Below are 71,496 nucleotides of genomic sequence, written 5' to 3' on the forward strand. Positions count from 1 at the left end.
TCTGGGAGTTGGTGATGGACAGGGAGGCCTGGCGTGCTGCGATTCATGGGGTGGCAAAGAGTCGGACAAGACTGAGCGACTGAACTGAACTCAACTGATGGCCGATTCATGTTGATGTAGGGCAGAAACCAGCCCAATATTGTAAAGCAACCATCTTTTAATTAAAAACAAACAAAAAGCTATTTTGCATAGTAAACTTAGGCAGCTATCAGACCGCAGTGATTTGGGTTTTAGTCTTGCTGGAAGAGTATATTCTCAAGGCCTTTTGGGAAATTCCAATTCAACTTTAGATGGATGTTTAAGAAACTGACTTTAAAGTAAAAAGAGCAACACAATAGCCCTCCCAACAGTTCCGTCATCCTTTAGAATTTCACAAAACGTTGGAAGTTATTTGTTTGCTATAAATAGCAGTCCAAACGCCATTGTTTCCATTTTTAAAGACAATTCTATTCCCAGAACTGGTGGAAATTAACAGGTTAGTTACGGTGAGTACCTCGCGGCAACTCCTCTGCTGCCTTTTGGTGGCTGAGTCGTTCAGTCGTGTCCGACTCTTTGTGACACCATAGACTGTAGCCCGCCAGGCTCCTCTGTCCATGGGATTCTCCAGGCAAGAACACTGGAGTGGGATGCCATTTCCTTCTCCAGGGCATCTTCCCGACCCAGGGATTGAACTCTCATCTTCTGAATTAGAGGCGGATTCTTTACCGTTGAGCCACCAGGGCCCCACTTCCTTTTACGAAACTACAAAGCCAGCGTGGGTACCCGCCGCATTTTTGCACTGGGATCCCTAGCACTCTTGATCCAGGCAGGGCCGCCTCCTACGCCCGGGCCGAGGGCCGCGGGTCACGTGGCACGGGGGCGGGCGGGGGCGGGGCGGGTATGTATTCCGGCGCGCAGATCGGTGAGCTGTGAACGCCGCACAGACTCGCCGGACCTCCTTCCTTGGGCATCTGCTGGCTGGTGGGTGCGCGCCCCTCTGCGGTCCCTGTGGCTCGGCCAATGCGTGCTTCGGGCCGGACGCTCGCCTCGCGGCGGTTTCGGGGCCCGGGCTGGGAAGGGGGCGGTGTCTGGGGCCTGCGTTTCCACCCTCCCGTTTGTTCCTTGATTCAGGCTTGCTTTTCTGCTCGCTTCCCTGGTGCGTTTGTAGCTTCTTGGTTGGGTTGGGGCTAGCAGTTTCCAATCGACCCCAGAGGACATTAGTTAAAAGAAAACGCCTGAGAAAATCGTCTTAAAGATGAATTTTGTGCGCGGACGGGCTGTTGATAACTGGCGCCTGATTTCCGCCTTCGGCGTGGTTCTCGTTACTTGTTAAATTGGGACTCTCGGCCTCAGAGTGGATCCGAAGGGGTTGGTTCTTGCCTTCCCAGCCCTGCTGCTTACCAGTGAGGCTGTTTTGTGTAGGTGTGGGCCGTTGGGGACACTAAAATGACATTTAAAAACTCCCTGAAAAGTTTCTTGATCCTTGGAGCACCTCCTTGTCCCCTGTGTTTAATGTCTCTTGAACTTGTTTCGGTTCTTTGACAAGAAAAGTTTGACTCCCCCCACCTCCACCCCAAAGTGCTCCATCTTGATCGGCCTGACTGTCCAAGATACCTTCTCCTTGAAATATCTCTCTAGTTTTTACATGCATGTTACCTGGTTAGCATTTTTGTGGAACGTTGTTTTTCTTCAAAAGGTGTCTCTAATGTCCCGGTGGGGAAAGCATTGAATTGAACACTTCAGGTTGGTATATTGTACCCGTGAGCTTTGAAGCCTTCTTTCAGGACTTGTTTGCTCAGGGGAGACCTCTGAGAGTCAGAGAGTGGGAGCAGTGCAGACTCCACTGACTGTATCTTGAATTTTGCTCGCTTGAAACCTGGGGTTGGAGAATTAATCTGGGAATCTTGTCACAGTGTTCTGAAATAAGCTTCTCTTCTGCAGATTTCTTCTTTCTCCAGCAAGAAAGATGGCATCTGTTGCAGCTGAACCACAACTGGTATGATTTATAAATAGATGTACATTCTTGATTTCTTTCCCCACCAGCCCTGTTTTGTAGAGGTTTAACTCCTCCCTCCCTCTTGGTTACAGAGTGTGGTGACCAGGGTGGCCAACCTCCCCTTGGTGAGCTCCACGTATGATCTGGTCTCCTCGGCTTACATCAGTACAAAGGATCAGTATCCTTACTTGAAGTCTCTGTGTGAGATGGCAGAGAAGGGCATGAAGACCATCACTTCTGTGGCTGTGACCAGTGCGCTGCCAATCATCCAAAAGTTAGAGCCACAAAGTGAGTGTTCATTTTGGCCTCAAAATTTAGTCCCATATAGTCATTGCGAGTGAGCCCAAAGCTGGTTTGAATAATGAAGACTGGCCTTACGCCCTGAGCTTTCATCAGGCAGGGAATCCTCAGCCTTTCCTGAGACACATACTGCCTTTTCTGAGAACTGCCAGGTGATGCTCATTGTTACAGAAGGCTTGCTTCAGAGGAATGGCAAATATGATATTAAAGAAAAAGAAATTCCCCAGAGATGTTTCTGTGTTGGCAAGTGAGATCAAACGGGGAATCAGTAAGTAAACTGAAATAACTGACTTCCTTGGGACTACACAATATACATGAACTGCTTTAAAAATAAATCAATGTACAAATTGCCCACTTAAAGTGTACCATTCAGTGGCTTTTAGTATATTCACAGTGTTGTTTAGGCATCACCATGATCAATTTTAGAACACTGTCATCTCTCCAGAAAGAAACCTCATACCACTTTCTATTTGGGATGAGGAAGAAGTCCTGGAAATGAGAGTGGTAATGGTTGCACAATATTATGAATGAACAATATTGTGAGTCCCAGTGAATTGTACACCTAAAAATAGTTTAAATGGTGAAGTTTGTTTTGTATATTTTACCATGTTTTTTTTAAAAAAGAGAAACCTTATTCTCAATCACTCCACCAACCCCCCCCCTTCCCCAACCTTAGGCAACTACTATTTTCTCTTTATAGATTTGCATATCCTAGACATGTAATCTGAATGGAGTCATAAAACATGTGGTCTTTTGTGACTGGCTAGTTTTCACTTAACATAATGTTTCCAGATTTCATCCAAATGGTAGCGTCATCTCAGTATTTCAATTCTTTTTAATATGGAATAATTTAATATTCTCTTGTGTGGATATATCATTTTCATGCATCAGTTGATGTTTGCGTTGCTTCTAACTTTTGCCTATCATGAGCAATGAATGCTAATGCAAACACTTGTACACAGGTTTTTGTGTGGACATATGTTCTTTCATATATATATCTAGGAGTGGCATTTTCCATTTCTCCACATTTATTATCTGCTTTGGAATAGGGGTTAAATCATTCTCTCAAATTATTACATCATGGACTTTTAGGATTATGGGGAGCCTTTTAGAAATCAGCTTTCCAACTCTGCTACTCCGCAAATGTTGGGCGTTGGTGGGGGAGCTTGGACTAAACTCTGGGTCTCGTTAGGGAGATCCAGGGTGCTGTTAGCACACTGTTTTCCTGGTGATAACCCCAAATATACTGCCACCTACTGAATTAAATGTAGGCAGAGATTAGACTCGGAGAAGGTGATAGCACCCCACTCCAGTACTCTTGCCTGGAAAATCCCATGGACAGAGGGCCTGTTGGGCTGCAGTCCATGGGGTCTCAAGAGTCGGACACGACTGAGCAACTTCACTTTCACTTTTCACTTTCATGCATTGGATAGGAAATGGCAACCCACTCCAGTGTTCTTGCCTGGAGAATCCCAGGGACAGGGGAGCCTGGTGGGCTGCCATCTGTGGGGTCGCACAGAGTCGGACACGACTGAAGTGACTTAGCAGCAGCAGCAGCAGCAGCAGAGATTAGACTAGCATGGAAATGCTAATTTTGAGGGTTTTCAGATACCTCATTCCCTGATTGAGGATTCGGGTGAACCCTGGCTTCTTTTAACCTTAGGGGACAACTGATGAGGAAGAGGCTTCCTGGCTACCTTCCTTCTTGGCTTGTCACTGCCTCAGCTTGCTGCTCCCCTACCCCCACCACACACACACATCCTTATTTCCCTGTCAGTAGAAGGAAGCTGCTGGAAACCTGGCAAGGATCTCCTTTCTGAACTGGAGAAACCAGACAAAGCATTGTGTGGTAAATTAAAATAAATATTTTTTGCTGTTTTTCCATAGTAAGAATAAAGGTTCAAGTTATGTGTTCACTCTTACCAGACTATTAACATTTTCACCATTTGTGATTCTTCTAGTTGCTGTTGCCAATACCTATGCCTGTAAGGGGCTAGACAGGATTGAGGAGAAGCTGCCTATTCTGAATCAGCCAACAAATCAGGTGAGCTTGGGACAAGAGTGCTGAGGCTTGCCACCTCACATTTTTTAAGTTTTATCTGTTTAATACAGACTGTTGCAGGCCGCAAACAGGCAGTACTTATTTGTTCCAACCTTGAATATATTTTTGAAAGAGTAATGACCACTCTCTTACTTCCTGAACTGTTATCATGTTGTCTTAAGAAGCAGAGACGAGGTATCCACCTTTGGGCCAGACTTTAGTCTGATCTCTGTTAAATTTGTGGCTTCCTCTCTGCAGGTGAAATTGCTTCCTTAAATCACTGAGTCTTACGTGGCATTGGATAAATGCAGAGGTGGTGAATAGAACCTTTTCTTACTTGGTATCTGAGAGCACAGCCAGTAGAATGGGGAGCTGGTTCATCTGCCTGTGTGTCAGCCTGGGGTAGTGTGCATGGTACCTGTGTCTCTACTTACAGGCATGTATGAGGGGCTCAGTAGAAGCATGTCAATGGAAAATGCCATTTTTCTCTAGAGTCCCACTTGTGCCTCACTACAGGTTCATCTAGTTTAAAACAAAGAAAGAAAAAACCTCGACAAGTTTTTTATCCATTTCCCTCTTTTGGTCTTCTGACAGCCTTTGAGTGGTGGCAGGTAGAGCATTTATACCTGTTTAGAAAATTGAGGCTCATCAACTCTCAGTTACTTGTCCAAGACCCACAACTAGAAAGTAAAAGGGCCAGATTCATCCTTTAACTCTTCAGCTATGCTACCTTAGTTAAGACCTTTCTATAGGTATCTATGCCCATGTTTCTCACCAGCCAGATGGCCTGCTTTTTTTCCCCATAGGTTGTGGCCAATGCCAGAGGGGCTATGACTGGGGCAAAAGATGCTGTGACGACGACTGTGACGGGGGCCAAGGATTCTGTGGCCAGCACAATCACTGGGGTGGTGGACAGGACCAAGGGAGCTGTGACTGGGAGTGTGGAGAAGACCAAGTCCGTGGTCAGTAGCAGCATTAACACTGTCCTTCGAAGTCGGGTGATGCAGCTGATGAGCAGTGGAGTAGAAAATGCACTCACCAAATCGGAGCTGCTGGTCGACCAGTACCTCCCTCTTACTAAGGATGAACTAGGTAATTGGATTTTTGCCTTGAAATAATGTTTTGTATCTTTCCTTTTTTGCCACGCCATGCAGCTTATGGGATTTCAGTTCCCTGACCAAGAATTGAACCCGGGCCACGGCAGTGAAAGACCAGAACCCTAACTACTAGGCCACCAAGGAACTTCTTCCAGTGTTTTGTATCTTAGAGCAATTTTTCTAAACAGCTTCATTGAGATATACTTTTATATGCCAAAAAAATTCACCTGTTTTCCTTCTACATTTTTGGTTGCATGAGCCTCACCACGAGCCAGTTGTAGAATATTTTTATCACCCCCAAAGATAAAAGTTCTGTCACCCCCGAAGAGTAAAGCTCATGATCTTTCATGCCTGTTGACAGTCAGTGTCCATTCCCCCATCCCACCCCGACTGTCCGCATGTGTGGGTTCTCAGTTGCTCAGTTGTGTCCAGTGCTTTGTGACCCTATGAGCTGTAGCCCATTAGGTTCCTCTGTCAATGGGATTTTCCAGGCAAGAATACTGGAGTGGGTTGCCCTTCCCTTCTCCAGGGAATCTTCCCAACCCAGGGATCAAATCCGGGTCTCCTGCATTGCAGGCGGATTCTTTTGTACGTAGTAACTTTTGAAACTTCTGAGAAATTAACCTAAAGAAGTACTTTCTACAAATGGATTGCCCTTTGTGGGCTACTATCTGGGATTATTAAATATTTAGTGCTTACTGTGTGCCAGGGAAGACACTCTGGTGGGAAGAGACCTGTGTCGATGACATGTCACAGTGACATGTTTTGGGTTGCCAAGCCCAACAGCAGATAGGAGCCATCGTGGGCAAAGGGGTGCATAATTACCAGATGAGTGGGTGGAATCAATGAAGACAAGATCCAAGTTAAGAGTTTAGGCCTTGTCACTTAGAGCACTTAGAGCTGTGATCCCTAAGGCTTCCTTTTTTTTCCCCCCTTCTTTAAAACTTCAGAAAAAGAAGTCAAAAAAGTGGAAGGATTTGATATGGTTCAGAAGCCGAGTTACTATGTTAGACTGGGATCTCTATCCACCAAGCTGCGCTCACGGGCCTACCAGCAGGCCCTCTGCAGGATTGAAGAAGCTAAGCAAAGAGGCCAGGAGACCATTTCTCAGCTCCATTCCACCTTCAACCTGGTGAGTACAACTTCATTTAAAGGTAGCTGAAGTGAGTTCATTTATCTCTGGGATTAGGATAAACAAAATCATAAAATCCAAGAATTTTAATCTTATGAACAAGCCAGTAGAAAAATGGGCACAGAGTGTATAGAAAACTCACAGAAAAGGAAGTATATAATTAGCTGAATACATGAAGCGGTGTTAATCTTACTCTGAGTGGTCAGATTACTGATTTCCTTTCCTGTCTGGTGGCATTTGCAAAGCTAGATTCTGTGGGCGATGGTGTAGAGGAGAGGTATACTTGTGTTTTTGCACTTCTGGAGGATTCAAGGGAAAGAGGAAAGTTAAAGAGACACCTGTGCCTGGAGCAGCTTTTCTTGTAGAAATGTATGTTCATTCAGAGTTGCAAAAGAGTGTAAACAGTGCACATCAACTAATAGACTGATTACATTGACGCATCACAAAAGACTACTGAGTAGCCTTGAAGGATTGCCAAGTTACAGAACAGCCATTAGAAACCAGTTTACTCTTGGAAGGGGAAGCAGGTGGCTGGCAACAGGGAAGAGGAAGTTTAAGTTCCTTTCTGTTTGATTATATTATACACACGTTAAATTTCAGTTGCCTTCAGTTGCCGTACCTGTGTTAAACTGGAGGGAAATTGGAGATAGTGGTTTAATAAATAAAAGGCAGTAAAGTCCTATGGCTGCTTGGCTGACTTATACATATTGATAATGAGTAAGAATGCTCTTGGGCTTCTCTGGTGGCTCAGATGGGAAAGAATCTGTTTGCAATGCAGGAGACTCAGGTGCAATCTCTGGGTTGGGAATATCCCCTGGAGTCGGGAATGGCACGGAGAAGGCAATGGCACCCCACTCCAGTACTCTTGCCTGGAAAATCCCATGGACCAGAGGAGTCTGATGGGCTGCAGTCCATGGGGTTGCTAAGAGTCGGACACAACTGAGCGACTTCACTTTCACGCATTGGAGAAGGAAATGGCAACCCACTCCAGTGTTCTTGCCTGGAGAATCCCAGGGACGGGGGAGCCTGGTGGGCTCCTGTCTGTGGGGTCGCACAGAGTCGGACACGACTGAAGCGACTTAGCAGCAGCAGCAGCAGGGAATGGCAACCCTCTAGTATTCTTGCCTGGAGAATCCCATGGACAGAGGAACCTAGCAGGCTACAGTCCACCGGGTCCCAAATAATCCGACACGTAATCTGACACGATTGAGCAGCTAACACAGGGCAGAACAGTGCTATCTCTGATACGCTATCAGAGATATGCTATCAGAGATATCTCCTTAAATACCAAGAATTTCTGTAAGAATTGATGATGGCTGGTTTACATCATAGACCTGAGAACAGGCTAATATGAATATCTATTAATAGTTGGTTCTTTGTCTTCTTCCAACATGTTCTAGATTGAACTTGCCAGGAAGAATGTGCATAATGCCAACCAGAAAATTCAGGATGCTCAGGATAAGCTCTATCTGTCCTGGCTGGAGTGGAAGAGAAGCATCAGCTACGATGATACAGATGAATCCCACTGTGCTGAGGTGAGACAACTGGGACAGGGTCATCCACTACAGATTGTGTAGAAATTCTTACCAGGCATCTCAGTGTTCTTATTATTCCTCTTAGAATATTCTTCTCTAGCAAAAGTTGAACAATACAGGATACATAAGTTGCTTGTTATATGATAGAAGCAAAAATGTGCAGTAACTTTAACAACTTACAGATAGGTGTATTGCCCCAGTCAGGACACAGCTACCTGAGAAACAGGCATTTCCCTCATAAAAGGTACAAGCTAAGTGAATACAGGTATCTTTACTGCCATAGTGGGTTTTTTTTGATAGTATAAATAGAGTTGCTATGAGAATGCTTTGTAGGAAGGGTACTAACTCAACCTTGGAGTGAGGATGGGTGACTCAGATGGTTTGCTGGAAGAGATGAGTGGTCAGTTGAGACCTAAGGAGTGAATAAACTAGGTGAAAGGGCATTAAAGGGGTGAATGTTCCAGACCGAAGAAATATCATATTGTAGTCCTAGAGAGTGGTTCTTTATCTTCCAAAAGCTATTATACACTTGCCCTTGAAAGTAACATTAATCATTTGTTTATATCATGTCTCACTTGAAGAAAGAACATTCCAGTTGCCCTACTAATGTGGAGGGTATTTTCCTTCTGTCCGGTCTCCCCTGTTATGTTTCTTCTGCTGAAGACCATGAACTTCGAAGACTCAGCAGTAGTTCAAATCCCAACTCAGCCATTTTCCAGCTGTTTTCTGGGGCATAGCTTATGTTCTACCTGTGCTGCACCTAGTCACTCAGTCGTATCCAACTCTGTGACCCCATGGACTGTAGCCCACCAGGCTCCTCTGTCCATGGGGATTCTCCAGGCAAGAATACTGAAGTTGCCATGCCCTCCTCCAGGGGATCTTTCCAACCCAGGGATCGAACCCAGGTCTCCCACATTGCCGGCATATTCTTTACTGTCTGAGCCACAAGGGAAGCCCAAGAATACTAGAGTGGGTAGCCTATCCCTTCTCCAGGGGATCTTCCCCACCCAGGAATCGAACCTGAGTCTCCTGCATTGCAGGCAGATTCTTTACCAGCTGAGCTACCTGGGAAGCTCTATGTTCTGCCTATGAAATGTGAAATAATACTGCCACGCTCAGGGATGTTGTGAGAATTTTAAAAAGTTAAAGAATCCACATGTGTGGTGTACGTATCCCAGCTGAATGTACGTGAACTAAGTCACACATACCACTGTTGAATCCACAGCTCATTCTTAAACTTGTCTTACTTGCAGCACATTGAATCACGTACTCTTGCTATTGCCCGGAACCTGACTCAGCAGCTCCAGACCACGTGCCACACCCTCCTGTCCAACATCCAGGGGTTACCGCAGAATATTCAAGATCGGGCCAACCACTTGGGGGTGATGGCTGGTGACATCTACTCTGTGTTTCGCAATGCTTCCTCTTTTAAAGAAGTGTCTGATGGCCTCCTCGCTTCCAGCAAGGGGCAGCTGCAGAAAATGAAGGAGTCTTTAGATGATGTGATGGATTATCTTGTTAACAACACACCCCTCAACTGGCTGGTAGGTCCCTTTTATCCCCAGGTGACCGAGTCTGAGAGTCCTCAGGCCCCAGGTACAGCCAGGAGGCCTGGCAGGCAGAGTAGAAAACACCCTGAACCCGTCCCTGTCAGCAGTGCACAGGGCAGCCAACCAGATGACAGCTCCTCTTGAGCTGACACACCTGCTAGACAGCTCTGAAGTAGGCAGGCAGCTAATGAGGCAAAAAGGTCTCCACTGTAGTCATTTCCAACTGGCATAAGAGCTGTAAAGTTTCTGCATTAGTGCATAAGTTCTGTTACTTGAAAGAAAGTGAAAGTGAATTTGCTCAGTCGTGTCCGACTCTTTGCGACCCCGTGGACTATAGCCCACCAGGCTCCTCCCTCCATGGGATTCTCCAGGCAAGAGTACTGGACTGGGTTGCCATTTCCTTCTCCAGGGGATCTTCCTGACCCAGGGATTGTACCCTGGTCTCCTGCATTCCAGGCAGACACTTTAACCTCTGAGCCACCAGGGAAGTCTGTTACTTAACTGGCTGGAAAGAAAAGAATAATAGAGTGGTCAGAGTCTGTCTAGAAGTTGCACATGTTTCAGGGCGTTTATGGCCTCATTCTTTCGCTACTTACTGTTGCTGTCTGTACTGAATAAAAGCACCTTCATGTAGGCTGTTTTATGAATTGGGGTCTGCTCTGAGCAGGCCTCAACTCTGGTTTGTCTCACAATGCATGCTTGTGTACCCTGGGTTTTTTATTTTTTCATAAAGAAGTGCCTCCTTTGAATTCAATAAAATTCACTGCAGAATAGATCGGTTTTATGCTATGTGTTACATGTGCTTTTTGTGTGGCATTCTTGGAACTGCTTCGCCTCCTTGACAGGGTTTTTAATACATATGAAGTCACATGGCCTGGGGGCAGGGGTCAGTTGGTATAAACATTGGGAGACCAACGTTAAAAATGGAATGTTTGATAACAAAACCTAATGTTCCTTTAAGAATGGTATTAGGTGGTGGTGGTTCCTTTCATTTGACTGTTTACTGGACCCCTGAAAGCGTGTTTTTAAACCAGTAGAAGGAGGTACATAAGTACCTGACTGCTTTGCTGAAAAGAAATCAGCTGAGAGGAAGCACATGAGTGACTGTTTGCATCAGTCTCATGTAAAAGTAGCAGCATTTCTTGCTAAGGGGTCATCTCACATGTAAGGAATGAGATTGTTCAGTATCCAGTCCCAGCTGGACTTAAGGTACCATGTTGTCACTTTGGTAGAAAGGCACTAACCTCAGTGGTGGGTGAGGTACCTTTAGAAGACCACATGAAGATAATTAGAAAAAGGAAGACTTCGAACCCCCTGTAGAAAGGAGTTCCTACTACCTGCTGCCTAGGGTGTTCAGGCTTCTAATCCCCTTAGTGTGGGTTGATTATGTAGGAAATATAGACCTCCTCATAACAAAGCTGCAGTATGCCAAACCTTTTCAAAAAAAGCCAATCTTAGAACTTGTGAAACAGAGCTAAATACTGAAGGCCTGACCTGCCCTTCAGCAGAACCGAAGTCTAAGTCAAAACTTGTCTCCTTTTTCTGTCCTGCTTTTCCCTGTCTCCCCATGAAAACAAGGAAGCAGCATATAGCTTTACGTGCACTTACGTGAATGAGCTCTCAAACCTTACTAAGTTAAAGAACTAATTTTTTTCCCCTTGAGGTAGCTCCGGGAGTCAGTAGACATGTGAGCTCAGTTGGAGGGGCTCCCTGAGATACTTGAAGTGAAGGAGCTTCTGGTTTCTGGAAAAGTGGACTGGCATGATTGATGGGCTTCCAGGGTGGAGCCAATCCATGCCCTCACCTGCCTGTCCCTAATGAGTGGCTTTTCTAGAGAATCTACCTCTTAAATTTTTTTTTCTTTTTTAGTCCAAATTGGACAGGACCCTGCTATCATTTGCCTCAGAACTCCAAGGGTGGTATTTTATGGCTGATTGTGATTGGTCGGAAAGTTCATATATTGGAAAGTTCATATACTACAGCTGTACACAGGCTTCCTTATATGGAAGGTAAAGTTTCTGGTTCCCCTTCGTAAGAGTAATAGTACCTACTGAATTGCCTATGAAAAGGAGACAGATCTCAAAGCTGTCCTAAGTGAGCAAGACAGAGTATAAAGCAGACTTCTCTTAGCTTCTGGAGGAACACCACCGACTTTGCTTTTCCCACGAGCACACTGACATGGTTTTGTCTCTCTGACTTTGTGTCTCAAGTTTGTGCCTACATGCATGTCATTTTGTTGTCTACATGTCTCAAAATGCATGGTGTCCTTGCTTTATTATTGGATAAACTAGCAGTTTTAGTTTAACAGACCTTTCCCCAAGGACGACAGTTATTTTGAGGGGAAAAAATACTGACTAAGCCTAGATGGTACAGAAAAGCCCAAATGAACATTTTGGCCAACCCAGTATCTTCTCCCATTCAACAGGTTGCTTTTTAATTTTGTTGAAAGTTTCCTTCACTATGCAAAAGCTTCTTAGTTTGATTTGGTCCCCATTTGTTTACTTTTGCTTTTGTTGTCATTGCCTAAAGAGACAGATCAAAGAAAGTAAGTAATACTAAGACTGATGTCAAGGAAACACAGGCATGTGTGTTAGTCACTCAGTCGTGTCTGACTCCTTGTGACCCACGGAGGCTCCTTCATCCGTGGAATTCTCCAGACAAGAATACTGGAGTGGGTTGCCATTTCCTTCTTCAGGGGACCTTCCCTACCCAGGGATCGAACCTGGGTCTCCTTCACATCTGAGTCACAGTTATTTACTATTTCAAAATCAGTCTGTTTTCGTGACTCTGTGTCATGTCTATGACACTGCATGTACATACATGATTACCAGCAAGTAAAATTCCTCCAGATACTGTTTTATTTCTGTAGTAGCCCCACCTGCAGTGCCACCTTCTGGAAAATTATCTTAGTAAATACCAAGAAGGTTTATGAATGAGTGCTGCCCTCATATGGTTGTATGGTGAACAACCTGCAAAAATGATGAACAACCTGCAAAAATGATGTCACTCCCTGAAACCCTGGCACAGTCACTTGGTTTTCTTGAATGTCTTTGCAGGGAGGGACTGTTATTATCTCATTTGTTTCATAGTAAGCATATTATTCCAAGTTTGGTCCCAGAATGCCTGATGGGCAAGAGTCTCCTCATATTCCTTCCAAACTATAATTTTTTATGTCAGTGAAAAGGAATTTATTCTATAAATCTGCAAAGTGATTTCTCTGTGCCACATTTCTGAAAACCCTATGAAGATGGTCAAGCACAACCACTACATTCTTTTTTTTTAAATAAAAAAAAAAAATTTGGCTGCTCCATATGTCATGTGGAATCTTAGTTCCCTGATTAGGGATCAAACCTGAGCCCCCTGCATTGGAAGCACAGTGTCTTAGCCACTGGACCACCAGGGCAGTCCCAACCACCACATTTTATATTAAACTCACCAAATAAATTTGATAGACTATGGCTACTTCTTTACTCCCCCACCCTTTTCTTTCCCAAGCCCACCAAATAGGTTTTGGTGATGGTCAAAAATAATGAAAATTAGATACTCTGACTCATTCTGGATATATGGAAGGTGAATTATTCATATGATTCTCCCAAACATCTTACGGACTAGAGCCCCCGTTTTTGGTGGTGGTGGAGGTTTTTTTCCTAACCCACAAGTGTGGAATCTCCAATCTTCTGCAAAGAACTCTACCTTAGGCCAGTAGTTCCTGATCTGTAGGTGACTTTGGAGGTTTATGTGTGTGACAGGGTGGTATTTAAGAAACTAAAGAGAATTAAAGCTACTATTTATTGAGTACATTTTACAAGCTAGGCCCATACAATCTTTACTCCTCACTTGGCACACAATCAATTAGGAATTTTCCTCACTTGACAGGTGAGAAAACTGAGATTGAAAAGAGACAAGTTAAAAAAAAAAAGTGAAAAAAAAAAAAAAAAGAAAAGAGACAAGTGGCAGAGTAGGGATTTAGTCCAATGTGTTACAGATGTCAAAGTGCTTGTGTTTTCCATTCTAGCAATCTAACCTCTGATAGGAGAAAACTCCCGCTTGCTTAGGACTCAAAAAATCCCTCTCTATTTTCTTGTGTTGTAGCTTCCTGTTCTATTCTACATTTATTAAAACTACTGGTAGTGGATATTAAAGTACACATTTAATAGAAATAGATCGGAAGAGAGAGCTGAGCAAGGTACATCTTTTAACTTAAAAAGAATAAAATTGCAATTGACTTGCCTGGCTGATGCCCTGCCTCAATTTATCAGTATTGTCATCAATGTATCAGTGTTGTTGGCTTTTGTGGGTGTCAGGTTGGGTATAATTTTTGCGAAGTGAAAATTCATGAAGATCTGGAGTGTAGTTTGATCTTCCCAAACTGCCTCAGGAATAAATAGTGGAAGTCTTTTTACCTCAGTCTGGACTGTCCTCTGAGCACCTGGGTTTTTAGGGAAAAGTGCAGTAAGGGCCACAGACAGCCAGGTAAGAGACCCAATAAAAAGAAAGATTCTCTCTTCATGTATTTTTAAAAACTATTTTAAAAAATATTGTGGCAAAAGATACATAACATAGGGCTTCCCAGGTGGTGCTAGCAGTAAAGAACCTGCCCGCCAATGCATAAGATATAAAAGACTTGAGTTCAATTGCTGGGTCAGGAAGATCCCCTGGAAGAGGGCACGGCAACCCACTCCAGTATTCTTGCCTGCAGAATTCCATGGACAGAGGACCCGGGTGGGCTAAAGGGTCTATTGGGTTGCACAGAGTCAGACACAACTGAAGTGACAGCACACATGCATACGTACCATCGAGTTTACCATCTTAGCTCTTCTTAAGTGTACAGTTCATTGGTATTGAGTACATTTGCAGTGTTCTGCAGCCATCACCACTACCCATTTCCAGAACTATATCATTATCCCAAGCATAAAGGTTGAACCTATTAGGCGCTAACTCATTCTCTCTTCCATCTGTTTTTTGATGGGTTTTTGTTGTTGTTAGTTATTTTGTCTCCGTTAGGTAATCAGCTAGATTTTTTTCCTCTACTATCAAGATTTAGCCTTTAGTAACTTATTATACCTTTTCTGTTTCTAGTCATCTGTTAGTTAAGAAATACTGCTTTGCTTATCATAATTGTATGTAAAGTAAGAGTTAATTGAACTTCTTATCCCTAAAAGCCTTCTCTATGCAGACAAGAGCTAGGGCTTTGTGATGGCTGTTTCAACTATTCAAAACCTTTTGCTTCTTCAGTTCCTAGACATTTTCCAAACTGTTTATAGTATTGGAAATCAGAACATGGAAAAGTGGAGTATTATTGTTTTTAGGAGAATAATAGATGAATAATCAGAAACGCTTCATAGCTTGTAATTTCAAAAGCTTTCATTTCATATGTTCTACCACTAGTTGGTTTCCTTGTAAAGAGATGTTTCTTAGTTATAATATGAATGAATTGTGGGGATAAGACTATAAACATCTTCAAGAAAGCATCGTTTTCGAGAAAGTAAAGTTCATGTATTAATTTGTGTTTCTAAGACTCACCTGGAATTGACCGTTCATTTCTTTAGTGTTTGGTTTAATATCTAAGGTTTTTTTTTTTTACAGGCACTTGATTTCAGTATCACAGACTTCACATCTGAGACTGATGAAATTCCAGATATTATAGCTTTGGAAGAGGAGGATGGACCAAATCATTCTCATGCTAATGGCCCTGAGCATTCTCAGGGCAAAATGTTGAATAACTAACAAGAAAAATCTCCACTTGCTGAATACACAGTTTGTGTCTCATTAAACTTCCTGTTTGCTTGTGTTCATTCCTGTGACTTTAGGGATTAATTGTTAGGGGTTAATCTCTTTTTTTGACTACTTGGTCTTAATTGTAATGAAACCCTGATTGACCCAATCTTTTGTAACAGATTCTAGTTCTGCATTATATATTATTTTATATAATTCTTCAAAGTTTAATAATCAAAATGCCTATAATAAAAAATGGGCTCTTGAATCAGTGTTTTTTTTTTTTTTTTTTTCCAAACTGATATATTGGACTGTTTTCTTTTCCTCCTCGAATTCATTCCTGTTTCTTCTGGTAACAGCACCTTTATGTCTTTTGGCTGGGGGAGAAGGGGTTGTCTCAGTGGGTCTGTTAGTCAAGGATTATTTTGTTTTCTCTGGCCTGGGGGTAGGCATATGACTAAAAACAGGTCAAATGAGAGGAAGCATATTGTGATGGGTAAAGGCTCAGACTCTGGGTTCTAATCTTGGCCCTGTCACTTATTAGCTATATGACTTTAAACTTAGTTTTTCTGTACCTCAAGTTCCTCATCTGTAAGGATAATAGTAAGGATAATTGTAGGTTTATTATGAAGCATAAACATTTGGAAAATCTTAGGGCAATGCCTGGCACAGAACAGCATTACATAAGTATTAGTTAAGAAAATTGTACAAACAATGGTTAGCCCAGTATTGAGGAACATCCCTACTGTCTAGACTGTAATTCTGAAATACCCTTTCCCACTAGAGAAAGCAGTACGTCTTGAAGAAATGGCTGATTCCAGGTCTGGGGCAGGAAATGTACAAAATGAGCCTTGAACTTCTTGCTATTTCAGGTAGAAAAGAAGCTGATTTGAAGAAGTTCCCATTGACTAAAGATGGAACAATCTGAACTTCAATAAGAATAATTGCAGTAGATTGAATATTTGATGGTGTTCACATTTGATGGGATTCAAAAATATCATTATATACACACACACACAACCTAATAACCTAATTGGTCACTTTCGGGGGATGATAGCAAACCAACTCATTATCTTGAAAACTGGTAAATAAAATGTAAGAATCAAGAGTTTATCCTTCTTTATGTCTTCACTCCTAGGTAAACAAATAGTAAATGAGGGAAAACGTCTCTCATAAAAGTATTCCTATTCCCTCTGACAAATGAAAAAGAAATTGGTATCTTAGTTGGGACTGCTATTATCAATTACCTTAGACTAAGTGGTTGAAACAACAAATATTTATTTCCCACAGTTCTGGAGGCTGGAAGTCTGAGATCAGGGTGCAGCAGAGTCAGGTTTTGGTGAAGGCCCTTCTGGGTTGCAGAGAGTTGGCTTCTCGGTGTATCATCATGTAGTGGGAAGAGCAGAGACAGGAAGCAAACCCTCTTGTAGTTCCATTCATGAGGGCTTTACCCTTATGACTGCATCTAATCCTAATTGCATCGCAAAGACCCAACCTTCTAATACTATCACATTGAGCAACAGGGTTTCAACATACAAATTTTTGGCAGGGGGACACAAACATTCAGCTCATAACAAATGGTAAATTAGAATTTCAACATTTTGCAATCATCTGTGAATTATGGATCTAGGCACTTAGCATTAATGCCTGTCAATGGTGTAAACAGATATTGCATACTTTCTGATGAAGAAGCCTACTCCAACCATCATCTAGTCTTACCAACGGCATCATACATGAGTCTGGTCAATCCTCTGGAGCCAGGTGTCAATTTGAAGGGAATACAGAGGACAGGGACAGTGGGACATGTTGAACTGTATCATGAGGATACAATCAGTGAAATCCAGACCAGGGAAAATTATTCAGGTCAAGTAGCCCTGGTTCTTCAACAGATTACTTGTAAGGAAAGGGGGAGGGGAAATGAAAAAAACTGCAATTAAATTATATTATTGAAAACAGGGATTTTCCTGGGTGTTCAGTAGCTAGGACTCCATGCTTCCTAATGCAGACAGCCTGGGTTCTATTCCTGGTCAGGGAACTAGATCTTACATGCTGCAACTGAGACCAGGTACAGTCAAGGAATTAAAAGGACTTACAAAATTAAAAAAAAATGTATTATTAAAAACAAACAAAAGGATACATACATCCCAACTTTCAGTAGCCAGAACATGGAGGCAGCCTAAATGTCCATTTACAGGGGAATGGATAAAGAAGATGTAGTACATATATACAATGGACTATTACTCAGCCATAAAAAAGAACAATATAATGCCATTTGCAGCAACATGGATGGACCTAGAGATTGTCAAGTAAGTCAGATGCAAACAAATACCATATGATATCACTTATATATGGAATCTAAAAAAAAGAGTACAAATGACCTTATTTACAGAACAGAAGTAGACTCACAGATGTAGAAAACAAACATAGTTACCAGGGGATAAGGGAGGGGAGGAATAAACTGGGAGACTGGGGTTGAAATATACACACTATTATATATAAAATTTAGTGAAAAGTGACAGTGAAAGTTTGTCATTAAGTCGTGTCCGACTCTGCAACCTCATAGTCTGTAGCCCACTAGGCTCCTCTGTCCATGGGATTTCCCAGGCAAGAAACCGGAGTGGGTTGCCATTTCCATCTCCAGGGGATCTTCTGGACCCATGGATCAAACCTGCATCTCCTGCTGGAGCCACAAGGGAATTCCTCATATATAAAATAGGTAGTAATAAAAACCTGTTGTATAGCAGAGGGAACTCTATTCAATAATCTGTAATGGCCTATATGGACGATATTAACAGCATGTTTATATACTGAGGGGAGAACTGAGGATGCAGGAGAGAGTAGAGGACAAATACTGGAGTGTGAGAAAAGGAATACAGCATATCATATGAGTGAGAGGCTTGGTCTTAGGTAGCTACGCCCTGAATCACCCAGATTAACGATGCAAGGAAGACTATATGGGCATAGATACAGGCAGACTGGTAAATTGTTGATGGAGGTTCTTTTTGGGAAGCACCTATCAACTAAGAACAAAGTTCATCATTGAGAGTGAGGAGGAAGAAGATACTGGAAGATTAAGAGAGGGAAGAATATATGTATAATTTTGTATGGAGAGTGAGATTTGGGAAAAATAGTAGGGTGGAGAGGGCAGGCCTAAGAGTCTACTTCAGTTATCATGAATTTTGGATGACATGCATCATGATTGTATTAAACTGCTAAACTTCAGGTATGGAGTAGGCAGAGAACTGATTCAATAGCGATTTGTTTTCTGCCAGATAAATCTGGCAAAGAGAAAGGGGCTAGGGTGCTGAAAAGAGGTCAAGAAACTGAGAGGCCAGGGCATTGGAAAGGTCAATACATGGACAATGATATCATCAAAAAATTATTACAGGAGTAACGTTGGAGAGACAGAGAATTAAATGCGAAATTTCAGAACGAGGTCCAGCAACCTGGAGATCTTATACTTGACCTCCACAAGGAAGAGTTGTGGGTGACCGCATACATTTCAAATAAGCTGGTGGTTTTAGTGAGGCAATAATGGCTAAACTGGTGATAAGAAATAAGTAGGATACCCACCCCATTTCCAGGTCTGGTTGTATTGATATACGGCATGTAGAGGAGAAAGCAATCATCAAATGACAGGGCTGCAGGGGAAAAGTATATGCGTAGGGGAGAGCCAGATTTCTTAAAGTAAGGAGCTGAAAGGAACTTTAGGGTTATGGCACTTTAGGGCATAGAAGATTTTATTAATAATAGACCCGACGCTCAGAAATGAGGAGACATGCTCAGGGTTACACATATACTGAGAATAGCTGAGAATGCCTTTTCTACTACACTGAATAACGGCCTGTGGTTTTTATCTGACGTAGTAGTCATATACGAGCGAAAGGAAACACAGAGATCAGACAAAAAGTCAGGAAGCGCGAAGCCAAACAATGCCGTGCTAACGCCTGCAAGCGCGAAAAAGTTCCCCAGCTCCGCAAAGCCTTGTGGGCCTTGTGGTTCCCCGCCGGTCTTGCGCGGAAAAGACCGAGGGGAGGGCGCATTGCATGGCGGGAGATATAATCCTCCCAGGGAGCCCGTCCTCCCGCGGGAGCCGGGCGGCGTCTTCCGGAAGCGCGGGACGCTCGGTTTGTGGTGTCTTCGCTCTGGCCTCTGTGCGGTACTACAGTTAGAGGTTCTATTTTCCTGAGACTTTAGAATTTCAGGCTACTTGAGGCCATTTGAGGCGAAATGGCTTCGAACGAGAGAGGTTCAAGTGTTGGCAGTGGAGGGGCCGCCGCCACCTTAGGCTGCCCTTAGGGGAGAAGCCTGAGGGGCCCTCTCAGTCCTTGGAGCCTGTGCTTTCTTCCTTTGCCGGGCCATGCCTACCGCGAAGATGAGATCGGCCTGGGTCACTTCTTTCGAAAAGGCGCGTCTGTGGATGTACCTGCAGGCGCTCGGCTTCGAGCCTTGTCTGGCGACCATAGCCTGCGGAAATACCGTGTCACACACGCACTTCGGAGTGTAAGGAGGACTGGGCTGGCGGCGGGGGTGTCTGAGACTGGTTACGTTGGTGCAGCCCGCCCTGTTGCGGACCGGCGGGTTGATAACTAGGTAGTCGGTTACTGTGGTCCGGCGCTGGCTACAAAGCCTTTGCTCCTAGCGGCAGAGACTGTCCGTTATGGAACCTAGCCGGGAGCGCTTTGTAGGGAGTAGAGTCTGCAGTTGGGGCGAAACTGGAGGGGGGGGGGGCTTAGTCCTGGTTTGTCGTGAAGCTGGTTGGTCTGTGAAGTCGAGGGAGGGGGCGATTTGGTAACGGAGAGCCACGGCCTTCCATTGTATAGAAACGCCTTTAGGACTCAAGGGGGCCTTTTAAAGTGGTTACTCTTTAGTTTATACTTTTTACTTATTAGACTGAAGCATGCCACAGAATGATGCTAAAACTGAAACTCCAGTACTTTGGCCACCTCATGCCAAGAGTTGACTCATTGGAAAAGACTGATGCTGGGAGGGATTGGGGGCAGGAGGAGAAGGGGACGACAGAGGATGAGATGGCTGGATGGCATCACGGACTCGATGGACGTGAGTCTGAGTGAACTCCGGGAGTTGGTGTTGGACAGGAAGGCCTGGCGTGCTGCGATTCATGGGGTCGCCAAGAGTCGGACACGACTGAGCGACTGAACTGAACTGATGCCACAGTTAGCAAAAAACCAGTGGAGAGTGGTACTAAGATGAAAAGTAAAAGCTCCTTCCTACTCTGCTATAAACGTTACAGTCTCATTATAAAAAGAAACTGTTTATATTTCTGTGTCTTAGCAACTTTACACAGTATTATCTTTCCCACTGAAGGCCAACGAAAATTTGGGATACTAAACTATTTCCTGTTCTCAATCTTCTTGACATTTGTAATTACGTTATTTCCATCCTTCTTGTGACAGTATTTAAATAATGTGCTTAGTCTTCTATTTCTTGGTGTAATCTTAAAAGTATCTCTTGATTTCCCGCTAAGTAATTTCACAATGAACCTAGTTTTTCTTTATACGAAAATTAGTTCACCTACACTTACCTACCCTCTTTTGCCTTCTCCCTTTTCTTGACTTTTTTCAGCTGTATTAAAATTGTTTTAGTGTCAAGATTTAGAGACTCCTAACCTCTCTGTGCCTTAGTTTCCTCATCAGTAATATGGGTATAGGGCTTCCCTGATGGCTCAGTGGTAAAGAATCTGCCTGCCAATGTAAGAGACACTGGTTGGAACCCTGGGTGGGAAAGATCCCCTGGAGGAGGAAATGGCACCCCACTCCAGCCTTCTTGCCTGGAGAATCCCATGGACAGAAGAGCCTGGCAGGGCTCCAGTTTGTGGGACACAAGTGAGCAGTTGCTGTCAAGGGTTAGAGCTGTAATTATAATAAGTTTTGTTTGGGAACTGTTTGTTTAGAAGTTACTACTATTGACAACCAGTGGGTAGCATTTATCAAACTATGATTCTGTATTAATAAATGTTCCATTTATCTCACATGATTTGATCCCCCAAAGTATGGCAGAGAAGTTTAAATCTTCTTGAGGCCTCCACTGAGAATGATTCCCATTGTCAGTGTATCATCTCTATTGTTTTGGCAGTCTTAGTTTTTTCTCTGCTCTGGTTTATACAGTTGCAGTCTGCTTTCTGCCTTTGAAAATTAACTAAAATCAGTCAAGTTTTGGTTCAGTGGTTTTTTTTTTTTTTTTTTACAACATTGTTATAGATTTCCACCCCCCACCTCCCCCACCATGTCTTTAGAGTCATCTTAGTTGGTTAGTGGAAGGGATCTACTCTTTTGAAACAGACATCCTCTTTAAAATTTTTTAAGCATAAATATGGCATCAAATTTGCTTTAAAATTAAAAAAAAATTTGATTCACTTAGTTGATTCACACACACACACGCACACATCAGTTCACTTCAGTCCAGTCACTCAGTCATGTTTAACTCTTTGTGACCCCATGGACTGTAGCACGCCAGGCTTCCCTATCCATCACCAACTCCTGGAGCTTGCTCAAACTCATGTCCATTGAGTCAGTGATGCCATCCAGCCATCTCATCCTCTTTCGTCCCCTTCTCCTCCTGCCTTCTATCTTTCCCAGCATCAGGGTCAGGGTCAGATCTTCGCATCAGGTGGCCAGAGTATTGGAGTTTCAGCTTTAGTATCAGTCCTTTCAATGAATATTCAGGACTGATTTCCTTTAGGATTGACTGGTTTGATCTCCATGCCATCCAAGGGACTCTCAAGAGTCTTCTCCAACACCACAGTTCAAAAGCATCAATTCTTTGCTGCTTAGCTTTCTTTATAGTCCAACTCTCTCACATTCATACATGACTGCTGGAAAAACCCATAGCTTTGACTAGACGGAACTTTGTTGGCAAAATAATGTATTTGCTTTTTAATATGCATGTGTGTGTGCGTGTGTGTGCACACACACACACACACACACACACACACACACACACACGCTGTGCTGTGTGTATCATGCAGCATGCAGAGATCTTAGTTTCCTGGCCAGGGATTGAACTCACACCCTGTGCAGAGTCATAACCACTGGACCATCAGGGAAGTACCACATTTACTTATATATGTTGGTGCAAAATTTTATGTGTTTCTAGTTTCTGTGAGCATGTAATTGCATAGTCGCTTTGCTTGTAAAGTTAAATGTACACTTAACATATGATCAAGTAATTCCATTCCTAGATATTTGCCCCAGAGATTTGCATTTTGGAAAAATCATGCTGGTTGCATTACAGAGAATGGATTAGAGGGAGAATCAAGGCTTTGCAGTTAGGTGGGCCTCAACTACAGAAGGCAGTGGGAATGGAAAGAAAAGGTGATTCATTCACTTTTCACTCAACAGATATTAATTGAACACAGTGTTGGACCTGGGTATACAGTGGTGAACAGAGCAAACATAAACTTTTCCTGTATAAAATTTTAGTCTAGTGGGTGAGCAAACCTTTCTTTAAAGTTATCTTTTTAAAAATTAGAAGTGTTGAAGAGAACAGGGTACTATGTGAAAAAAAAAAAATAACAGGTTTGAGAGATGATAAGGAGGTAGGAACTTTATTTGTATTTTTTTTTTGAGGAATAGAAACATTCCAAGGATAAGAGTTATTTGACAAAAAGTTAAGCGTGGGAATTTTAATGTTAATGTTTTTCCAACTCAGAAAGTTTATTTCAGGAAAATAGCTTTATGTGTTCACAGAGGTACTTAGATCTATTTGTCATGTCATCTGTATTATGAGGAAAATCAAACTACTTTCTAATGTTGTTGAGATTAAATAAAATACTTCATGTTAAAGCTGCAAGTATAGTCACTAACTTCTTCTGGTGGAGATCAGCTGAGTTAACTGCTTGTCAAAGGCTTAGTTAAAATAATACCTGACCAATACAGTCAATAAATTTTAAATCTTTTATTGTCAGAAAATGTTGGTTGGTATCACATCATCACTTATCTTAGCCATGGTTTTCTCTTCACCTAATTAGACTTTCCTTTTCTTTTTGTAGAATGTGTTCATTGAAATAAAGTTCTACCAGTTTTCTATTTGATCTGTATTTTCAGAACCAAAATATAAAAGCTTGCATGTGTTTCTTAATTGGTTATAAATGCATACATGAAATAGAAAAATTAATTTGTTTTGACCTCTTGAACAGAATGAAAACTACTCATCTGTATCAAACTCTTACACAGCTTTTTGTGATATTGTTTTATTAACATTTTCTTTTTTTAACCTCTTCCTGTCTTTATTTCCTTTTAAACCATAGGAACATGTTTGACAAGCTGAACCGTGATGCCTTTCACATAGTTTCTTATTTTTTGTTTCAAACACTTGACAAGTCTCTCACCAAAGAAGTTTTCAAGTGAGTAAAAGTTATTTTATTTTATTTTTGTAAGGGACTTAAAAAAGGGATTATGATTTGATATAGCGAGAATTTCAACTTTGGCTTTCAACTATTATTTTGAATGTATGTTATAAATATTAGGTTTGAGTCTTACAGATTTAGTACTTAACCTTTATTAATCTGAGTCCTTTTTTTCAGTACTTGAATTCATGGTAGATTTCATAAGTAATATGGATTTTATTTTATACATATATAATTCCTAACTTCTTCACAGTCTTAATTATTAGAATAGTTAATTGATACTAATCTAGCCATGCACTTAATTTTGTTTTGATTTTTGTTGTTAATTACCTCTTTACTCCTTTTTTTGTAGGCAATATTATTTGTTTTGTTTGTTTTTATTTCCTAAAATCTCTGTAAATCATTATTATTTTTGTCATAATATATAGAAGTATCAAGTGCTATAGACAAAGATCATTCCTATTAAGTTTAGCCTATTGTCCTATACTGTTGTATATTAAATAGTATAAGCAGAGATAAAAATGTGAATAATCACTAACCTTGATTCCAAGTTATTTTGTAGGTGATTTGGGTTTCATCTGTCACAAAAAAGTTCGAATTTGTTTTACTATTTATGTTGTGTCATCATTATCTTAAATAGTAAGTCCATTGTTTTTATTTATGATAATTTAATAGTCTTGCCTTCAGTTAAAGTTTTGAGTGACCAAGAAAACAAGTATATTTGAAGCATATTTTGGAAATCCCTATGACTATATTATGGACTTCCCTGGTGGTTCAGCAGTAAATCTGACTGCAATACAGGAGACAGGGATTCAATCCCTGGGTTGAGAAGATCCCTTGGAGGAGGGCATGGCAGCCCACTCCAGTATTCTTGCCTAGAGAATCCATGGACAGAGGAGCCTGGCGGGCTATAGTCCAGAGGGTTGTAAAGAGTCAGACACAACTGAAGCAACTTAGCAGGCATTCAGGCATCACTAAGTTATAGGGCTTCCCCTGCTCAGATAAAAATAGATTTTTGGTTTTTTTTTCCTTATTATAAACAAAAGAGTTTATTTAAACCAATTCAGCAAATACAGAAAAAGTTAAGTAAAAATCATTCTTAAACCCCACTAGAGAATATCACTGTTGTTATTCCAGCCTTTTAAACTGTTTTCTATGCATACTTAATTTTTTTTCTGTGAATACACAGGGTATGTTACGCTATAGAAATATGAAAAATATGGGGCCCTCAGCAAATAATTATGCCTCAGAATAAAAATTTAGATAAAACTGATTATCAGTGGGAAACAATAGGCAAATTTTAAAATCCATTATTCTTTACTAAAACTGAATTTTTGATAATTTTATATCTTGTTTGTCCACAGAACAGTAGCACCTACTGACTGTGATATGGGTTATCCCTAGGGGTCATGATCTCTTAGGCCATTCTTCTTGTGCTTTTCATATGTAACCATTTATGTTTCTCTCTTTTGCCCTGGGCTTAACATACTAATTTATTTACACCATCTTTATGTGTTAGCCTAGTAAATTCATTGAGCATGTTGTCTTCTTTAACTGATTTTCAGTAATTTTAATAGTGATTCATTCCTATATTCATCCCTATGTATTCATTGGTTATTCACACTAAACAGAGTTTAACCCTGTAGATGTTTATAAGGAAAAAGCCCTAATTTCTTACAGGTTGGTCTCTCTTTAGTTGAAATTTATGAATGTTAGCCTTCAGTTCAGTTCAGTCACGCAGTCGTGTCTGACTCTTTATGACCCCATGGAATACAGCATGCCAGGCTTCCCTGTCCATTACCAACTCCCAGAGCCTGCTCAAACTCATGTCCATCGAGTCAGTGATGCCATCCAACTATCTTGTCCTCTGTCGTCCCCTTCTCCTCCTGCCTTCTTTCCCAGCATCAGGGTCTTTTCCAGTAAGTCAGTTCTTTGCATCAGGTGGCCAAATTATAGGAGTTTCAGCTTCAGCATCAGTCCTTCCAATGAATATTCAGGACTGATTTCCTTTAGGATTGACTGGTTTGATCTCCTTGCAGTCCAAGGGACTCTCAAGAGTCTTCTCCAACACCACAGTTCAAAAGCATCAATTCTTTGGCACTCAACTTTCTTTATAGTCCAACTCTCACATCCATACATGACTACTGGAAAAACCATAGCTTTGACTGGATGGCCATTTGTTGGCAAAGTAATGTCTCTGCTTTTTAATATGCTGTCTAGGTTGGTCATAACTTTTCTTCCAAGGAGCAGTGTCTTTTAATTTCATGGCTGTAGTAACTATCTGCAGTGATTTTGGAGCCCAAGAAAATAGTCTGTCACTGTTTCCATTGTTTCCCCATCTATTTGCCATGAAGTGGTGGGACCGGATGCCATGATCTTTGTTTTCTGAATGTTGAGTTTTTCCCAACAATGTTAGCCTTGATTTAGCAATAATGTTTCTAGTGAGTGAAAGTCACTCAGTGGTGTCTGACTCTTTGCCACCCATGGACTGTAGTCCATGGAATTCTCCAGGCAAGAATACTGAAGTGGGTAGCCATTCCCTTCTCCAGGGGATCTTCCCAATCCAGGGATCAAATCCAGGTCTCCCACGTTGCAGGTGGATTCTTTACCAGCTGAGCCACCAAGGAAGCCCAAGAATACTAGAGTGGGTAGCCTGTCTCTTTTTCAGCGGATCTTCCTGACCCAGGAATCAAACCAGGGTCTCCTGCATTGTAGGCAGATTCTTTATCAGCTGAGCTAGGAGATAAATTTGATATTTTAAAGTTTTGCTGAGTTTGGTTTTTTGTTCATAATTCTAATTTTTATTTTTGTTTTAAAGACATTGTTGGCCTCCATTTGATCAAAAACGTGACGTTGAATTCCGAAAACTTTTCTGTGAATGGTTGAAAAAGATTTCTGTAAGTATTCTCTTTCTAAAAGATGCAAACTTTTGAGCAGTTGAAAACTGAAATTTTTTGTCTGGCTTTATTGAGGTACATTAATTTTTTTAAAGGTGAAAGCTTCTTAATGCTTTTATGCTAACAGTATAAATAAGCAATATCAGAGTAATACTTTCTGGTGGTTTTGATTGGGACTCTGTTTCTGGGAAACCAGTTTTTTGACTAAGTGCCTTGGAAATAGGTTTTTGAGTTGCTAGGAATTTATATAACAGTTTTTGTTTAAAGAAATAATTTTGACTGTAGATTATTTTAGCTTGTGTCCCCAAATAGTATCAATAATTGTGACTTTAATTTTTAATTACTTTTTGTGACTGAGTCTCCCAAGAGCTTAGAAAGATTCAAGAATTTAACTTGTGGTTCAAATGTAGTAATTCTGATAAATCCTGTTGTGCTTCAAAAACAGTATGATGTAAATATAAAGGTTATCATTGATTATGTCTTCAAATTGTCTTATTTCTTTTTATCATAGGCCGAATGTGGAAGTAGCTTTCCTCAAGTTGTTGGTTCACTATTTCTATTTCCGGTTGGTCCTAAGTTTATTCATGTAATGTATCACTTTGCAAGATTTGTTGCAGTAAAATATATAAAAACCCATTCTAAAAGTAAGTTAAACTTACGGTAAGATTTTTTTTTTCTCTTTGATTCTTGGTTTTTATTATTTCTTATAATTTGTAAATCATCCAGAGAGTTTAATAAAATAAGGTAAGATAAAGATATTATTTTATCTCAACAGGCAAATAGTTAATGTTTTATTGGAACTGCAGTTTGAAATCCTGTCATAATGAACATAAGTAGCAATGCGGATTATTATGTTCTAATACAGGGTTGGGGAACATTGTCTATGTGAGATCTGACAGTGAATGTTTTACGCTTTGTGGACCACATAAGAGTCTCTGTCACATACACCTTTCTGTGAATTAAGAAAAAAAATTTTTTTGTAATACAACTCCTAAAAAATGTAGAAAGCAGGCCTAGTTTGCTGACCTCACAAAAATGGGCCAGGTTAGACCTACAGGTTTGGAGAAGGCAATGGCACCCCACTCCAGTACTCTTGCCTGGAAAATCCCATGGATAGAGGAGCGTGGTAGGCTGCAGTCCATGGGGTCGCAAAGAGTCGGACACGACTGAGCAACTTCACTTTCACTTTTCACTTTCATGCATTGGAGAAGGAAATGGCAACCCACTCCAGTGTTCTTGCCTGGAGAATCCCAGGGACTGCGGAGCCTGGTGGGCTGCTGTCTGTGGGGTCGCACAGAGTCGGACACAACTGAAGCGACTTAGCAGCAGTAGCAGACCTACAGGTTATAGTTTGCCTATAATACGTTGTATTAAATGTTGTATTGAATTTGTTAGAGATTTAGTTTGACTACTGGCAATGTGTTGGAATATTTTGGTTTGAAATTGTGTTTTAAAGGGATTTGATCTAATTGCTAAATCTTAGAAACAAAATACTGGATTTTGACGCTAAGACTTAATGCCATTTGTAGCTTATTAAATATGCTGCTCTGTTTGAGTTATGCTCATAAAACATGGGAGGAAAAAGATGAAAACGTTGGTGCAGTACAATCCCATCTTCCAGTTTCTAGAGATAACCACTGCTGACATTTTTATTTCTTTTAGGTGTTTTGTTGTTGTTGTTTTTTGTTTTTTTTAGTGTCATATTGTACATTTTAATTATTTTGAGTAATACATTCTCATGATTCAAAATTTAGAAAGTGAAAAGTGTCTTCCACTTCTGTCTAGTGATATCTATAGCGGTGCTATCTATAATCTAGGTTACCTGGATTCCCTTTTCAGAAGCAGCCATTGGAATCAGTAATTCTGGAAAATATGTATATATTCTTTTTAAACCCTAAATGGTGACAGTTTTCAGTCTTGTGTTTTTTATGTAACAGTGTATATTGGAGATCATCACATATCAGTTCATAGATCTTATTTTTCTCTCTTTGGAACTGGGTATTTGAATGGGTATGTCATAGTGTATTATTTTGCTATAAAAACAATGGTACAATGACAAACTTTATATGTATATCATTTTTTGTGTGTTCAAAGTATATATTGTGTTTGTGCGTATGTGTATTTGTGTGTGTGTGTATATATATATATATATGTACAGTACCTTTTTTCTAGTTTATCTTCTCTGCATGGTTTTTTAAAACATGTATGTGTGATCTCATTTTATAAGTATTTGTATATTTTAAATTTAATGTGGCATGAGCACTTTACCAGTTTTTCTATTAGATGATCCGTTTTAGTTACATGTAACCCAAACTGTTTTATATGAATCATGTGTATTTGGATTTGGCAAGAGTTTATTGTACATAAAGCTTTTAGGCATGGGTTATCTGATTGCTTATTTAAAGCAGTTTCATTTACCATATTCAGTTTATGGATGACTTCTATATCCAATAAACTCATCTCCTGTTAAATATTTAGAATTTTTGATTCTTTTTTTGTGGGTAATCTAGCACCTGGATTTGTCATGTTAAGTAAGGTGTGAGGCCATTGTTTTCCAGCATATCTATCTTTATTGTATTAGCCATCTTAAAGTAGGATTTATTACATTTTATTGCACGTGAAAACCCAAACTCTAAAATGATTGGATGGATTTTTCTCAGGATCTGCTTTGATGATTAGTAACATAGCCAAGAATTACTTGAGAAATGGAGATTGGTTTTATTTGGTTGTCTTATCCTGTTGGTCTTACTAGGAAGAAAAGTAGGCTGATGGCAGCAATGAGGGTGATGTGATCTCACCTCATCCCTTTTAATTTTCTTCCTTTGTTGTTAAAAGGTGTGTTAAGAAGTTGCTTATGTGTAACAGTGTATTTGTTCATGGATGTTTTGTGCTGTGATAATAAGAATTATTTTGGGCAGATGGATTCTAAAAATTTTTAGTTATGTAAAATAACTCAACTTCAGATAATCCTTTTTTATGTATGTTCAGTCGTTTAGTTATGTCATACTCTTTGCGACCCCATGGACCATAGTCTGCTAGGCTCTTTCTCTCCATGGAATTTTCCAGGCAAGAATACTGGAGTGGGTTGCCATTTCCTACTCCAGGTGATCTTCCTGACCCAGGGATCGAATCCTTCTCTCTTATATCTTGTGCATTGGCAGGTGGATTCTTTACCACTGTACCATCTGGGAAGTCTCCAATCCTTTTTTAGTTGCCTTCTTTAAAAAACAGGTCATCCTTGCTTTTATTGAAATGAGTTGTATCTTTGTGTGTATTGTCATACCAGCTTTTAAGGAGTTGTTAGTTAAGTGAGGTTGTTAATTTCTCAACAGTCTCACATTTTTTATATTTATTAGCTTGTAAATCTAAGTTTGGGCTTTCCTTGTGGCTCAGACGGTGAAGAATCTGCCTGTAATGTTGGAGACCTGGGTTCGATCCCTGGGTTGGGAAGATCCCCTGGAGGAAGGCATGGCAACCCACTTGAATATTCTTGCATGGAGAATCCCCATGGACAGAGGAGCTACAGTCCATGGGTTACAGAGTTGAACATGACTGAGCAACTAAGCCCAGCACAGCACAAGTCTAAGTTTTCTATATTTTATCTTCCATGTAGATTCTTCTATACGTTTTACAGAGACATTTAATGTAAAACCACAAGATTTACACATATGCCTTGCCAGATGCCTTGTAGCACGTAATAGATTTTTACAAATTTTGCAAAGAGAAGATTGTGTTACCCAAAAATATCAAGAAAATGCACAGTAAGTAATACTTTGATAGTTAGAAAATGAAAATTCCTTTCTTTTTGAACAAATGTCATCAGTATCCCTTCGGTGGCAGTAATTCATGAATACCTCAAAACCCCTTGGCAATTACCTTTTATTTGTCCATTTTAAAGCCTGATCACTTCTGAATAAAGTACTTTAAAACTTTAGGCATGCTGTAAATGAAAGTTTAGAGAAAAGGAGGATATCAATTTTGTTCAAAAATTCAGTTTCTTCAGGTGTTTTTTCTTTTAAACATGAAAATAAAATTTTAAGCTGTAATTATAGTGCTCATTCTATTTTGTATCCTTTTTTCTCTTGATATTTTATTCTATAAATTTTTCCATATTGCTTTAATGTATTACTTTTAATGTCTACTTAGCATCTGTTGAGAAGGTATATTGGTTTCTTTAGCTATTTTATATTGTCTTATATTTATTTACATTCATCTATTCAGCACATTTTTTTTTTTTATTTGTACCTCTGTGTGCCAGATATTGGTTATACACTGGTCCTACAGCATTAAACAAAGAGGCAAGGTTCTTACTCCCAAGACATAGATTATGTCTGATTTTTAATAATTATAAACAATTGTAGTAAGATAGCTTTTTAAATGCAGTCTTATCTATTATGAAAGCTAGAAAATCCTTTGAAATCTTCTTAAAACTGCAGTGTTTCCTGCCTTAGGTAACATTTGAATTTATCCCCTAAGAATGTGAGGTAAGGATAAGAGCAGGGTAGTCTGACCTCTAGCATTTTTACCTGAAGTCAGAGTTTATGAACCAAGAAGTTCTGGTTTATCTCAGTAGTCCTGCCTATATGTTATATCACCCTTGTAATTCTTAAAGGGAGCCCTTTAAGACTAGCTACTGGTATGTTTGGAAGAGTAGCCCTTAGAGGCCTTGAGTAAAGATATGAAATGGGAGGAAATATCAAAGTGGTCTATACTGCTGTAGTAGAATTATAGCTGTCATTTTGTATGTTTTTGTTGCAGATTGTCAGTTAAACAGGTACGAAATTTGAGGTCAGAATATATGGGACTGCAAAACCAAATAAAAACGTAAGTGACTTCTAGAGCTGAAAGTTGCCTGAAGTATTAGTTTAACCTCCTGCATGTTATAGGTTAAAAAACAAACAAACAGTGAGATTAGTTAAAATAACATTTCAATACCTAGTTGATAGTAAGACAAAAACAGATTCGTAGTCTAGGACTAGGAATTAGAAAATTCCATAATTTTCTAATAAATTATGGTAGCTTTGAGGTTGAGTTTTATTTTTGCTTTTAATAAGAATGGTTGTTAGTGGGTGGGTTTACAGATTAATTACAGATTAATTAGCTCTTTGGATGGTAAGTTACCATTTTTTTTAAATTGACTAATGAGATTATTTAATTTTTACCTAGAATGGAACCCTGTGATGACCAAAGTAATATACAAGAGAAAATTCAAAAGGTGAGACAACTTTTGAAGGGAGAAATTTAATCTTTCTTTTGTGATATGCAGTGTTTACTTACTTAACTGAACTCATGTATGTCTCTTTTTGTAACAGTGTTATACATTTTTTTAACTCATAAGCTGTATGGACATAAAAGTATCAACAGGTGCCTTTCAGACACTTGAATATAATAGAAAACATTAGCTTATAATCAATCAGACTAAACATATACAACACAGTTTTAAATTTGGTTAATTTAAAATCCTTCACTCTAGCAAGGAAAGTTCAGTTTGATTGTAACTTAGTCAGTAATATTTATCTAAGCAAAAAAATACATGATTTGAAGGAAGATAGTGGTAAGTTTGGAAGAAAAATGAGAAGTCACATTGAGACTGGCATGAGGAATCTGGCAGATATAGATGATCTGAGGCTTTGAGAGGTTGGCTTTAACAAATGTGGGGTAGGAGAGTTTTCTTTGTATTTGGATGAAATCTCTCTTAAGCTCTTTGTTCTTCTTCTCTGGTCACCAAGCTGCTTTGGAGTATTGATTTGACTTTTTAGGCAGTTTGTCATTGGAAAAGGTGAGTGCCCTCCTCAGGATCATGAATCTGGCCCCATCACTTTATGGCAAATAGAAGGGGGAAAAGTGGAAGCAGTGTCAGATTTTATTTTCTTGGGCTTCAAAATCACTGCAGATGGTGACTGCAGCCATGAAATTAAGAGACACTTGCTTCTTGGAAGAAAAGCTATGATAAACCTAGACACTGTATTAAAAATCAGAGACATTACTTTGCCAACACAGGTGTGGATAGTCAAAGCTATGGTTTTTCCAGTAGTCATGTATGGATGTGAGAGTATAAAGAAGGCTGAGTGCTGAAGAATTTATGCTTTTGAACTGTGGTGTTGGAGAAGACACTTGAGAGTCCCTTGGACTGCAAGGAGATCAAGTTAGTCAATCCTAAGGGAAATCAACTGTATATTCATTGGAAGGACTGAAGCTGAAGGTCCAGTAATTTGACCCCCTAATGCAAAGAGTCTACTCATTGGAAAAGACCCTGATGCTGGGAAAGATTGATGGCAAAAGGAGAATGGGGTGTCATCTCTGACTCAATGGACATGAATCCAAGGAAACTCCAGGCGATAGTGAAGGACAGGGAAGCCCGGTGTGCTGCAGTCCATGGAATTGCAGAGTCAGACACAACTTAGTGACTAAACAACAACAGGAAATAATTATTCATTAATTCAGTGACTATTTATTGATCATTTGCTAGACAGTCTTCTAGATACTATGGACTAGAGCATTGAAGAAAACAAGCAGAGTCACTTCCTTTATGGAGCTTCTAGTTCAGTGAATATGACTATTCCTGTTGTTGACTGTAGTATCTTTGATTGTAAGCTTAATAGGTTAGGTTGGTATGAAATCCATTAAGAGTTTTCATAGCAAAAAAATTTATATATTTATTTGTCTTAGTTGTGGAATATAAAATCTTTAGTTGTGGCTTATTATATCTAGCTCCCTGACCAGGGATCGAACCTGAGTCTCCTGTGTTGGGAGTGCAGAGTCTTAGCCATTGGACCACCAGAGAAGTTCACAGCTATCTCTCCTGAGTTTAGGTAATATTTAGTTTCCCTGAGTCAACTTTGAACCATTGACAAGATAAAATCTCTAGACTTGAAAAATCTGAGACCCAGATCCTGGATCTTTGTACATTCACCAAGGAAATGCCATCCTATGAGATCCCTAGATGGCCAGCCAATGAGACTTCCTTTGTGGAACAACTTTTCTTTGTGCTGTGAGAAGACACAGACATTAACACAAATATAATTATATTTTCCCTCCTCCTCTCTACTTTTGTAAATTCTTTTGAGGTATAATGACATACGTGCAAAAACGTGCAAAAATCGTTGTATGTAGCTTGACAAAATTTCACAAAGTGAACACATCCATGTAACCAGCATTTAACTTAAGGAACAAAATGTTACCATCACTCCAGGAGCATTGAACCCCCTTTCATTCATGGCTGTTTCCTTCAAAGAATAAACACTATCCTCAGTTCTTACACTAAAGATTAGTTTTGCCTGTTTGACCCATAAATGGGCGTGTATAAAATATATTCTTTTGTATTCAGCTTCTTTCACTTAATGCTGTTTTATCCATGCTTTTGTATGTGTTCATTCTCATTGCTGTCTAATATTTTATTTTATGAGTATAGCAAAATATACTGTTTTTACTCAAGGTAATTCTTTGGATTCATTACAGTTTTTGACTGTTACAAATGAGTGCTATGAACATTCGTATAATTAATTTGATAAAATAGGTTAATACATAGTTTTTGACATTTTAACTCTTTGAAACTTGAATGACTCTTAAAAGTTGATATATGGTGTTTTCTTTTTTCTCCTGAAAATCTTTTATTCTTCTTGAAAAAAATCTCCTTTAGATTGATGGCATATCAGAATACAGGAAATGCTAATTGCATCTTGATAATGTAAGGTTTCTTAGGTATGTTTTGCAAATCATAATGGTCTAGATTCTCCTGAGAAATTCTTTAAAGTGCTGTTGAAAGTAGTATCAGTGCTTTTAGACTGTTAAAATAGTTAATTTTGTTATCAGAAGCCATTCCAGGAATATTTCATTTGTTCCTGGGAAAGAGCATATATTTGTATTTTACATTTCTTTAATGTACGTATAGACTGATTATATGTAGACTTTAATATTTCTTTGTGTTTTCAAAGGTTCGGTCTTTGTGGACTTCAGTGAATGAAACACTTATGTTTTTGGAAAAAGAGAGAGAAGTTGTTAGTTCAGTCCTTAGTCTTGATAACAATTATACTTTAGATGGAACTAGCATTGCTATCAATATTCCGAGCCTCTTACTTGATAAAATTGAGAAACAAATGTGTCAGGTAAGCATTTGATAATTAAGGAAGCTTTTGTGAAAACTCTTTTTACTTAATTATTTTATGTATTGTATATTTTCTTACAATCTTTTTCTACTGTCTTTGGAATTTACTTTAGTGTGTGTATCTGGTGAATCTTTCATAACAAGGGGTACTGTTAAGGGTGTGTATATTTATATCTGTCAACTTTTATTAATTGTCTATACCTTTTATGGTGCTACATCATACAGTGTAGAGAGTAGGAGATACTTAATAGGAAGATGATCTGGTACCTAATTCTTTATAAATTCTCAAAGAGAGCAATAATGATCTCTGATAGCTAAATTTCTTTTTTTTTAAATTTCTTTTTAAAAAGTCTCCGTTTTCTTGTTTTTCTTTGATCTTGACTCGATTATTTTAGTCTTTTCTTTTAGCTTTTGTGATCTCAGTGTCTTTGCCCTCCTGTGGTGTTTCAGACTACTGTTTCCATTTTTCTGTTGGTTCCTTTTTCTCTGACTTTTAAGTGAATGTGTTCCCTATTATTCCTTTAATGCTCTCGTTTCTTCCTCATGTTATAAATTCATCTGTAAATTCTTACCCAGTTCCATGGTCTCATCAGCTTCCTGTACAATATTACCAAATTGTCATTTCCAGTCTCTCTCCTTCAGTGCAAACTGTATCAAATTTTCCCATTTGCTTACGGGACATTTACATCTGAATCAGTACTTTTTTTTTCTTAGTAAATTAAAATTTATTAAGCATTGATTTTATTGTCATGTAGGGGATATAAAGGCTTCCCAGGTGACTCAGTGGTAAAGAACCCTCCTGCCAATGCAGAAGACTTGGGTTTGATCCCTGGATTGGGAAGATCCCCTGGAAAAGGAAATGGCAACCCACTCCAATATTCTTGCATGGGAAATCCCCTTGACAGAGGAGCCTGGCAGGCTACAGTCCATGGGGTTGCAAAGAGTTGGGCATAACTTAGCAATTAAACAACAATAAGGGGATATAAAGATAAAATATTGTGACCCTGAAGAACTTTAATGGGTAACATGTCAGGCACTTCAAATTCAGAGTACATAAAAAATTAGGATCTGTAAACACAAGTTCCTATAGGAGCTAGGCAGGTAATGTCATATAAATTAAGTATACTAATTGTGTGTAACAATAGGGATAAAGTAAAAAATGTGGTATAGTTGCTAAGTCATGTCTGGCTCTTTTGCAACCCCATGGACTGTAGCCCACCAGGCAACTCTGTCCATGGAGTTCTCTAGGCAATTATACCAGAGTGGGTTGTCATTTCCTTCTCCAGGGGATCTTCCCGACCCAGGGATCAAACCCGTGTCTCTTGCATTGGCAAGCGGATTCTTAACCACTGAGCCACCAGGGAAGCACCAGGAAATGATGAAATCTTTTTAAAAAATATTGGTAACTAATTCACATGATTTTAAAACTTTGGAACTGTACAGGCCAAATAAAAATGTCTAAGTTTGGAATCAGTCTTTAGGGGCCATTCAATTTGCAACTTTTGTTAAAACATGAATTCATGATCTTTATCTAAGCCTGATCTTTCTCCTCAATCTTTATTTTGCTTTCCATTTCTTTGCACTTCTTTTATTCTAGTTTTCAACTTTTTTTACATGATACAAAAATGTAACATGGTGTGTTAATTCTTCCACAGTAGTTTTCTTTGGATCAGAATTATTTACATAATTTTATTTTTGTGTAGCTTTTTTTTTCCCCACTCTTGTAGCCTTTTTATATATTAGTGAGAGACATAAATATGTTCTTATAGTATTCTATTATCTTAAGAATATATAGTTCACCACTTTTTTTCCTTTCTGAATCCTTAGTTGCACATAGGAAATATTTATGAGGCTGGAAAATTGAACATCTTAACAGTTTTTTGGTTATTAAATGAAGTCTTGAAAGTAATAAAATATGAATGTTGTCAGACTGACCAAGCAAGACTGACAATAGACCTTCACTTCCTTGAAAAAGAGACCAGATTTCAGAGAGAAAGACTGTCAGATCTGAAGCATATGAGGTACACTATGAAGATCTTCTGTTATTTCATTTGGGGAAGAGTAGGATGGTTTTGATAATTTCTCAGAACAACTCTAGTTAACATCTCTGTAGCTTTGGCAAACAAATGTGAAAATTTTACTGGTACTCAAAAACCATATGTCATCAACTCCTAGAGAGACACATGAAGTAGAAAGAAAAATTAATGTAGTTTTCTTTTGTCTGGTGTATATTACTTGCCCTGAGTGATAGTTCTTAATGAAATAATTTAAGCTTTTCTCTAGCTTTCTTTTGTGGTGGTGGTGTGGTATTTAGTCACTAAGTTGTGTCCAATTCTTTTGCCATCCCATGGACTGTAGCCCACCAGGCTCCTCTGTTCTTGGGATTTCCCAGACAAGATTAGTGGAGCAAGTTGCCCTTTCTTACTCCCCGGGATCATCCTGACCCAGGGATCAAACCTGCGTCTCTTGTGCCTCTTGGATTATCAGGTAGATTCTTTGTCACTGTGTCACCTGTGCCCCATGTATTCTTTTTTATTTTTGTTCATTTTTTTTTAAATTTTTAAAATTGGCTGTTAAATTTTTTAAATTGAGGTTTTTAAAGAAGAGTTTAAGGTTCACAGCAAAACTGAGAAGTTACAGAGGTTTCCCAGATACACCACAAATTCTTATTTCAGTACTTTTTCTTAGTCCTTCTTTTTATATATTCATGTTTTGAATGAAGTTATTTTTTATTCCATCATAGGTATAAAATAACAGAAGCTCTCAAAACTATAAGACATTCTATTGTTGAAAAACAAGAAGAATGGCATAAAAAGTGGAAAGAGTTTCTTGGCTTATCTCCTTTCAGTATAATTAAGAGTTCTACTCCAGTAAGTAATATTGACTTGCCTTTTGGAGAATAGTTTAATCTCTTGTAATGTCTTGATTTATCATGTAACAAGTGACTTAGAAATGCGGTATGTGTATATGCTTGTCATCTTTTCATCTGAGCCTACATTTCAAATATTTTGGTTTCTGTGATTTTTCTAAATACACATTAGAATGTTCATCAAGGTGTTGTTATGATATGGTTAATATTTTTAGATTCAATGGATTGTGTTAAAAAGAAAATGAGATACTTCTCTTTATGTTAGGTTCTTTTACATTTGAGGCATAGTTGGAGGACAAAGTAGTCTTCTTACTTCTAATATTGTATTCTTTAGTTTAAAACAGTTATAATTTGTTTGGCAATTCTATCTTTATTATGGGAAAAAGAAATCATCCTTTCATAGGTTAATTTAGTATTGTTATTATGGTACTGAGTGAAGTGTGTATATTTCAAAATAACAAATTCTTTGTTTTGAGGCTGTGGATCTTTTACCACCTATGTCTCCACTTTCGTTTGATCCTGCCTCAGAGGAAGCATATGCGAGGAGCATTCTTTTACAGTATCCTGCTTCACTTCCAGGTTGGTTTTTTACTTTTTTTCTCTTTTAAACTTGCCTCTCATTAATATTTCTCACTATAATATTAGTTCTTACATATTCTTTCATGTTTTTATTTCCCAGTTATATTTTGTGGTGAAATGCATATAGCATTTTGGTCATTGCAAAGTGTCCAACTCAGTGGCATTTAGTAAATTTGCAAAGGTGTGCAACCATTACCACCAGCTAATTTTGCAGATTTTTGTTACCTCAAAAGAAAACTTGGTACCTATTGTGCAGTCACTCCTCATTTCCCCCTCTCCCTGACCCTGACAATGACTAACATACTTCCAGTCTCTGTGAATTTGCCTACACCATATAATAAGCTTATTGTGTCTCCTTTCTTTACTTGCAGTTTTTTACTTTGCATTAATCTTTGTATTGTTTCCACCATTTGGCTACTATGAGTAATGCTGCTGTTAATATTCATTTATAAGTTTTTGTGTAGAAGCCCACATTTTTTTAAAATGAAAGAAGAATACCTAACCATTGCCTCTTTCTGCAGTTGAGATTTTTGCTTTAAATGTGTATTTTTCTTTGCTAAACCATTTGAAATATTAACACTTTACTCTTAAGTGTTTCAGCATGCACTCTTATGAAAATAAGGACTTTTTCCTGTTTAATTGCCATTAATTATATATTTAAAGTTAATAATAGTTCTATAATATCCAGTTTCCTCAAATATTATACCATTGTAATAATAGTTCTATAATATCCAGTTTCCTCAAATATTATACCATTGTCACACCTCAAAGTTAATTTCTCTGCAATATCTAATAGCCATTTTATACTTAGTCTCCCCAGTTGTCTGCTGCTTGTGTACAAGAAATTGTTACTGGGTTCAGTAAATGTAAGGTAGATAGGTAGAGGAATAAGTAAATAAAAAATGTTGAAATATGTAGCCAGTGAGGAGTAGGTCACAGTGGAGTTGAGGCAGCTGTTCGATCATGGCAGCAGTCAGCACAGGACTTAGGAAGAAAAGGATAACCACAACTAGCATAGGTGATTTGTTTGAGAGTCAGGTGTATGTGAGGAGGACACTAATTGGGAAACATCATAGACCAGAGAGCACGGGTCAAGGATAGGAGCCAGCAGAAGTGTAGACAGAAAAGACTGCATAGTTTGATGAATGAAGACTTTCAGATTCAGAGCATTATTTATGATGACAGAATTACTTTGATGGTTCTTGACATATTTGGTTGGCATTATATTCACACTTGAGCTTGGAAAGGGCCTTTTTACTCTTGGCATACTTAGTTTGAGTGAAAGTTGCACAGTAGTGTCCAACTTTTTGCGACCCAATGAACTATAGCATGCCAGGCTTCCCTGTCCATCACCAACTCCCGGAGCTTGCTCAAACTCATGTCCATTGAGTCTGTGATGCCATCCAACCATCTTATCCTCTGTTGTCCCCTTCTCCTCCTGCCTTCAATCTTTCCTAGCATCAGAGTCTTTTCCAGTGAGTCAGGTCTTTGCATCAGGTGGCCAAAGTATTGGAGCTTCAGCTTCAGCATCAGTCCTTCCAATGAATATTCAGGACACATTTCCTTTAGAATTGATGGTTTAATCTCCTTGCAGTCCAAGGGACGCTCAAGAGTCTTCTCCAGCACCACAGTTCAAAATAATCAGTTCTTCGGCACTTAGCTTTCTTTACGGTCCAGCTCTCACATTCATACTTGACTACTGGAAAAACCATAGCTTTGACTAGACAGACCTTTTTTGGCAAAGTAATGTCTCTGCTTTTTAATATTCTGTCTAGCAGGGTCATAGCTTTTCTTACAAGGAGCAAGCGTCTTTTAATTTCATGGCTCTAGTTACCATCTGCAGAGATTTTGGAACCCAAGAAAATAAAATCTGTCACTGTTTCCATTGTTTCCCTACCTATTTGCCATGCAGTGATGGGACAGGATGCCATGATCTGTGTTTTTTGAATGTTGAATGTTAAGCCAGCTTTTTCACTCTTCTCTTTCACTTTCATCAAGAGGCTCTTTAGTTCTTCGCTTTCTGCCGTAAGGGTGGTGTCATCTGCCTATCTGAGGTTATTGATATTTTTCCCAGCAATCTTGATTCCAGCTTGTGTTTCATCCACACAAACATTTCACATGATGTACTCTGCATATAAATTAAATAAGCAGGGTGAAAATATACAGCCTTGATGTACTTCTTTCCCAATTTTGAATCAGTCTGTTGTTTCATGTCCTGTTCTAACTGTTGCTTCTTGAACTGCATACAGATTTCTCAGGAGGCAGGTCAGGTGGTTTGGTATTCCCATCTCTTTCAGAATTTTCTATAGTTTGTTGTGATCCACACAGTCAAAGGTTTTGGCATAGTCAGTAAAGCAGAAATAGATGTTTTTCTGGAACTCTCTTGCTTTTTCGATGATCCAGTGGATGTTGGCAATTTGATCTCTGGTTCCTCTGCCTGTTCTAAAACCAGCTTGAACATCTGGAAGTTCACGGTTCACATACTGTTGAGGCCTGGCTTGGAGAATTTTGAGCCTTACTTTGCTAGTGTGTGAGATGAAAGCAATTATGTGGTAGTTTGAGCATTCTTTGACATTGCCTTTCTTTGGGATTGGAATGAAAACTGACCTTTTCCAGTCCTGTGGCCACTGCTGAGTTTACCAACTTTGCTGGCATATTGAATGCAGCACTTTCACAGCATCATCTTTCAGGATTTGAAATAGCTCAACTGGAATTCCATCACCTCCACTAGCTTTGTTCGTAGTGTTGCTTCCTAAGGCCCACTTGACTTCACATTCCAGGATGCCTGGCTCTAGGTGAGTGATCACACCATTGTGGTTATCCAGGTCATGAAGATCTTTTTTGTACAGTTCTTCTGTGTATTCTTGGCACCTCTTAATATCTTCTGCTTCTGTTAGGTCTGCACCATTTCTGTCCCCACACCATTTCTGTCCTTTATTGAGCCCATCTTTGCATGAAATGTTCCTTTGGTATCTCTAATTTTCTTGACTAAATGTCTAGTCTTTCCCATTCTATTGTTTTCCTCTATTTCTTTGCATTGATTGCTGAGGAAGACTTTCTTATCTCTCCTTGCTATTCTTTAGAACTCTGCATTCAGATGGGTATATCTTTATTTTTCTCCTTTGCCTTTAGCTTCTCTTCTTTTCTCAGCTATTTTTAAGGCCTCTTCAGGCAACCATTTTCCCTTTTTGCATTTCTTTTTCTTGGGAATGGTCTTGATCGCTGCCTCCTGTACAACGTCACAAACCTCTATCCTTAGTTCTTCAGATACTCTGTCTATCAGATCTAATCCCTTGAATCTATTTGTCATTTCCACTGTATAATCGTAAGGGATTTGATTTAGGTCATACCTGAATGGTCTAGTGGTTTTCCCTACTTTGTTCAATTTCAGTCTGAATTTGGCAATAAGGAGCTCATGATATGAGCCACAGTCAGCTCCCAGTCTTGTTTTTGCTGACTGTATAGTTTCTCCATCTTTGGCTGCAAAGAATATAATGAATCTAATTTCGGTATTGACCATCTGGTGATGTCCATGTGTAGAGTTTTCTCTTGTGTTGTTGGAAGAGGGTGTTTGCTGGGACTAGTGCATTCTCTTGGCAAATCTCTGTTAGCCTTTGCCCTGCTTCATTTTGTACTCTAAGGTCAAATTTGCCTGTTACTCCAGGTATCTCTTGACTTACTAATTTTGCATTCCAGTCCCTATAATGAAAAAGACATCTGTTTTCGGTGTTAGTTCCAGAAGGTCTTCATAGAACTGTTCAGTTTCAGCTTCTTCAGGATTTCTGGTTGGGGCATAGACTTGGATTAATGTGACATTGAATGGTTTGCCTTGGAAATGAACAGAGATCATTCTGTGGTGTTTGAGAGTGCACCCAAGGACTGCATTTTGGACACTTTTATTGACTATGATGGCTACTCCATTTTTTCTAAGGGATTTTTGCCCACAGTAGTAGATATAATGGTCATCTAAGTTAAATTCGCCCATTCCAGTCCATTTTAGTTTTCTGATTTCTAAAATATTGATGTTTACTCTTGCCATCTTCTGTTTGACCACTTCCAATTTACCTTGATTCATGGACTTAACGTTCCAGGTTCCTATGCAATATTGTTTTTTACAGCATTGGACTTTTCTTCAACCACCAGTCACATCCACAACTGGGTGTTGTTTTTGCTTTGGCTCCGTCTCTTCATTCTTTCTGGTGTTATTCTCCACTCTTCTGTGGGCACCTACTGACCTGGAGAGTTCATCCTTCAGTGTCGTATCTTTTTGCCTTTTCATACTGTTCACGGGGTTCTCAAGGCAAGATTACTGAAGTGATTTGCATTCTCATCTCCAGTGGACCACGTTTTGTCAGAACTCTCCACCATGAGCCATCTGTCTTGGGTGGCCCCACACGGCATGGCTCATAGTTTCACTGAGTTAGACAAAATTTCCATTACTTTTTAAAAATCACATATAAGTGAACCATATAGTATTTGTCTTTCTCTGACTAGTTTCAATAAACCTAATGTTCTTTAGGTTCATCCATGTTGTGGAAATGGCAATGTTTTACTCTTTTATGGCTGAGAAATATTCATATAAATATCCATTATGTCTGCGTGTGTGCTATATTGCTTCAGTTGTGCCTGACTCTTTGTGATGCTATGGACTGTAGCCCACCAGGCTCCCCTGTCCATGGGATTCTCCAGGCAAGAATACTGGAGTGGGTTGCCATGCCCTCCTCCAGGGGATCTTCCCCACCCAGGGTATGAACCTGAGTCTCCTGGAGCTCTTGCATTGCAGGCAGATTCTTTACTGGTGAGCCACTGGGGAAGCCCAAAATATCCATTTTATATATATATATATGTGTGTATATATATATATATATACATAGATATACATACACACACACATATGTATACATATATATGCACATTTATACCACTTCTTCGTAAGCCAGTAATCTGTTGATGGACACTTGGTTTGCTTCCATGTCTTAACTATTATAAATAGTGCTGCTATGAACATTGAGGTGCATGTGTTTTTTCAAATTAGAGTTTTTGTTTTTTCTGCATATATATCTAGGAGTAGAGTTGCTGGATCAGAGGGTAGTTTTGCTTTTAGATTTGTAAGGCATCTCCATATGTTTTCTTTAGTTGCTGCACCAGTTTACATTCCCCTGTGTAGGAGGGTTCCCTTGTGTCCACATCCTCTCCAGCATTTATTATTTGTAGATTTTTTTATGGTAGCCATTCTGACCAGTGTGAGGTTGATATTGTGGTGTTGATTTGCATTTCTCTAATAATTAGTAATGTTGAGCATATTTTCGTGTGTCTATTGACTATCTGTATGTCTTCTTTGGAGAAATGTCTTCTTTACTTTTGAATGATAGATTGGTTATAAGATTCAAGATCAAGACTAATTTTTCCTTGAGACTTTGATAATATGTCGTCATTACTTTCTGCCTTCTTTTTGAAGCATTTGCTGTCAGTCTAATTGTCATTCATTTGTAGGTAGTTTTTGATCTCTGGTTGCTTTTAAGACTTCCATTTATTTATTTTTTAAAAGAGTTTTCTATCTATCTATTTATTTATTTATGGCTGCATTTGGTCTTTGTTGCTGTGTTGGCTTTCTCCAATTGGAGTGAACAGGAGCTACTCTTTGTTGCGGAGCACAGGCCATAGGGCATGTGGGTTTCGGTGGCTTCAGCACATTGTCTCAGCAGTTGTGGCTCACGGGCTCTAGAGGGTGGGCGTAGTAGTTGTGGCACACAGGCTGAGTTACCTCACGACATGTGGGATCTTCCTGGACCAGGGACCAAACCAATGTCTCCTGCATTGGAAGGCAGATTCTTAACCTCTGAACCACCAGGGAAGCCCTGGAATGTTTTATAAATAACAGAAACTACATCATTATTAGGTTCAAAAGCTTAGGACATTGAAAATGTTAAAAGGTGGCATTATGATGAATTAAAAGAAAACTTTACAATACACATTGGTTTCTTATATAGTAACACCCTGGACACGTATAAATGATCTTTCAGAATCAAACATGTTGAAAGAAGAGGAGCTCTTGGAATATCTAATCCTTTCACATACAGCCATGGCTTCCTTCAATTTTATTTCCTGTCATGCTTCTCCACTAGATACATGCTATGCCCTGGCACACCAAACGTGCACCTTATTCTCCTAGGACTTTCATTGCTTCTTCATGTTCCCTACTCTGGACCAGGTGCCTTTCTGCCTTCTTGCATTCTGTGTGCACTTGTATTATAATACTATAACAATATGTCATAATGCTTTTCTTATCAATAGTCTCTCCTGTACTGATTTCTTGAAGGCAGGTCTCCATTAAAAAATTTTTTTCCCCATTGTTAGTACTGCAATGACATAGTTATTAAATGGTATGTTGAAGAATAAATACATAGCAGTTAATGTTGTAGATGCTGGGTTAAACTATGCTAAGTACTATAACTTTTTGGCTGGTTTATTTGGTAAGTGCATTGTCTGTGTACTTAAGCACGAAACATGGCTATATATAATACTAGAGAATTGTGGATTGTCCCTTTTGGGGAAACTTTGTGTGAGCTGTCTTTTTAGAAGAGCCTATTGTACATATTCTCCATCACTGTCATGTGTATTACTTTATAGTTAATAAGTAAATAATTATCTTTTCCTATTAGCATTTATTTTATTTTTTAATTTTCTTCTGTTTAGAACTTCAGGAGAGCTCTAAATATTAGAATGTACAAGCATAATTAAAGAGTAATTAATTTTTCTATTCCTTTAGTTACACCTAAGCAACATATCCAGGAAAGTAATTGCAGAAGAGCAAGTGATATACTGGAAACTAAATCTGATCCAGCCAACAGGTAAAACAGATTTGATTTTCATATTGATTATTTTTCCTCTTCATTAATTTTAGTTCCATCTTCAGCCAGTTTTCAAGCTTCTCTAGTATGGGATAGTTTATAACTTTCTTCTCTTAATCAGATGGTGTTTTCCCACCGTGGATCCCCTTTTTCTGGAAAGATTCAACATTTCTGATGCATGGGCATTTTTTCCTCTTCTATTCTTATCTAAATGTCAAAACTCATGGGGATTACCTAATTTTTGAAGAGAAAGATATATATGAAAATTATCTAATACAAGTTTGGGAATTTTTGCATTTTTGTGTCTGTGAACTTTGAAGTCACTTGTTGACTGTTGACTAAATCCAAGTGTTTAGGGACTTCTGAAATTACCTAGATGGTTTGCAGTCTGTGTTCTGCAGCTCCCTCCGATGCTGTGGATGAGTCAGACTTAGTCTGTGGCTGTTCCATCCTTTGCCACTTCAACCTGAGCAGCTTACTTTTATCTGTAGTGTATATTGGGGTTTTATATGCCATTTGATAGAGTTCTATGCTTAAAAATTTTTTTAGGGGGCAGACTTCTGATTCAGTCGAATCCCCAAGTTTAGCATGATTAAGCTGAACCTAGTTAGTTTATTGTAACTAACTAGTAGTAGTCTTATTTTATTTATTGCCTTTTTTTCTGTACTATTCTATTTTGGCCCTTAAATAAACTGACGTCAGATTATAAAAGCAAAAATCTCTAAATGTGTATATGTTTCTCCTTTAATAAACATTAACTAGCAGTCAAACAGACATCCTAAACAGATTCCTTTTTTGTTGTTTTTTTGATTACCATTCGATTTAAATAGGTGTCTTTTAGTTCACTTTCCCCATTTTAATGAGGCACAGGTATGGAAACAAAATACTTAGAATAATTCTAAAAATAAGATTCTAAATTTTAAGTGACTTCAGGCCTCTTGCATTTTGTATGCTCTTAGTAAGTTATAATAAATTAAAACACCATCAGTTCAGTTCAATTGTGCAGTTGTGTCTGACTCTTTTCGACCCCATGGACTGCAGCACGCCAGGTTTCCTTGTCCATCACCAACTCCCAGAACTTGCTCAAACTTGTGTCCATCAACTCGGTGATGCCATCCAGCCATCTCATCCTCTGTCGTCCCCTTCTCCTCCTGCCTTCAGTCTTTCCCAGCATCAGGGTCTTTTCAGTTCTTCGCATCAGATGGCCAAAGTACTGGAGTTTCAGCTTCAGCATCAGTCCTTCCAGTGAATATTCAGGACTGATTTCCTTTAGGATTGACTGGTTTGATCTCCTTGTCATCCAAGGGACTCTCAAAAGTCGTCTCCAACACCACAGTTCAAAAAACACCATAACCAGAGTCAAAACTTAAATGCGAAATTATGCTATTGACAGTTTCCTCTGCAGTAAATTTCTCTTCATAGAAGGTCGGGACTACTTGTGAAAGAATTTTATTTTTGTTTTTAGCTATGGATGTGATGTTGATTTTCTAAATACCTAAAAGGAATTTAATGAAATATTCAGTGAAGACCTGGTATTGAAGAAACTGAAGTTACTGGGCTTGCTAATTTTACCCTCTTATCACAATTGTTCTTAAAGCATGCCTCTTAGCGGGAAATAGTTGGTGCTCCCAGTCTCAGTTATTTTTTTCTTGTCTTTTCTTGAGAGAACAAATTAAGTTTGATTAACATCTCTTGCTGGACTAAAGATTAATGGAGTTAGTAGAGTAATTCACAAATCTGATTTTATTTTTGAACAACATGAACCTTAAGATTCTTTCTTGAGGTAGAATTTTGTACTAAGATGTACTATCAGAATTCTACAGGAGCCAGACACTTAGTCCTTAAAAATTTAATTCAAATAGAATTCTCTTAAAATAGGAAAAAGTTGTTTTAAATAATTTTCAGTTCCTCCTTTATCCTCTTTCAAGCTCCTAGATCTTTTAACTGTCTTGGGATACTTAATTTTACTTATAGGTTGGGATATTAAAAGAATGTAGAGGAAGGCTTTTGGTGATGAAGGATAAATGCTTAATGGGAAATGAAAGTTTATTACTGCTTAATAGAAGAATAGAAGAGAGGTGAAGAGTTGAATTACTGAGATGTAGAAGTAAAATTTCTTCTCAGAATTGTTTATTAAAAAAGGTATTTTGTAATAAAATGTTTCCGGTGTAATGCGGGTAGATTGCACTTAAAGAAATACCCCTTTTTGGCATACAGTACAGCTGTTACACTAAATATTTATAGAGGCATCATCTTACATGAGTGTCACTGTAATTAATTGGGAAATGCATATGTGAAAATGGTTAAGCTATTCAGTTAAAAAACGTGAAATGAATGTAGTTTTTAGAGTAAGTGTGTTGTTTGACTTTTCACAAGTACTAAAATATAAAGAGTCTTCTCCATAAATCTCCTGGCTTGGTTTTGATCAGAGTGATGGAGGCTTCACTATACCTACAATCAGAATTCAGTAATTGGTGATGCCTTTGCTGCACACTGTGGGTAGTACCTTTCTTTGCAATGGTTTCTGGAAAGGAGGTTTCCATGATATTTCTAGTGGTGGTGATGCAGTTCTTCTAGACCTTTAAACTCTATAGAGTTTCTCCTTTATTGCACTTCAAAGATAGGGCAGTGTGATATTGCATGCATTCCAAATAAACATCCTTAGACTTAGAAATTGAATTCTAATCTCATTATTTCCTTCTTCTTTAATTATTTCTCTGTTAATTGTAGACATATTGTAACAACAACAACAAATGAAAAATTCAAAAAACTGGCTAAAATTTCTAACAAATAACTTTTCAGATTCTTTCCCAAGTTCTTTTTAGACTTTACTTATAATTTTAGTTCTAATCAAAGCATGAATATAGTCTTGTATTCTAAAATACAAAATTTTTTCAACATTATCATAGCATAAATGCATTTTTTAAAGTTTGTGTGTGTTTAACATTATATAACCACTTAAAATGCTTTGTAATATTTCATTTATTTTTAGACTTTAGGTTTTCCTTAAAATTTTACTATAAAAAGCATGTATTTTTTCTTTTGGAAGTGCTTTTAGGGTAAATTTCCACTATAGGATCAGTACCCTTTTTATCTGGATTTCTTGGGCCTCGGTTTTGGCATGGCAAGTGGGTAGAGAGTAAGGACTGAGCCAGGGCTCAATTCAATTTAAAGTGGAATTGGATATTAGCAAGACTAACAGCATGTTGTCACTTGAGAAATGAGAGAGAAGAGGTATAGAATGTGGTTTCATTTTTCTGTCTTATGAGACTCTGCAAGAATGATTCAAATAGAAAAATTTGGTGGCATCTATAGAACCTCATCTTCAAGTGGCATTTATTCATTGATCAATCTATCCATTAATCAATTTATCCATTTATCAGTTACAAATATGTGTGGTACTACCAAGTGCCAGGCACTGTTAGGACTTGGGAATAGCATTTGGTAAGATATAGTCTTTGTCCTCAAGGAGCTCACCAGTCTTTTGGTGGCATCTTAGCGGTGTTTGTCCATAACTTGCTGGCCCTGCTTTAAAGGGCTTTCTGATCATTTTCTTGTTAAGTTTGGTGAAGAATTTGGATGAAGTCACACTAGATAGTAATTACTCATCTTTTGCTCTAGATATCTAGATCATATCCTGTCAAGACAAAGTTGAGGCTTGAGCAATTTCAGTGATTTTTGAATTATGTTTGGAAGGTAGATTTCAAGAAGGGCACATTTGAAAAAGTTTGAAAGGAATATTTGCTATTATGTGAAATATTTGCAAAGCTGTTAGTTTTGTACTTTTCTGTGAACAGAAAGGAAAAAATCGGCATGCTTGATGTTGAAAGTGGTAATCCTACCTTTCACTTTACCTGTAAAGCTTTTGGTCAGTGAGCAGACCCAATCCATGATCGAATTTGAAAGCACTTTCAAGATGAAGATAAATGATTAAAGTTATCATTACTTTGAAGGCTTAAAAAATATTTAATACCCTCTTTTGTAATTATAGTAAAAAGATGCATAAGGTTTTCATGTTTACCAAAATGGGCAAGAGAATCTAAGAGATTAAGGAACACTATGGGTAGAATGCGTGCTTGCATGCTTAGTCGCTTCAGTTGTGTCGGACTCTCTGCAACCCTATGGGCCATGACCTGTCAGGCTCCTCTGTCCATGGGATTCTCCAGGCAAGAATACAGGAGTGGGTTGCCATTTCCTTCTCCCAGTCTGACCTGAGACAAGTCAAAACGTGTAGAATAGGACTTCCTAAGTGGCTCGGTGGTAAAGAACTCACCTGCCAATGCAGGAGACATAAGAGATGCTGGTTCGATCCCTGGTTTGTAAGATCCCCTGGAGGAGGGCATGGCAACCCACTCCAGTATTCTTGCCTGGAGAATCCCGAGCCTGGTGGGCTACAGTCCACCGGGTCACAAAGAGTTGGATCCAACTGAAGCAACTTAGCATGCGCACAAGTGTAGAATGTCACAAATTAAAGTTTTATGACTTTACTATAATATATTTGCCATAGAAAATTCAGCATAAGAGAAATTGCTTTTGGACCTGAAATATCCAAAGAAGCTTACAGTTTCTGCTACAATGCTTCTGTTATCTGAAGCCTGAAAGAAAGTGAAAGTGAAGTCGCTTGTCGGACTCTTTGCGACCCCATGCACTGTAGCCTGTCAGGCTGCTCAGTCCATGGAATTTCCCAGGCAAGAGTACTGGAGTGGGTTGCCATTTCCTTCTGCATGGGATCTTCTGGCAATAATGTGATTCTAGTTAACTGAATTTGTTTTTACCCTGTACTCAAGTTTCTGAGTGTTCATCAAGTCATCTAACCTGTGTAAAAAATGCTGTTGACAAAAAAAAAAAAATGCTGTTGACTTAAAATACATAGTGGGTAAGGAAAATGTTCAAATTTGGGAGGCTGATACACAAATTGGGCTGAAGTACTGCTCTAATTGTCACTATACCTCCCTAGAATAATACACTGCCTTTTGATGACCGGGACGAATTGAGAGAAATCGTAACGGACAGATACGGGGCAGACAGTTTCTTTAGAATATTCAGATATATCAAGTGAATGGAATTGTTTCTTATTCATAACTTGGATTTAATAATATTTTTCCTTTTAGCCCTGCTTCTTTCCTGTTACAGCCGGTTCCACCATTAGGTGGAGACATTGTTACATTACTTGAAAAGGTACGTTTTAAAACAATTTAAAATTAATTCTGACCATAATTATTTATGATAAAATATTCTTTACTTTTGTTTTTATCTCAAATTAAATTTCTGTTTTCACACTTCCCTGTTTGTGAACATTATGTACCATTCCTATTTATACATTTTTTACTACTTCTAAATGGGAATATTGGAATTTTAAAATTGCGTCAGTGAACATAGTTTTTATAGTAATGATAACTTTTTATAGGTTGATGATAACTCTAGAACCTCTAATAAAGATCAGGTACCATTATTAAGTTTTTAACATTACACATCTATCTTTTTCAGGACACGAAGTTTATAACTCTCGGAGAGAAAAGTGAAACAGTTCCTAAGAAAACACCAGAATTTAAAGTGGAAGACTCTTCATCATCAAATATTGCAAAGAATACAGAGAGTAGTGCATGTGGAGGGTCTCTGCCAGCCAAACAAAGCGATCCGTTCCAGAAAGAGCAAGATCATCTGGTAGAAGAGGTTAGAAAGAGATTGTAATAAGTATACTGATATGCTGTTTTCTCGATGGTATTGGGGTTATAAGTGAAGTATAGTTAATTGTTGATTAACTAGGGGTATTTTGGGAAAGGAGGTCACAGATAATAAAAAAGGCAAAGTTTGTCCTCCCCTAAAGTAGGAAAGATACAATGAAGTAAACTTACTTAGTTAAGATTACATCCATGGTTTAGAACCCATGTACCATTCTATAACTATCCAAGAGTGTAAAAATAATACATGTATAATATGTTTTGAATTAATCATTATATAAATTGTTAGATAGATAATACCCAATGATTATACTTTATTAAAATACTCTTATCTATTTCTTAGCTGAGCTTCCTCTGTTTTTGAATTTTAGAACAAAGGCTATACAATATATATTATCACTAAGCAAAAGTTTTGTCCTGCTTTTTTAAAATTTCAGAAGTGAATAAGTGCATGATTGTTTATGATCTTGGTTTTCTTTCTTTCTTTTTTTTTTTTTTTTTGATCTTGGTTTTCTTAACCAGCTCTGTTCCTTAATACTTTTCTACTTTTCACTGATAAGTGACCATATAATACTACTAATGCTGAGTATTAGAACTCACTTTACATAAATTAAATGGCTAGGCTATTCTTTAATGTTATTTTTATTACATATTTCCCATTGTTTGAATTTGGATACACAGCGGGACAGTATATCAGCTATTTTACATTCCTGAGCTTCTGAAAGAAAATTTTGGTTTAGTGCATATTGATTCATTCATTGTTTCATGGTCTCTAAGTATTTTTAAATCTCTAAAATTTTGTTGTTTCTCTGTGTTAGCTGATTGACTCTGTACTAAAGAAAAGATGGTTAGTCATTCTTTTTTTCTTTCCTGATATGGGAGGAAAGGCACGTTTTTTGGCTAAAAGAATTGATAGTAGCAGTTGTATGAGAAGGGATGGAAGAGGAGAGTCCTAACATCTCATAAAGCTCTGAAAAGTGAAATTAATTCTAATAGTGTTTATGACAGGGCTTCCCTGGAGTCTCGGTGGTAAAGAATCTGCCTGCTGATGCAGGAGACTCGAGTTCAATCTCTGGATTGGGAAGATCCTCTGAAGAAGAAAATGACAACCCACTCCAGTATTCTTGCTCGGGAAATCCCATGGATAGAGGAGCCTTGTGGGGTTGTATACAGTCCTTGGGGTTGCAAATGAATCAGACACAACTTAGTGACTAAACAACAACAAGAGTGGTGTTTATGACGAGGAATACTTAGTGTTAGAATTCTAAGAAGCCATCTCTTTTCATGGAGGAGGGTGAACTGGAGTTAGTTTGATTATGGTTGTAGGCAGTTTCTTTTTTAGGAATCTCAGGGTACAGAGATTTTAATTTGCTTATTTTTATTTTCTGGGTTTATTAAAATTTAGTATAGAGTGCTATTTTCATATTGTACACATTTCTGTATTTTAAAAATATATTCCTATGTTTTGTTCATTAATTTATGTCTGATGGTGAGGTTACTGAGAAAGAAGTATATTGTCACCATAATGTACTCTATTAATAGAGGTGCCACTGTTCAGTGGACTTTAAGAAGAACCATGTATGCTTTTTGTGTGTGTGTGTGTGAAGTCGCTCAGTCGTGTCCGACTCTCTGCGACCCCATGGACTGCAGCCTGCCAGGCTCCTCTGTCCATGGGATTTTCCAGGCAAGAATACTGGAGTGGGCTGCCATTTCCTCCTCCAGAGGATCTTCCCAACCGAGGGATCGAACCTGGGTCTCTCACATTGTAGGCAGATGCTTTTACCGTCTGAGCCACCAGGGAACTCCTAGAACTGGTCGTTTTAGCAGCTATGGAATTGTGAAGCTCATAAGTGTGGCAGATAGCTCAGATCACTGCAGTCAGAACTATCTATGTTTCAATCTTTCTAGGTATAAAGATTTATCTTTTTCTCTATGTAACAGGATATTCATTTAAGATAAGAAGGGAGGAAATGGGTTTGGGGTTTGATTTCACCTTATAGGATTGTGCTTATATAGTCTTGTATGAAGTGTCTGGGAGCTACATTGTTGAGCTTATTTTTGTGCATGTTGCTGTCATTATGGCTTTTGTTGTAGTCTACCAGTGGGCTTTATATTTTTGAATTACTTTTTCTTTTCTGTTTTAGGTTGCAAGGGCAGTTTTATCTAATTCACCACAGCTCTCTGAAGGAAAAGAAGTAAAATTAGAAGAACTAATTGACTCTCTAATTTCTAACCCGTTCTTAACAAGGAGTCAAATTCCCCGAACTCCAGAAAACTTGAGTAAGTTAATAATGCTTTTGGTCACTTTTCTTTCTTAGACATACTACTGTTAGAACCATGGTCTGACAGATTTTCTGAAATTCACTTTAAAATTGTTTTCTGTATCTTTCAGTTTAGTGGCATTGGCTATATTTGTTTTGATGTGGGGGACTTTTATTGAAATACTGTGAGCACTGTCATTTATATGGCAGTCCTTCAGCAGTATTATTTTGCCCTGATAACTATACAGTTTTATTTTTGTTGTTTTACTTGGCTTTTTCCTAGAAAATATTTTAGTTGATTACTTAAAAAAAAAATCCTGTGCCTCCACATCTGATTTGTGATCAACATTTATAGAGTTGTTGTTTAGTTGCTAAGTGGTGTCTGACTCTTTTGTGTGACCCCATGGACTGTTGCCTCCTAGGCTTCTTTGTCCATGGGATCTCCCAGGCAAGGATACTGTAGTAGATTGCCATTTCCTTCTCCAGGGGATCTCCTTAACCCGGGATCAAACCCATGTCTCCTGCATTGGCAGGCAGATTCTTTACCACTGAGCCACCTGGGAAGCCAACTTATAGAGTATGGAGGCTATATTCTTCTAGTCAACAACCAGCAGCATCAGCCAAAAACTGTGTGTACAGAGATCTCATCTATTGCTCCCAAGCTAGTCAGACTCTCCAGTAGTTTCTTCTTACAACCTGTATCGTGTAGGCAAAGTTCTGATATTCTTGTCCTCATGTAGGCACATCATCCTGGGTGAGTAAGTAAGTGTAATTTCTATCATACTACTAGAAATGACATATTGAAAGTTAAATGGATTCAGTTCAGGTTGAACCTAGCCACTGTATAGGTTGGTGTTTGGCAAACTACATTTTGTGAATCACATTGGCCCACTGTATGTTTTTATAAATAAAGTTGTTTTGAACACAACCTTGTTCATTTGTCAGGCTTCCCTGGTGGCTCAGAGGTTAAAGCATCTGCTTGCAATGCAGGAGACCCAGGTTCGATCCCTGGGTTGGGAAGATCCCCTGGAGAAGGAAATGGCAACACACTCCAGTATTCTTGCCTGGAAAATCCCATGGACAGAGGAGCCTGGTGGGCTACAGTCCATGGCGTTGCAAAGAGTCGGACATGACTGAGCGACTTCACTTTCTTTCTTTCTTTGTTCATTTGTCAGCATATCTTTTATGGCTGCTTTCGCACACACAGCAGTGACAGAACTGAACAGTTGCCACAGACAAGATGGTGTGCAAAACCTGATGTATTACTATTTGGCCCTTTATAGAAAAAGTTTGTTGAACCTGGCCTAGATGGACAAGAAAATATCTTTTAAACACATGTAATTTGTATGTGCTGTGTGAAAGTATATGTGTATTTCAGGAACAGCTTCTGTTTGTTGTGTGATCGTTTGGCGATGGGTTTCTTTGATGTTGTTGGGCTTTGGTATATTGTGGAGTCTTGTCATTCAGCTGGCATACCTATGAACATATACTGAGTCAGCAGCTTTATCTTGAGCACTAGAAATGAAATGTTTAATTGCATGTTCTGTTTGGGAATTTATTAGCAACTTGTGTTATTTCCCTTTTCATTTAATTAGTAAGTGAAATTCGGAGCTCATGGAGAAAAGCTGTTGATATAGAAGATAACGGAAGTACAGAACCAATTCAAGTGGATACTGAACATAGAGAAGAATTGCCAGAATCCTTACCTGTGGTGCATAATCAAAAAGAGTTTAGCATGGCCAGTTTCTTGTCAGCAGCCACTGTGTCCAATTCTAGTCATTCTCATCTGCCTGAAGAGAAAGTTGTTTCAGATTGCCTCCAGTGTGTGCCTCAGAAACCCGTGGTGACCACTTGCATAGGTGAACCAACCACACAAAATCCATCAGATTTGTTAAATAAGGACATAATTTGTATGCAAGATTTGGACTGTACAACTTTACAGAACAAACTTTTAGAAACTAGCCAAATAGAGACATTTTCTCCTGCTGTAGGCAGTAGAAGAAATGTGTTAGGTAGCAGTGAAGAAGATAATATTAAAATATCAGACCAATCAAAAGCTTCTTACGAAGACTTTTCCATATATAACAGTATGTTATGGAACTGTTTTCAGGTATCAGGTGGAATTAGTTCTAGTTTTAAAGAAGGTGATTTTGGCATATTGCATGAAACTCTTCCAGAAGTTGGTCACATAAGTCTTATTAGCCCCAGTAGTACAGAGGCCACTTTTAAACTGGAACCGAATAGTCCTACGCACAGTGGCGTTTTCACAGATGTTGTGGGAGAAAAACAGACTACTCCAGAATCAGACTTCAATTTACAGGCTACTTACAGTAGATATGAGGCTCTGAAGAAATCTCCGTCCAAGCGAAGGGAAGAAATTTACCTCTCTAATCCTGAAATACTTGAAAGACACAAACCAGAATTGAGCCTTACTCCCCAAAAGATGCAGACTGATGATATGCTTAATTTTCTGGGCATTCATGATTTGCACATTGGCTATATAAAACCATCTTCACGCATGTCCCTTGGTGAAAGAAAACGGTCTCTTTCACCACTAATTAAGTTTTCTCCAGTGGAAGAAAGATTGAAGACCACAATACCATGTAACCTTGGAGAACTTCTACCTGATTTAACAGGTAAGATTTAACTAGATGTGGCATATTGACCTGCTGAAAATTTTCTTTCAGCTTCTCGTAAAAATAGTATTCAGTGAACATTACACAATCTTGTTAATGTGACAGAATATATTCCTTATTTATTCCTTCAGTCAGGATGAGAAAAGTGAACCCATCATTTTTATGGGTACTTTCAGAATCTCTTGTGATGAGATGATGTATATAGCTTACAACTGGTATGGGACGGGTGGAAAACAAAACCAAAATCCTGGAACCTGTTGCTTTTGTAATACAAACTACTGAAAGTAGATCTTGTCAGAATCTTCACTAATGGAAGATGGTTCTAAAAACGTTGAGAAATATCTCAAAACTTATAGTATCTATGATTTGCTTTGAAGTAATTTGATGGGGGTGTGGTGACAAGATGGGTCAGTGTACTACTTTCCTAGGGCTGCCATAACAAAGTACCATAAACTTGGTGGCTTAAGACAACAGAAATTTTTTTGTCTCTGGAGGAAACAAGTTTTGGAGGGTAGTACTCAGGCTCACGGTGTTGGCATGACCATGTTCCCTCTGAAATCACAGAGAGTGATCCTTGACTCTTCTATCTTCTGATACTCCCTGGTGTTCTTTAGCTGTGGCAGTGTAGTTCATCTCTGCCTCCACTTGTACATGGCATTCTCCCCTGTGTTCTAAGTACCTTCTTATAAGGATACTCATCGTATAGACTAACAGCCCACTGTGCTCCCATCCTACTCTTAACTGAATATGTCTGCAGTGACCCTATTTCCAAATAAAGCCATATTCTGAGGTACAGGGGTTAGAACTTCAACATCAGGTACAGAACATGTTCTTCAACATGAGGTACAGAAGTTAGAACTTCTTTTGGAAGGGACACAGTTCAACTTGTAGCAATTAGTATTAATAATTATTGAAGCTGGATGGCAGATAAGTTTGGCTGACCATAAAGAGTTAAAAATGCTCTTGGAACTGTATTCAATCTTATAATAACCTATAATGGAAAATAATGGAAAAATATGTAATATAGTATGAAATCTGTATAATGCATAATATGTTATAAAAATATAAAATCAATATAATATAGGTAGTAAGAAATATATACATCACTTTGTCCACTTAAATTAATACAATATTGTAAATCACCTGTACTTCAACAAAACAAAAACTGCTCTTAAAGCATGCTAAACAGATATAGATCTGGTAATACAGATTATAAATCATTCTGATTTGCCCATGATAATTAAATACTGGTGTGTTAAAAAGTATTCTAGGAGAGATGTACCTCTGGCAAAGAAGTACGTCAGTGAGAATAATGGTAATTTTATCACAGTTACGTATTTGCCTGTGAACTTTTTCTGAAGACTGAAGTTTGCTATTACGTGGAATTTGACATACTTTTTCTTTATAATGTTTATCCTTTTTTTCTCTTTTAAAAATCAATTTTGCAGAAGAAGAAATCTTGAATAAGAGCCTTGATGCAAAAGTATCTCCATCTGACTCGACAAGATGAAGCAGTAGCCCAGTCAGTTTAACTATGATGCACTTAAGTTGAAGCAATGTCACAAAATAAAAACTAATTTGCAGTTTAAATACACATGGGAAGTGTTTAACTGTTTTTCAAGGTCTAAAAAAGTCTTAAATAATGCCTGTTAGCCTTTTCTACTGTTTTTAGGTAAGGAGAGTATGTTTGGATTTTCTTCCTTTGTATGGATAGGGGGTTGAACTGTGAAGTATTGGAAAGCAAATATCAAATTATGTGAAGCCATTTTGGTTTCTTGACTAATTTTGAGATATTTTATCATTTGAGCTACCCAGGAAGCCAGAGTAATATTGTAAGCATGAAGTAAATGACAAACTAGTAGGCTAATTTATTATGTCCTAATTCAGTTAATTAACATAAAGATGAGTAGTTTTTTATGTAATTTTATCAAGTGGTTTACTTAATAGCTATTAGATATACTGATTTTTCTTTTTAGGGAAATAACTTCTATTAAGTGAGGAGAGTAAATGTACAGTCCAAATGACAAAGTTTAAGTTTGGGAAAGCTCTAAAGAGGCTTAATGATTATTCAAGTAAGTCGATCCTGAAAAATGATGTTTGATAGAATAAAGTGCCTGTGATGATAGTGAAGACTTGGGTAGAATGAATTTAGAAAAAAGAAAAAAAGTGGAAGATGACTAGATATTTTTGAGGGACAATAACTATAAATCCATTCAGTGGGTTGTATAGCAGTTTTATGTTTAGTCTAATTTAGACTTTGAGAATTTAACTCTATTTTTTTATTTTAACAGAAAAAATAAAAAATTAGTCTGTATGTTTTTTGGAGGGGCACTATTTTGGGGGGAGCTAATTTGTATTGTTACTTTCCTCCTCAAAAACCATTAGTTCCCCAACTGCCTATAGAACAGCTTCAAATTAACTTGAAAATACTGAATTTGGGGTTAAACAACTTGTTCGTTGTTACACAGCTAAGTCAGTGATGAAGCTAGGGTTTGACCCTATTTTCCTTCCGTAATAAACCAACAAGACCTCTCAGAACTAAAAGGCCAAAGGTGTAGGATATATGGCTGAAGGAGTGGGCTTTCTGGACTCTAAATGGGAGTCAGATGTGAGGTCTTTTGTACAGTTTCCTGCCTGATTTAGTCAGGCCTCGCAGCCAAGAGAAAGGCTTGTCCTTAGCATTCAGGTGAATACATGCCATTCAGTTCAGTTAAGTTGCTCAGTCGTGTCCGACTCTTTGCGACCCCATGAATCGCAGCACGCCAGGCCTCTCTGTCCATCACCAACTCCCGGAGTTCACTCAGACTCACGTCCATCGAGTCAGTGATGCCATCCAGCCATCTCCATTACCCTCTGTGAACCAGGAGGTTAAGTACATGCTGGAAGGGTTATAGCACCTACAGCACCCCTGTGTTTAATGCCAGCTCTTAACCATCACAGCTTTGTCCATTTGCCAAGAAACTGGCTAGAAGAGGAGAAAAGTTGAAGGAGAGAGTTCTGGAAGTAGATGGGCTTAATAGTTCATCTTTCATGACTCATTTTGGCTTATTTTCTTTTGTGTTGCTTGTTTGATCCAAGTTTGAAGGCCAGGCATGTGTGTGTGTGTGTGTGAGAAAAGACAGAAGAAAAACACATATAATTACTCTATTAGCAGTGGAAAAGAAAGTGGAAGAGAAAAGCTTCTCCTCAGGTGGCATATTCTTTTATTAATTAATAGAACAAATAGGGACTCTGCAGGTCTACAGGGAAACTGTTCTCTAGTCTTAAGAAACCCAGTACTGGTAAGCGCAAAATTAACACGTTAAAGAGAGGGTGCAGCTATCATACTAGCATCTACAAATTGCCAGGGCCATTCCTAGATACTTAATATGTGTGCATGTTAAGTTGCTTCAGTCATATCCGACTCCTGGTGACCCTGTGGACTGTAGCCCACCAGGGTCCTCTGTCCATGGGATTCTCCAGGCAAGAATACTGGAGTGGATTGCCATTACCTCCTCCAGGGGATCTTCCCCACCCAGGGATTGAACCCGAGTCTCTCACGTCTCCTGCATTGGCAGGTGGGTTCTTTACCACTCGCACCATCTGGGAAGCCCAGATACTTAATAATAGGTATTAGATACTTAATAATACAAATTATATCATTTAATTCTTAAACCTTTGTAAGATAGTGATATTGTACCTATTTTATAGATAATGATACCAAAGCTAGGGACCTTCTTTAAATGACTTGTCTAAGAAGGACTCAAGAAATTACCTGGGATACATCTTAAAAAATGTGGATTCTGTAGGTCTAACCTGAGGATTAGAAATTTCCACTTTTAAATATGCTTCCCTGGTAATTGTTAGGCTCAATAAGAAACTTGAGAGTCAGTGCCAGGGGATATAGATTCACCTGTAGTCCTGGGGTATCTTAAAGAAGCTAGGTACACTATTCACACCATACTGCTTTATAGATCTTAGCTGTTTCATAAGGAAGCTGTTTGGCAAAAAGTGAAGAAGTAAAGAGCCTCTTGATGAAAGTAAAAGAGGAGAGTGAAAAAGTTGGCTTGAAACTCAACATTCAGAAAACTAAGATCATGGCATCTGGTCCCATCACTTCCTGGCAAATAGATGGGGAAACAATGGAAACAGTGACAGACTTTATTTTTTTGGGCTCCAAAATCACTGCAGATGGTGACTGCAGCCATGAAATTAAAAGATGCTTGCTCCTTGGAAGAAAAGTTACGACCAACCTAGATAGCATATTAAAAAGCAGAGACATTACTTTGCCAACAAATGGCCATCCAGTCAAAGCTATGGTTTTTCCAGTAGTCATGTATGGATGTGAGAGTTGGACTGTGAAGAAAGCTGACCGCCGAAGAATTGGTGCTTTTGAACTGTGGTGTTGGAGAAGACTCTTGAGAGTCCTTTGGACTGCAAGATCCAGCCAGTCCATCCTAAAAGATCAGTCCTGAATATTCACTGGAAGGACTGATCCTAAAGCTGAAACTCTAATACTTTGGCCACCTGATGTGAAGAGCTGACTCATTGGAACAGATCCTGATGCTGGGAAAGATTGAAGGTGGGAGAAGGGGATGACAGAGAATGAGGTGGTTGGATGGTGTTACCAACTCAATGAATATGACTTTGAGTTGGCTCCAGGAGCTGGTGATGGACAGGGAAGCCTGGCGTGCTGCATGCTGTCTATGAGGTTGCAAAGGGTCGGACACGACTGCGTGACTAAACTGAACTGAACAGAAAGGAAGCTGAAGCTTACCAGGAAGTGTAGGCCCTAAATTGCTGAGAATCCGAAGATCAAAATATCTCTAGATATTAATGGATTTACAAAAACCACATTGTTAAATGAGTCATACCTGGAATAGGCTGAGAGTTTTTGGCATTCTTCCCTGTCCTTTGTATGCTAGTTGTATAAACAAAAGTATATTAAATTTGTCACTTGTAAACCATTTTGATTATGACTTATTGCTTTCAGTCTCTTCCTTGTCTGTTATTGCCTGCAAACATGCCTTTTGTTCTTAAGGGACTGCTTTGATCATACCATTTTGTTTAAAATGGTAATTCTAGAATTGAGTTCAAATTTAAAGGCATACAAGGTTCCTTCCATAGATTAATCTATTCCCCCTTCCACTATGGTCTCCCCTCTTTTTTTTTTTTTTTAACTAAAGTGCTTTGATCAGCATGTCTTTAAAATCTTAATTCACAGTTTTGAAGCTGAAAGATCCTAGTTTCATCTCCGTTTATCACAATTATATTTGTCCTTTAGAAAGTGAAAGTCACTTAGTCTTGTCTGACTTTTTTCTCCAGGCCAGTATACTGAAGTGGGTAGCTGTTTCCTTCTCCAGGGGATCTTCCCAACCCAGGGATTGAACCCAGGTCTCCCTCATTGCAGGCGGATTCTTTACCAGCTGAGCCACCAGGGAAGCCCTTTGTGCTTTAAGGTTCAGAACAAATCTCACATTCACCTTGAAGTCTCTTTCCTTACCCATGGTCCTTTCCCTTCTCTAAAATCCCCTATAGCTTATGCTAATTTTTGTTCACTTAGTATTTTTCATTTATTGCTTTTATCATGTTTTCTCATGGTTGTGATTTCTCCAGTTGTATTGATTAAATACACATATACCTATGTAGATGTGTATGTGGGGTGTGTCCATACATACTTCTTTCTTAGCTGATACTGAAGTATTGGAATTGTTTCCTTTGCCTTCTGTATGATGGAATTAAAGTAATGGTAAAGAGGGAGGGCTGCTTTATTGCTGTAAGAGTACTTTTTCTCATTACAACAGAATGTACTTTTATTCACTATTCATAAGTTGAAGGTGTATAAACTGACTTCTGTATTAGTATGAAACTTTAGATAATGCCTGCTGCTGCTAAGTCACTTCAGTCGTGTCCAACTCTGTGTGACCCCATAGATAGCACCCCACCAGGCTCTTCCGTCCCTGGGATTCTCCAGGCAAGAATACTGGAGTAGGGTGCCATTTCCTTCTCCAATGCATGAAAGTGAAAAGTGAAAGTGAAATTGCTCAGTCATGTCTGACTCTTCACGACCCCATGGACTGCAGCCCACCAGGCTCCCCTGTCCCTGGGATTCTCCAGGCAAGAATACTGGAGTGGGGTACCACTGCCTTCTTCAGTGCACACATGCATGCAATGTCACCTCAGTTGTCTCCGACTCTGTGCGACTCCATGGACAGCAGCCCATCAGGCTCCTCCATCCACAGGATTCTCCAGGCAAGAATATTGCCTATATGTCCTAATTGTTTTAAATGCTTAAAGAGGACAAACATATAATATTGCTCAACATGAAAACTGTTATCAAGTGGAATAAAGACTGTATCATGTTAAAGAAAATCAATTTGGGGGAATTTAATTGAAAACAAAAATACAAGTATTTTGAAACCATTCTTTACCATGTCTTTTGTAACCATGAGCTTTGGAGTAAATTTTACTTAATCCTTGAGAACTATATAAAAGGAATCACTATTTTTTCCCCTAAGTATACTAAAATGAAATATGTTTAAGGACATTTTCCTTAATGTAAAAGTATTTGCTAAAGTAAAATTCTTTCACATTAAGTTGCCAATATATAGTTGATATACCTTTCTCCTTATGCACTGTCAATGTCAAAGCCACATCCTAAATTTAAAATATCTGTAAGTCCTCCATGGGACTATTTGTAAATGTTTTACATACTACAGTCTTGAATAAACATTATTATACCACCTAGTTCTAGATTATTAAATGTGGAATTTAAAATGATTTTTTTAAAGTACATCTATACTATTAGTTTAATAATGTGTCTGAATAGCTTCTTGCTCTTCATAGGTAGGGACCTTGTTATCCAGTTGCTGTTATAAAGGATTTAATAAATGTTAAATAATTTTATAAAGGTTTGGAAATTCCCTATCACTTATATTACATGTCTATATAATACAGAGATAATGCCTCATTTGTAAAATGAGAGGTGTTTTGTCTCTAAGATATTTAGATTTCATTTAAAACAATGTATGAGGCAGCTGAAACAGCATTTTAGGTCTTTTTTATTCCACTATATCACATTGCCAACTCAAAACAGGAACCTTAGAATTCTTTCCTCAAAGTATGTAATCTAAGAATCGGATTGAAAATTACTCAATTTACAGATAAATACAGATGGGAAAGTGATCTTGCCCAAGGCAAAACACTATTCTTTAAGAGAAGTCACTTAACTTACTAGGCTTCAGTTTACACAATCTATGAAATTTGGGAAATTATATGAAGGAATAATGTATAGCTAAAAAGCTAGGATTTTTATGATTAACTTTTCTGTCAGTGGAGGAAGTAGTGGCACGTAAGGGGCGAGGATCTGCAATTTCACTGCCTAAGTTGCAGCTGTATGACCTTAATAAGGTCATGGCAGTTTTCTCATCTACTAACAGAGATAAAAGTAATCTGCCTTACAAATTATGAAGGTTAGATAAGAAAATGCACATTAAGTCTTTAAGAATACCTGAGATTTACTGGGTAGCTTCTATTTTGCTAGGCTTCACATCCAGTAATTTCACAGTGGGGCGGGGGGGCGGGGGGGGAATGGCTTGGTAGGTAGTATTGACAACTGACATATTAGTATGTGCCAGGCCCTATTCTAAATGCTTTCCATATTGTTTTAATCCAATGAAGTAGTGCTATTCTTATCCACATTTTACAAATGAGGGAACAAACAGTAAAATTAAGTGCTTTGCTCAGTTCATGGTGATAGTAAGTGAAAGTACTAGAATACTAGTGCTCGAATACTAACTCAGCTCAGGTGATCTAGCTCCAGAGACCATCTTAACCACACTGCTGCAGTTGCTAAGCAACGTCCTTAAAGTGATGGGGAAGCCAAGATCACAATCAAATTTACCAGTTAAACAATACCTGTGGGCAGTCAGAATCTATAGCTTTAATATTAACCACCTTCAAATTATTTCAAATAAGACCATATTTTAAACTGCTAACAGCAAATGTTTATTCATTATTGGAGCCAGGAAGAAATTATAAACGCATTTTAATACCTTACTGATAAAATAACATTCCATCTTTGCAACCTTGTAAGGAATACAGAAGATATTGTAAAGGCTTTGATGTGTATATCTACTATAACCAGGTAATCAGAACACACATACTCACATACACCACCACCTACTTTAGTGTTACCCCATACCAACTTTTCGGAAAGGCCATCTTTAAAGCTCTACTGGATAACTGAGTAAATAGCGTCCAAAAGACTGGGGAGAAGGGAAGAAAGAGATGAAAATGATAAGCAGCACACATTTCAAAGCCCACTTATAAGCACACGACATTATGAATATTGAAAAAAAAAAAGGTGGGGAGAAAGGCAATTGAGCATTTTCAGAGAGCGCATTTTGGCAATATTCAACGCATAAGGAGGCTGTGCTTGGGACCATCCACTCTCTCCAGCTTCTCAAAGTGTTTCCTGGCATTGCGAATGTTGATCAGAGTAGCCGCAGAAGGGATCGACGGATCCGACATAACCACCATCACGTACGTGTTTGATGTGAAGATGTCGATGAAAGCAGCGAAGTTAGAATTCCTAACTTCCATGCTCTGGAAAGAAGCGGCCAATTTACTGCAGCTCAGCTTGAACTGCTTAATTATGTTGCTGATCTTCTCGAATCGGTGGACATCACGCTGCTCTTTGCACTGGTAATGGGAGATGACCAAGAACGTGGCTCTCTCGAACAGCAGAACTTCATCGGCCTCAATAATCTGGGCAAAATTCCTGAGATTCATCTCCAGCTGCTGGACATTGGGAATCAGTTGATAGACAATACTGGACCAGGCTTTGTAGAGCGTTTCATCCCAGATGGATGTTCGAAAACAAGCACACTCCAGCGGGCGAGACAAACGCCTCAGGTCTTCCTCTCGCTCTTTAAAAATCAGGTCACGCTGATCTTCCTGAACCAGATCCATCTTGTGCACCAAGCAGAAGATTTTGGCATCAGGAGAGTTCTGGAGGATGGCCTCCAGACACGACTGGTAATAATGCATGTCCTTTTCCAGTTCGCGGCTCTCCACGTCGAACACATAAATCAGAACCTCGACATTACGGAAGATGTTGTCTCGCTGGCTGGTGAAGTAATTTTCCATGAAGGTATCCTGACCGCCACAGTCCCACAGATTCAGCACTAGGTTGCCCAGGAATCGGACGTGGGAGTGCTCCACATCAATGGTGGCACCCAGGCGCCGGGTGTCGCGAGCGATGTAATTGGCAAAGATAATCGACCTCATGCTGGTCTTCCCCGACCCGCTCTTCCCCATTAACAGCACCTTTTTCTTCATGGCTGTATTTGGCATCACCCGCCGGAGCTGCCGCGGACTGGGCCTCTGGGCGCGGCCTAACTGCAGCGCAGGAGGAGGGAGGGAGGAGCCCGGGATTTCGGGGGCTCAGCCGGCTGGGCCGCGCCTCTGTACAGCTGGGGAAGCCGAAGGGGCGAGCTCGGCGCTGGGAAGGGCCGCGTCCGGTGAACTCTTTCCGTGGGGAGAGCGCCACGGGGCGGACCGCTGCAGCAGCTCCGAAGAAACGAGCGGCTTCCGGGGAGAGGCGTCTCTGAGCCTCCGCAGCCACCCACTTCCGGTGGCGATCTCGCGAGAACCCGCGATCTCGCGAGAACCCGCGCTCTCGAGCGTCGCTGCCGGAAAAGCTTTGAAAAACCGCTCTATTAATGAGACCCAGTACAAACCACCCGAAGGAGAAATTGGAAGGGGAACACAGGACTCGGGTGTTCTGTTTTCTTATTTAAACTGAGCTTACGGTCGCAAAGTTGTACGTGTGTGGGCATTTGGGAGAATTGCTGCCACCTCGTGGCCGAAAAAACACAGCACACCACTATGGGCGGTGTGCTTTATGGCACCCCACTCCAGTACTCTTACCTGGAAAATCCCATGGATGGAGGAGCCTTGTAGGCTGCAGTCCATGGGGTCGCTAAGAGTCGGACACGACTGAGAGACTTCACTTTCACTTTCCACTTTCATGCATTGGAGAAGGAAATGGCAACCCACTCCAGTGTTCTTGCCTGGAGAATCCCAGGGGTGGGGGAGCCTGGTGGGCAGCCGTCTATGGGGTCACACAGAGTTGGACAAGACTGAAGTGACTTAGCAGTAGCAGCAACCTCCTGGCAACCCACTTCAGTACTCTTGCCTGGAAAATCACATGGACAGAGGAGCCTGGTAGGTTACAGTCCATAGGGTCGCTGAGTCGGACACGACTGAGCAACTTTACTAACCTCCCTTGGAGTAGGAAATGGCAACCCACTCCAGTATTCTTGCCTGGAAAGTCCTATGGACAGAGGAGCCTGGAGGGCTACACAGTCTTTGGGGTTGCAAAAGAGTCGGACGCGACTAATCGACTAAACAAAAACAGTGAGTGAGAGCACCTTAAACCTACTCTCTTAGTAAATTTCCAGCATTCAGTACAGCGCTGTTAGTCATCGTGTTGTAGTTTAGATCACTAGACTTATTCTTCGTGCGTAACTGCAACTTTGTATCCTTTGACTATTATCTCCTCATCATCCTCGTTTCCCCTACCTGGTAATAATTATTCTCCTTTATGCTACTATATGTTTGACTTTTTTAGATTCTAATCTCACACGCTAGTAAAGTAATGTTCAAAATTCTCCAAGCCAGGCTTCAGCAATAGGTGAACCGTGAACTTCCAGATATTCAAGCTGGTTTTAGAAAAGGCAGAGGAACCAGAGATCAAATTGCCAACATCCGCTGGATCATTGAAAAAGCAAGAGAGTTCCAGAAAAACATCTATTTCTGCTTTGTTGACTATGCCAAAGCCTTTGATTGTGTGGATCACAATAAACTGTGGAAAATTCTTCAAGAGATGGGAATACCAGACCACCTGACTTGCCTCCTGAGAAACCTATATGCAGGTCAGGAGGCAACAGTTAGAACTGGACATGGAACAGCATAATGGTTCCAAATAGGAAAAGGAGTATGTCAAGGCTGTATATTGTCACCCTGCTTATTTAACTTATATGCAGAGTACGTCATGAGAAATGCTGGGCTGGAAGAAGCACAAGCTGGAATCAAGATTGCTGGGAGAAATATCAATAACCTCAGATATGCAGATGACACCACCCTTATGGCAGAAAGTGAAGAGGAACTAAAAGGCCTCTTGATGAAAGTAAAAGAGGAGAGTGAAAAAGTTGGCTTAAAGCTCAACATTCAGAAAACTAAGATTATGGCATCTGGTCCCGTCACTTCATGGGAAATAGATGGGGACAGTGGAAACAGTGTCAGACTTTATTTTTTGGGGCTTCAAAATCACTGTAGATGGTGACTGCAGCCATGAAATTAAAAGATGCTTACTCCTTGGAAGGAAAGTTATGACCAACCTAGATAGCATATTGAAAAGCAGAGACATTACTTTGCCAACAAAGGTCCGTCTAGTCAAGGCTATGGTTTTTCCAGTAGTCGTGTATGGATGTGAGAGTTGAACTGTGAAGAAAGCTGAGTGCTGAAGAATTGATGCTTTTGAACTGTGGTGTTGGAGAAGACTCTTGAGAGTCCCTTGGACTACAAGGAGATCCAACCAGTCCATCCTAAAGATGATCAGTCCTGGGTGTTCTTTGGAAAGAATGATGCTAAAGCTGAAACTCCAGTACTTTGGCCACCTCATGGGAAGAGTTGACTCATTGGAGAAGACTCTGATGCTGGGAGGGGTTGGGGGCAGGAGGAAAAGGGGATGACAGAGGATGAGATGGCTGGATGGCATCATCAACTTGATGGGACATGAGTTTGAGTGAACTCCGGGAGTTGGTGATGGACAAGGAGGCCTGGTGTGCTGCAATTCATGGGGTCACAAAGAGTCGGACAAGACTGAGCGACTGAACTGAACTGAAAGATAAGTGAGATCGTGCAAAGTTTTTTTCTTTTTATGTCTGGCTTATTTCACTCAAGGCTGATGCCCTCCAGTTTCATCCCTGGTGTTGCAAATGACAGGATCTCCCTTTTAAAGACTGAGTAGTACTCCCACTGTATATATGTAAATCACCATTTCTTCTTTTTTTCAACATAAACATTTTTCTTTTGTTTTTATGTTTAAAACAACATATCTTCATTTTCTGAACCAGCAAGAGTAGTTTCTAACACTATATTCTACAAGTGGATATTGACATACATTTTAGTTAAAATATATTCACAAAAGAATTCCTGCTGGAAGTTGAACATTTTGGGGTTTTCAGTTCAGTTGCTCAGTCTTGTCTGACTCTTTGCTACCGCAACTCCTGGAGTTCGCCCAAACCCATGTCCATTGAGTCGGTGATGCCATCCAACCATCTCATCCTCTGTTGTCCACTTCCCCTCCTGCCCTCAATCTTTCCCAGCATCAGGGTCTTTTCAAATAAGTCAGCTCTTCACATCAGGTGGCCAAAGTACTGGAATTTCAGCTTTAACATCAGTCCCACAAATGAACACCCAGGACTGATCTCCCTTAGGATGGACTTGTTGTATCTCCTTGCTGTCCAAGGGACTCTCAAGAGTCTTCTCCAACACCACAGTTCAAAAGCATCAATTCTTTGGCGCTCATCTTTCTTTATAGTCCCAACTCTCATACATGACCACCGGAAAAACCATAGCCTTAACAAGATGGACCTTTGTTGGCAAAGTAATGTCTCTGCTTTTCAATATGTTGTCTAGGTTGGTCATAACTTTCCTTCCAAGGAGTAAGGGTCTTTTAATTTCATGGCTGCAATCACCATCTGCAGTCATTTTGGAGCCCAGAAAAATAAAGTCAGTCACTGTTTCCCCATCTATTTGCCATGAAGTGATAGGACAGGATGCCATGATCTTAGTTTTCTGAATGTTGAGCTTTAAGCCAACTTTTCCACTCTCCACTTTCACTTTCATCAAGAGGCTCTTTAGTTCTTCACTTTCTGCCATAAGGGTGGTGTCATCTGCATGGCTGAGGTTTTAGTATTCAGTTTATTTAAGTTCTTCTAGTACTTACACTGGATTATGGTGATTCCCCTCACCCTCTTTCCACAGTGTATTGATATTCATTTTAGCTGTACAGCCTAATAATTTGATATATGTATATCTTACCAACTGATTACCACAGTAAGTTTAGTTAACACCCATCCTCTCACATAGTTACAATTTTTTTCTTGTGATAATAGCTTTTAAGATCTATTCCTTTTAGCAAATTTCAAACATACAATATTGTTAACTACAGTCACCATGATTGACTATAACTATTTAGTTAACAGTGCATTACATGCCCAGACTTATTTATGTATGACTGGGAATTTGTACCTTTAAACCACTTTCACCCATTTTTCCCACCTTCTAAAACCCCACCTCTGGCAACAACCGATATGTATCTATGAGTTTGGATTTTTATGTCTGACTTATTTAACTTAGTATAAAGCCTTTAAGGTCTATCCTTGTTATTGCAAAAGGCAGGATTTTCTTCATCTTTATGGCTGAATTTCCTCTCTCCTTGATATTTATTGATATATTAATATCAATCATATTTTCTTTATCCATTCATCCTTCAGTGGACACTTGGATTGATTCCACCTCTTTTTTCCTTTTTTGACAAGTTGTGTGGCATGAGGGATCTTAGTTCCCTGATGAGAGACTGAACCTATGTCCCTGCATTGGGAGTGCAGAGTCTTAACCACTGGACTGCCAGAAAGTCCCTGATTCTCACTTCTTGACTACTGTAAATAATCTTGTAGTGGACATGAGGGTGCAGATACCTTTTTGAGATAGTGATTTTCTTTCCTTTTACTATATACCTAGAAGCAGAATTTCTGAATCATTTGACAATTCTAGTTTCAATTTTTTGAAGAACCTCGATAGTGTTTTCCATGGTGGCTGCACTGATTTACATTTCCATCAGCAGTACAAGGATTCCTTTTCTCTGCATCCTCACCAACATTTGATATTTGTGGTTTTTCTAATGATAGCCATTGTAAAGGTGATATCTCTTTGTAGTTTTACTATGTATTTCTCTGATGATTAACGATGTTCAGCATCTTTTCGTATGCCTGTTGGCCATCTGTATGTCTTCTTTGGGAACATGTCTATTTAGGTCTTCTGCCCCATTTAAGAAATTAGGTTGTTTGTTTTTTTGATGTTAAGTTGTATGAGCTCAACATAAGGGGTTAGTATTTTGGGTATTAACCCCTCATCAATCATATAATTTGCAAATGATTGTCTTTTTGTTTTATTGATGGTTTCCTTTGCTCAGCTGATAAAGAATCTGCCTGCAATGCCGGAGACCTGGGTTTCATCCCTGGGTTGGGAAGATCTCCTGGAGAAGACAAAGGCTACCCACTCCAGTATTCTGACCTGGAGAATTCCATGGGCTGTATAGGCCATGGGTCCCAAAGAGTCAGACAAGCGACTAAACAATTTTCACTTTCACTTTCCTGTACAAAAGCTTTTGAGTTTTTTTGTTTAGTTTTGCTTTTATTTCCTTTGCTTTTAGGAATTAGATCCAAAAAAATATTGCTACTATTTATGTCAAAGGGTGTTTGTTCTACCTTCATTTCCTTCTAGGAGTTTTATGGTTTCCAGTCAGTCTTACATTTCAGTCTGAGTTTATTTTTGTATAGGGTATTAGTTTCATATATAATGTTAATTTCATTCTTTTACAAATAGCTGTTCAGATTCTCTAGCACCCACTTATTGAGGAGGCTGATTTTCTCCTTTTTTTATTCTTGCCTTTGTCTTAAGTGCATGGATTTATTTCTGGGCTCTCTCTTCTGTTCCGTTGATCTTTGTGTCTGTTTTTGGAAGCACAACTGCTTTTTATGCATGAATTTTGAATCCTGCAACTTTACTGAATTTGTTAATAGTCCTAAGATATGTGTGTGTGTGTGTTTAGGGTTTTTGATGTATAAGATCATGTCACTGTACAGTGAGAATTTTACTTCCTCCTTTCTGATTTGGATGCCTTTTATCCTTTTTTTTTTTTTTTTTTTGGTCTGATTGATATTTACAGTATTTCTACTACTGTGTTAAATAGAAGTGGCAAGAGTGAGCATTCTTGCCTTGTATTGAATCTTAGGAAAAAAGTTTTCTGTTTTCTCCCCATTGTTTATGATGTTGGCTGTGACTTTTCATAAATGGCCTTTATTATGTTGAGGAAATTTCCTTTTGCATCTACTTTGTTGAGAATTTTTGTTATGAATGGAAGTTGAACGTGTCAAATGCTTCTTCTGCACCTGTTGAGATGAACATGTGATTTTGATGTTTCATTTTAATGTGGTGTATCACACTGATTAATTTGCATATGTTAAAAGAGGCTTGCATCTCAGCGGGGCAACTAAGCTGTCTTACTGCTAAGCATGATGTTGGTTGTGGCTTTTTTGCAGATGTTCTTTATCAGGTTGAGGAATTGCCCTTTTTTTTAAGAAGAATTTAATTCACTTATTTTTGGCTGTTCTGGGTCTTCAGTGCTGTGCATGGGCTTTACTCTAGTTGTGGTGAGTGGGGGCTACTTTCTGGTTGCGAGGAGTGGGTTTCTCATTTTGTTGGCTTCTCTTGTGGAGCACGGGCTCTAGGCATACCACCTTCAGTAGCTGTGGCTCGTGGACTTGAGAGCGGGGGCTCAGTAGTGGTACATGGGCATAATTGCATGTTGGCATATAGAATCTTCCTGGACCAGGGATTGAACCCGTGTCCCCTGCATTGGCAAGTGGATTCTTATCCACTGGACCATCAGGGAAGTCCTCCAAAGAAACTCCCTCTTTTCCTAATTTCCTGAGGAATTTGTAAAAAAAAACAAAATCAAGAATGGGTATTGGATTTTGTTAATGCCTTTTCTGAATCACTGAGAGATCAAATATTTTTGTCTTTCATTCTGTTGATGTGGTATATTACATTAATTGATTTTTCCAGTATTA

General features: G+C 39.1%; 3 protein-coding genes and 2 non-coding genes across 7 annotated transcripts; 4 read left to right on the forward strand and 1 right to left on the reverse strand.

Moving 5' to 3' along the window:
- Positions 1-876: 876 nt before the first annotated feature.
- PLIN2 (perilipin 2) lies at positions 877-15,616 on the forward strand. Of its 3 annotated transcripts, XM_040238436.1 has the most exons (9): positions 877-960; positions 1,921-1,975; positions 2,068-2,263; positions 4,237-4,319; positions 5,123-5,408; positions 6,364-6,545; positions 7,946-8,080; positions 9,334-9,624; positions 15,217-15,616. In XM_040238436.1, the coding sequence occupies exons 2-9, from the start codon at positions 1,946-1,948 to the stop codon at positions 15,355-15,357; spliced, it is 1,344 nt and encodes a 447-aa protein (XP_040094370.1). In that variant the 5' UTR covers positions 877-960; positions 1,921-1,945; the 3' UTR covers positions 15,358-15,616. The 3 variants fall into 3 exon arrangements, with proteins under 3 accessions (XP_040094370.1, XP_040094353.1, XP_040094361.1); XM_040238419.1 differs by lacking the exon at positions 15,217-15,616 and having other exon boundaries at positions 9,334-10,414; XM_040238427.1 differs by lacking the exons at positions 877-960; positions 15,217-15,616 and adding an exon at positions 1,038-1,135 and having other exon boundaries at positions 9,334-10,414.
- Positions 15,617-19,373: 3,757 nt separating this feature from the next.
- On the forward strand, positions 19,374-57,185 carry HAUS6 (HAUS augmin like complex subunit 6). Its single transcript, XM_040238445.1, has 17 exons — positions 19,374-19,848; positions 23,615-23,710; positions 26,532-26,610; positions 27,122-27,254; positions 30,224-30,371; positions 31,369-31,434; positions 31,777-31,825; positions 34,545-34,715; positions 36,542-36,735; positions 37,458-37,584; positions 38,060-38,162; positions 44,932-45,013; positions 50,125-50,191; positions 50,501-50,686; positions 52,839-52,974; positions 54,551-55,591; positions 57,040-57,185. The coding sequence occupies exons 1-17, from the start codon at positions 19,706-19,708 to the stop codon at positions 57,099-57,101; spliced, it is 2,883 nt and encodes a 960-aa protein (XP_040094379.1). The 5' UTR covers positions 19,374-19,705; the 3' UTR covers positions 57,102-57,185.
- On the forward strand, positions 49,910-50,043 carry LOC120867813. Its single transcript, XR_005722026.1, has one exon.
- TRNAC-GCA lies at positions 53,904-53,975 on the forward strand. The gene has a single exon. It is a non-coding gene; the product is annotated as a tRNA-Cys (tRNA).
- A 6,368-nt stretch (positions 57,186-63,553) lies between the features above and the next one.
- RRAGA (Ras related GTP binding A) lies at positions 63,554-65,370 on the reverse strand. The gene has a single exon (XM_040238458.1). The coding sequence runs from the start codon at positions 64,925-64,927 to the stop codon at positions 63,986-63,988; it is 942 nt and encodes a 313-aa protein (XP_040094392.1). The 5' UTR covers positions 64,928-65,370; the 3' UTR covers positions 63,554-63,985.
- Positions 65,371-71,496: the final 6,126 nt, after the last annotated feature.

The sequence above is a fragment of the Oryx dammah genome, unplaced genomic scaffold, assembly GCF_014754425.2.
Source record: "Oryx dammah isolate SB20612 unplaced genomic scaffold, SCBI_Odam_1.1 HiC_scaffold_1, whole genome shotgun sequence".
Classification (NCBI taxonomy): Eukaryota; Metazoa; Chordata; class Mammalia; order Artiodactyla; family Bovidae; genus Oryx; species Oryx dammah.

Excerpts from the sequence above, each read along its gene's own strand:
- PLIN2 (XM_040238419.1), top strand. The coding sequence starts at position 1,946 with ATGGCATCTGTTGCAGCTGAACCACAACTG. Across the intron at positions 1,976-2,067 it reads TTGCAGCTGAACCACAACTG|AGTGTGGTGACCAGGGTGGC; the intron begins GTATGATTTATA and ends TCTTGGTTACAG. Across the intron at positions 8,081-9,333 it reads ATGAATCCCACTGTGCTGAG|CACATTGAATCACGTACTCT; the intron begins GTGAGACAACTG and ends TCTTACTTGCAG.
- RRAGA (XM_040238458.1), bottom strand. The coding sequence starts at position 64,927 with ATGCCAAATACAGCCATGAAGAAAAAGGTGCTGTTAATGGGGAAGAGC.
- HAUS6 (XM_040238445.1), top strand. The coding sequence starts at position 19,706 with ATGCCTACCGCGAAGATGAGATCGGCCTGGGTCACTTCTTTCGAAAAG. Across the intron at positions 27,255-30,223 it reads TATAAAAACCCATTCTAAAA|ATTCTTCTATACGTTTTACA; the intron begins GTAAGTTAAACT and ends TCTTCCATGTAG. Across the intron at positions 37,585-38,059 it reads TAATTAAGAGTTCTACTCCA|GCTGTGGATCTTTTACCACC; the intron begins GTAAGTAATATT and ends CTTTGTTTTGAG.